Consider the following 65090-nt stretch of genomic DNA (forward strand, 5'->3'; position numbering starts at 1 on the left):
CCAGTCAAGGGCATGTACATTGGTTTCGGGCACATCCCCGGTAGGGAGTGTGCAAGAGACAGCTGGTCGACATTCCTCTCTCATCGATGTTTCTAACTCTCTATATCTCTCCCTTCCTCTCTGTAAAAAATCAATAAAATATATATTAAAAAGAAAAGAAAGAAAGGGTGCGATTTTGGGGGACACTGGGACTCAGAGGAGGCCTGCCTGTTCCCTGGAGAGCGTCTGTCCAGGCCCGGTGGGGTGCGGGTTTCCATCCCTATCCCTGATGGGCTAAGCGTCATGGAACACACACACACGCACACACACACACACACACACACACACACACACGCCCAGTCTGCTCATCCGGCCACCTGGGAGGCATGAAGAGCATCCAACAGCCCCTGCTGGGAGAAGCTCATGGTCCAGCTGGGAGGTCTGGGGTAATCACTGGGCTCAGGGAGCCGGAGGCATTCCCATTTTATCCCGACAGGAATCTCTTTGCCAAAGAACAGTGTGCAGGGCATACAATTTTGAAAAGCAATGACACAAATTTTGGGAAACCCACTATTTGCGTAAGCTCAGTTAAATGAGACAAAATGGGGGATTCCCGAAGAAGCACCCTGAAAACTGCCCTCAAATTTAGGTTGGAAGTTCAACGAATTTAAAGGTGGACTGCAGGTGAAGAACACAAGAGGCATCTTAGATCAGAAGGGTTGCCAGGTAGCCAGAGCGAGGTCAGAAGTCAGAGGGAGTGCAGGATGACCGGTCACTCCAGGCCTGGAAGCAAGAAAGAAATACTTGCTGATCAAATTGACATGTGAACTGGAAAAGAACTTGAGTCCCTTCTGGGGGACTTTAGCCAAGGCATGTTGTTCTGGACCTTTCTGCACCCTGATAGAGCCCGCCCCCCTACTCTAGCATGTCAGTTATTCATCTGCAGTGTTAGAGTCAAGTGAAATATTGACAGCCTGGAGGTCACACAACACAAATATTAACTTGCAAGATGTTGTCTAAATTGGTGGCTTGGGATAATAATAATTAAAAAACAAACAATCTCTTCACTCTTGTTCTTTTCAGAGGTTGCAATGGCCAAGCAAACTTACAGAGTCCTTATTGGGTACCAGGCACTGTGCTGAGCCTTTGGAATGCAGATTCTTACTTAATGGAGTAGTTGCTATCGTTAGAGCCAGATTGTAGACGAGGAAGCAGGCTTAGTGGAGTGATTTAATTTTGACCAGTAAGTGAGCTGGAACTCCTTATAATGATCCCTGAACCTATGAATACTTTTAGTCATTCTACCACCCTTCTTCCTGTGACTTATTCATCTCCAGTCTATTGTTAAGTTTTTGTCATTTATAGCAGCTAAGATTTGAAAATCTTAGGATGGATTTTGGTTTCAAAAGGAAGGGCATCATTTGGCAAAGCTCTAAGGCCAGGTCCCAAGAACCTCTGCCTGGATTCATGCGGCTGACACCTGCAGGGGCCACTGCACTGGGCTCCAGTGAATGCCACCGCCACCGGCAGAGAGAAGGGTCAGTAATCACACATGGAAGTGATATGCTAAGGGCGCCCAAGGGCACTGAGAGCCTTGCCTGAAATCCAAGACTTAGCAAAGAGTGCCATCTACTGGTCGTATCATTAAGGAGCTTTTTGTTCATACACTACCCTGTTTCCCTGAAAATAAGACAGTGTCATATATATATATGTGTGTGTGTATGTGTGTGTGTGTGTATGTGTGTGTGTGTATATATATATATATTTTTTTTTTGATTTTTTACAGAGAGGAAGGGAGAGAGATAGCTAAAAACGTTGATGAGAGAGAAACATCGACCAGCTGCCTCTTGCACACCCCCTCTTGGGGATGTGCCCGCAACCAATGTACATGCCCTTGACCGGAATCAAACCTGGGACCTTTCAGTCCGAAGACCAACGCTCTACCACTGAGCCAAACCGGTTTCAGCGACAGCATCTTATATTAATTTTGCTCCCAAAGATGCGCTAGGTCTTATTTTCAGGAGATGTCTTATTTTTTCCATGAAGAAGAATACGGTACACATTTATTGTTAAATTAAAATAAAGGAAGTTTATTACCTGTATACGGTACGGTAAATTAATTTTCATTCTGAGACAGAACCTGGGGGGGGGGGCTTATTTTGGGGGGATGCCTTATATTTCACTCAGAAGGAAACCTGTAAGTAGGTCTTATTTTCGGAGGATGTTTTCTTTTCGGGGAAACACGGTAGTCAGTAATTTATTGAAAATCATGTCATTGATTCTCACCGAGGCTAAAGGGGAAAATATCTTGAACATTTCTGTAGGGAGAAGTTTGAGAGATTCCATCAAGAGCCTTAAAATCGTGTGTTCTGGTTAGCCAGTAATTTCACTTTTAGAAATTTCTCTAAGGAAATAAGGAGTGTTCTATGTTTTGGCTATGTACACGGTTGCTTATTACAATTTTAAAATATAATAGTCAATATTGGATATAAACCAAACAGATTTGATTTGGCAAATGTTGCTATATCTGCATAGTGAAATACACTATGATCATTAAAAACATCTTTGCTGGAAAACTACGTTCGTGATAGATCATGAATGAAACAAGGGGGTATGACACTCCAAGGCCCCATTTGGTGCTTTAGCTGAGCTGGGACTCCAAGTGCATTTCTGAGATCCGGGAGCGCTGCCGTTTTGTAAGAGCAAGCCGTTCCTCTTTCTCGGGTGTCACTCGGCCTTCTGGGGAGAAACGTTTCTTCTTGGAACAGGAAGGATTGGTTTTGGAGAAGCTGAACTGCCCTGGAGGAAAATGTACATGGCACTCCGGTCAGGCAGGCCTGCACCTGCTGTAGGTTATAACCCTATGAGGAAGCCTCTCTCTCCGGTTCGGAGTCTTAGAGGTTTTGGGGCCACCCGAGGAGAAAAGAGCCTGTCACAGGCCCTCCACTTGCCAGGAGGCAGGTTGGAGGTTAGGCCAATGTACTAGCTGCCCTTCAAGCTTTTTCTGCCCACTTTCTGAACTCTTTTTTTTTTTTTTTTTAATCTTTAAAAACTTATTTAAAAAGAAATCATTTTATGTTTGTTTGTTTGTTTGTTTATTATTAATTCTCACCCTGGGTTATTTTTTTCATTGATTTTTAGAGAGAGTGGAAGGGAGAGGGAGAGACAAAGGCAGAGAAACATTGATGTGAGAGAGACAGATGGATTGGTTGTCTCCCATATGAGCCCTGACCAGGACTGAGGATCAGATTGAGCCTGCAGCCAAGGTACATGCCCTTAACCAGAATTGAACCTATGACCCTTCAGTTGGTAGGCTGAGCCAAACCAACTAGGGCTGAACTCTCAACCATTATCTCCTTCAGTGAACTTCAGATTCCTGATGGCAAAATGTGGGCTAAAGAAAATGGGGACTGGGGAAAATGGTGAAAGTGGTTAAAAGGTACAAACTCCCAGTTATAAGATAAATACGTCCTGGGTTGTAATGTACAGTGTGGTGACTATAGTTAACAATACTATAGTGTATGTTGAAAGTTGCTAAGAGGGTATGTCTTAAAAGTTCTAATTACAGAAAAAAAAAGGTAACTGTGAAGTGATAGATGGTAACTACACTTATTGCGATGATCATTTTGCAATATAAACAAATAAAAAATCATTAGGTTGAACATCTTAAACTAATACAATGTTTTAAAAATATGTTTTTATTGATTTTGAGAGAGAGAGGAAGGGAGAGGGATAGAGAGATAGAAACATCAATGAGAGAGGAACATCATCAATCAGCTGCCTCCTGCATGCATCCCTTCTGGGGATTGAGCCTGCACACTGGGCATGTGTCCTGACCAGGAATAAAATCAGACCTCTTGATTCCTGGGTCTAAGCTCAACTGCTGAGCCATATTGGCTGGGCTAAACTAATACAATTTTATATGTCAATTATCTACACTAATAAAAGAGAAAGATGCAAATTGACTGTACCTTTGCAATGCCCACCAGCCAATCAGGAGTGAGTATGCAAATTAACCCAACAAAGCCCCAAAGCCTCTAAGACTCCGAACCAGAGAGAGAGGCTTCCTCAGGGGGTTATAACCTACAGCAGATGCAGGCCTTCCTGACCGGAGTGCCATGTACATTTTCCTCCAGGGCAGTTCAGCTTCTCCAAAACCAATCCTTCCTGTTCCAAGAAGAACAGGAAGGTTAATTTGCATATGCAGGTGCAGAGCAGCTGGGGGAAAGGGAAATCTCAGTCCCTCCAGGCCTCTGGGCAATGTGGGAAGGCAGAAAGGCGGCTCCAGGCTGGAGCAAAGGCAGAAAGGCAGGTCCAGTCCGGAGCGAAGACAGTGCCGGCAGCCACAGGAAGGAAGGCCCATGCTTGCACAACTCTTTGTGCATCGGTCTTCTAGTATCTCAATAAAACTGGGAGGAAAGGAAATGGGAGGGGTTTACGGCAGCAGTGTAAACCATGGGCTTGGAGAGAGGTTTCCTGAGTTCTCACCTGGGTCCCATTGCACACCAGCTGAAGGAACTTGGGCAAATCCTACCCTTCTTTGGGCCCTGGTTTGCTTATTTTGAATGGGAATAGGAGCACCTACTACAAATGAACTAGTATGTGTAAAGCAATTAGAACAGCATGTGTCACAAAAGAACTCAATAAATAGTAATCACTAGTGGTAGTTATCTATATACATAATCTAAAGCCAAGCAACTGGAACAACCAGAACAACTGTGACGCTCACTGTGGCCAGCCCATTGACCTGATTGGGGGGGTGCAGGGGGGGAAAGCCAGCCAACCTCCCACAGCCCATCCCCCTGGCCATCCTGGCCTCAATCAGCCTGCATCGGGACGGGACAGCCAGATCCCACCCATGCACAAATTCGTGCACCCAGCCTCTAGTAGTGTCTATAAAATGGCTACAGAATTGATTAAATATGTACCAAAATGGTAATAGCCATTCATCTTCAGGTGGAGGGAAGGTTACATACAGCAGGTCCTCCAATAACATTGTTTCTTTATAACATTGATGAGTTAAGAAACTTAACTCTTATTTATATCAACTAGCCTAGGGTAAAACTGGGTTTTCTTCAAGTCGAAAGAAAGCCTTTTGATTATGATTATGTGAGGACTTAATTGTATGATGTTTTTCTATTCATATTTCCCTATTGTTTATAAACTTTCTATGAGTATATATTCCCTTTACATTGTTTTTTATTAATATATTTTATTGATTTTTTACAGAGAGGAAGGGAGAGGGATAGAGAGTTAGAAACATCCATGATAAAAAAAAAAAAAAAAAAAAATCGATCAGCTGCCTCCTGCACACCCCCTACTAGGGATGTGCCAGCAACTAAGGTACATGCCCTTGACCGGAATCGAATCTGGGACCCTTCAGTCCGTAGGCTGACACTCTATCCACTGAGCCAAACCAGTTAGAGCTCCCTTTACATTGTTAATCTGAAAGGAAATTTACCCACAGGAGCAGCGCAGCCTCAAGGCCATCTCCTCTTCCACAGGGAAAGTAGGACTCCAGGGAAAATCTCCCTCCTGGTCATCTGGCTTAGTCTTTGATTATATGTAGGGAGGGACAAACTGATGCTTTTGGCCTTGGGAAAGAAAAAAGGATAGGCCCCCTTGCCCAAGGAATGTGGAATAGCCCTAGAAATCTTTAATCAGCAGAAGTGGATTGAGTTTCACAAATATTCCAAACAAAAGCCATCTCTAGGCGTGTTTCACTTAAAGCAAGCCTGTTGTTTCTGTAGGTAAATAAAAGTTACAAAACACATTTAGAGTGATTTTCCGCCTTGACCCTGTGCTCTGATAGACAGTGGGATCAGTTTATCTCACATGGTTTAAAAGCCTGTCTCCCACCCCATGTTATACTGGGAAACTTTGAAAAATAAAATAGCTAGTTATTTTACCAGCAAAAACAAGTGCATTTGGGAATAATGAATGCAATTCAGGACATGCAAACTATGGCAAACCCAGGGAAGCCCACAGAACAAAGAAGGGGAACATTTTTTAACAGAGTAAGAGGAGGAAGTTGGAAGGGGAGAGTATGAGCAAAAGTCCATTAGAGAAAAGCAAGAGTTCAGGGTGGTGGCTTCACATTAGCTGAGGATGGTGGTTTCTCATTGGCTGGGCTGTTGCTGGGCAAGAAGAAAATCTTCCTTCCTCCTCCCTGTTTGTGTGAAGTAAGATGCTTGTCCCCGGTTGTAAAGTGAGTTGTGATGGGTGGTACATATGTAAGAGCTCCTCGTTCAGGGGACTCCGCTTTGAGTGAGATTTTTCCTTATTTATTTATTTATTTATTTATTTATTTATTTATTCACATACTCCTCAGTAACCCTGCTTTTACGGCTAACTCCGAATTGCACTTACTTAAATGCACGCTGAACGGCGAGTGGCCTGGCTTTAGAAGGAAGCTTGAGGGGTGGATAGTGTGTCAGCCTGTGCTTCAGCTTCCACATCTGTACATGGGAAGAGTGCTTGCTTGAGGTTTAAATGTGATAAGGCTGATATCGAATCTCACTGAGCGGTTCACAGCTTGCCCTCTCCCACTGGGTTAACCTGTGTCATTGTTCTGTCTCCTTGTAAGTACCCACAATAGAGCAGCAAGGTGGTAGAGAGTTGAAAAGGGAGGAAAGTAGACAATTCTTTGCTTTTGCAGAATGAGTTTTCTTGATGCTCAAGGTTGTGGTTTTAACCACCCTGCAAACATTCAAGATGGCCTGAGTATTTTTAGCCCCATTAGATCTCTGCTCTTCTTTTGAACTCATTCTTTTCCCCAGAAAGTATGTACCTGATAAATCATGGAAGAGGACGCCTGTCCCCCTGTCCCCATTGTGTGGCTGCCCTGCTAGGTTTGTCCTCAGCCATGTGGGAGAAATGTTTGTGTTCCTTTCACGTAGCAAGTGTCTTTTTCTTCTTCTGGAAATTTGTTTTTAAAAGCCATGCTTTTATTGTGCTCAGCTGTTAGTTTTTCCTGTCTGCATGCTTGAAAAGGTGGGACCGCCCTGAGCAATATCCTAAATTAGGTTCTGTTTCCCAGCAGATGTGGGTGCAGCGTGCGAGGGTCGGGAGCAAGTGTTCCCAGAATGTGCCACCCTGGCATGCGAATTATTTCAAACTGAAATGAATTAAAGCCCAACACACAGAAGCAGAATGTTTTACCTCCCCCTTTTCTTAAAGCCATTCAGGAGGGTAACCTCGTCAGTCAGTCACCCTAAGCGTTTTCACGCTAGCGTCAGTCAGGAAAACTCCAAGCACACTGTCTCATGGTTTCAAAGTTGCCTAGCAAAAGTTTGTGTGTTCAGCTCTTCCTCAAGTAGCTGTCAATTGCCCATTCTCACCTCTGAAATCTAAGACCACCTCCCTCCCTTTTCTCCACTGAACAAACTTTCGTGTATACCCAATGTTGCCTCACTGTCTTTGGAATGTTCATGCTTATGTGAATTCCCTGTGTGCACGTATTAACAATTTGATTTTATCCTGTTAATCTGCTGTATGTTCGAATTATTCAACCAGCCAGCAGAACTAAAGGGAAAGTTGCCTCAGCCATAGCAATTGGCCGAGCCTGGCTGGCTCCGGAGACTGCTGATCCCAAGCAGTCACGGCAATCTGCCCCGAGGGGAGCGTTGCTTTCCTTTTACACCCTCTCTGGTCTTTTTCCGCAGGGTTCCATGGGAGTTAGAAGTGGGGAGAGTCCCTTTCCTCTCTTCTCAACTTAGATTGGCAGGGGATATTTATGAAGGTTTTCTTTATTGATTCTTTTCTCTCGGAGATGGTCTCCCCCGCTGTCCCCTGTTTGGGTTGTTTGTCATAAGAGGGAAATACGATGGGGAAAGAACGTAGGCAGAGCCTCCCTGTCAGCTGGTGTTCGAGCCAGCCTCGCAGGCCGGGGAGTTAACCTGTTAACCGGGGAGTTCCCTTTTTAATTACGCAACCTGTAATGGGCGCGTACTCTTTCACTAGGACGTGTCAGTACGTCACGCCCGGAGGACGTAATTTCATATTATTACTATTTTTTTATTTATACTTAATTAAAATAAATGATATATATATTTTTTCATTTATTTATATATAAAGCACAAAGGAAAATACAAAATTACAAAAAAATAAAAAAGAATACCAACAAAAAATGAAAACATCGAATTAAAAAATTATAAATTTTACAAACAATTATAAAGATTACAAAAAATATATACCATCCCTTTCAGGGCGCAACATATATTTCCAGGACGTATTCATACGTCCTACCCGTTCCCGATATTGTTTACTTTTAACCTATTTATACGTCCCGCTCGGTTAACAGGAATTAAGCGGTTCTCTCCAGAAGGTGCCTTTCAGACAACCTTTGCTGTGGGTCCCTACCGTGTTTCTCCGAAAATAAGACCTAGCGCATGGAAAGATAAGACATCCCCTGAAAATAAGACCTAGCACAACTTTGGGAGAAAAAATTAATATAAGACACTGTCTTATTTTCAGGGAAACGGTATATAAAAACCAATGAGATTTTCCTTTCATTTTGTTCTATGTCCTAAGAACTTGGCTTAGTGACCAGTGGATATATTTTCTCTCATCTCACCATCCAGAAGGTTCCCTTACAGGGTACACCTGGTGGCCAGTGGACTAGTGTCTCTTTGTCCAGCTGTGCCAGCTCTCAGGGGAGTTTGTCACAAGGGATCCCAGGCCATAAGGGGCCTGTATTGTCTAGTTGTTAGTTGTTAATTGTTAGTGCTGGGAAAATCTCATTTTAGTAGAGCCTGCCCAGTGCCACAAATTAGCAGTTTGTGGCTAGAGGCTTCCCACGTTTTGTGGGTGACCTGAGATACCTTACCCACTACATGCCCTTGCTGCCTACGTAAAGAAGGCCTGTGCTTTCTCTGACTTGCTTTGGGAGAGAATTTTTGGATCACTATGAGTCATTCCACGAGCACCTTTAGTGTCCCTGATAAAACTTACCCTAAGCCTGGGAAGTTAATCCTGGGTCTTTTCATTACAAGGCTTATTGGAATATACTGATGAAGATCCTATTCGTCAATGACCAGATTTTGAAGTGGAGAAACTTTTTTATTTAAAACAGATTTCAGAAAGTCCTCCTAACAAGCAGCTGCCTTGCTGGTACTTCTGGGAAGGTCAGATTGACAGGAGGACACGCAGAAGCATGACACCTGGCTTAAAAGCTCCCTTAATAAAACAAAAGAGTGGAAGTTAGACTTGGCGCGAAGATTAAAAACCAAATCCAATGTTCATTCTCTTCCTCCCACCTGTACTCCCCTTTATCCACAACTCCTGTCCCTGACGGTCCAAGATCTTCTGGCCTGAATGCACCTCCACACCTCACTTCAGCTCCCCAGTCAGAGCCCTCCATCCTAAATTAGCCCCTACCTTCCCCAGGAGACTGATAGATCCTCCCTTCCTCCAACTGATGGACAGACAGACCTAAACCCCACCTGCAGCCAGACATTCCTGAGCACTGAACCACCAATCAGCACCTGCCAAATACCCTAAGCCTCCATTCCTAAGTCCCTAGGTCCCTAATCATAGGCCTTACATGAAACCACCAATCAGCATGGAGGATAAGCCCCTATCCTCCCCTTAAAAAGGGCATGGACCCTGGCCCTCGCTCTCTTCCGCTCCTCTCTCTGGAAGCAGCCGGCAGTGTCCTGGCATCCCGGTCTCTGGCCTTCTCTATTTCATCTTTCAGAGGCCCCTTAAGTTGCCCAGTTGCCTGTTTTATCTTCTGTTCTTTACAAGACTTACAAAGGACACTCAGGCCTGACCTTCAGGCTGAGAGGTGGCCTGGGGATTTGTATAAATGCTGAAAGCCAGGAAGGGCAGAAGGGCTCACTCTGCTGTCCCCTTTGATTTCTCCTGTTTCCCAGGACTTCATAAACAGGCTTTATCAGCTTGAGCTATTCATATGCAATGTCCCTTGCCATGTATCCTACCCCCCTGGCCTCCCACCGCCAAGAAGACAAGTGCCCTCGATGGCAGCCCATCTTTTAAATCCTTTTCACTTCTCTCTCAGAAGAGCCGACAAAATTCAGAGAGGAATTAGGAAGATTTATAGCTACTTGTAAATTGACGAAAGAGGTCTCGATTGGCTGCTAAGTAGGGTACCTGGAGCCCAGATTACACAATAATTATCCGACAGGCCAGAGGGCCCCTGGAGAATAGCCCTCATAGGGGAAACAGATGGCCAGACCCTCTGCCAGGCCCTCCTGCAAATGAGCACGAGATGGCTCCACTAGAAACTCACATTCAAGGGTTACTAGGAGAGATAATGGAGTTCTTTCCTCCTAAAGTGAGTTGGTAGAAGTTGAATTAGGAGAACATCCAAAAGCACTTGTTGAACATTTTTTTAAAATAAATCTTTATTGTTCACACTTGTTGAACATTTTGCAAAAGCCATTCAGAGACACACTCATAGCTCTTAGTTCTTTTCAGCATTCAGTTCTTATTCCCAAACTTTGGAGATTCTAAATTGGAAAAAGCAATCTTAAATCTTGACATGGTAATGAAGCAAGAGTTCAGTGCCACCATGCAACCTCAACAGCTTAACCTCTGTGGTTCTCCAAATCGTCACGCCCTAGATATGCTGACTGCCCAACAAGGGGGAGCTTGTACAACCATCAGGGAAGACTCTTGCTTTCATGTAAACCAAACGAGACAGGTGGTGTGTGACTGAAATCTGTGAAAAGAAAGGATTGATACTTCCCAACAGAAAATGAACCACAGACGTTTTATTGGACTGACATCCCCAGGAATGGGGGACTGGTTTAACAGGGTATGGGAAATGTGCTCCAATTTGTTCTTTTCTGTTTGTTTATCCTCATGTGCACCTCTTCTTTTCTCCCTTTGCAGCTCCCTCACCACTCAGCTACTAACTCATTTGTCTCCACAGCCAACAGCCAACAGCTGGTTTTGACATGCGACACTCCTAGGGGAGTCTCAGCGGAGGGAACTGTGGGTGTCTGAGGTGAGTGTCCTCAGAATGTGCCACACTGGCTGGCAGATTATTTCATAAATATATATATATTTTAATATTTTTATTGATTTTTCACAGAGAGGAAGGAAGAAGGATAGAGAGCTAGAAACATCAATGAGAGAGAAACATCGACCAGCTGCCTCCTGCTCACCCCCCACCGGGGATGTGCCCGCAACCAATGTACATGCCCCTGACCGGAATCGAACCCGGGACACTTCAGTCCACAGACCAATGCTCTATCCACTGAGCCAAACCGGTTTCAGCTGGCAGATAATTTCTAACAGATCAATTAAAGCCCAACAAACTCAGGAAGAGTTTTTTACTTCCACTTTTTCTTTTAAAATATTTTTATTTTATTTATTTATTTTTAAAATAAATGTATTGGGGTGACATTGGTTAATAAGATCATATAGGTTTCGAGTGTACATTTCTATAACACAAGATTTGAATATTGTACTGTGCCCACCACCCACAGTCAAACCATCTTCCCTGGCCATATATTAGGCCTCCTCAACCCTCTACTTCCCTTTTTTCTTAAAGAGATTCAATAGGAACTTTGGCATCACCACCTTTAACATTTTCACCTTAACGGGAAGACTCCAGGAATGTTGACTAGGTTACTACTCCCCTCCGTCCCATTGTTCCTGACTTGCCCAGCAAAAATTTACCTGCCAGGTGTGCTCAGTTCTTCCTCAAACAGCCCTAAGTCGCCCATTCTTCCTTCTGAAATTTAACATCCCAGTTCCCCTTTTCTTTGTTGTCCAAAATGTCATGGCCTGGTCAGTGGTTAAATGAGTGTTGACTTATGAACCAGGAAGTCACTGTTCGATTCCGGTCAGGGTACATGCCTGGGTTGGGGGCTTCATCTCCGGTGTAGAGCATGCAGGAGGCAGCCAATCAATCACTCTCTCTCTCTCCCTCCCCCTTTCTCTCTGAAATCAACAACAACAAATATTAAAAAAAAGAAAAAAAAATTGGGGAGGTGGGGAAAGCCACCTCACTATTTTTGGAATTTTCATGCTTATGTGCATTCCCTGTGCAGGTATTAAAAAAATGGTTTTTCTTGCCCTGGCTGGTTTGGTTCAGCGGATAGAGAATCAGCCTGAGGACTGAAGGGTCCCTGGTTCTATTCAGGTCAAGGGCACATGCCAGGGTGTGGGCTTGATCCCTAGTAAGGGGTGTGCAGGAGGCAGCCAATCAATGATTTCCTCTCATCATTGATCTCTCTCTCTCTCTCTCTTTCTCTCTCTCTCTCCCTTCTTCTCTGAAATCAATAAAAATATATTTTTAAAAATGTTTGTTTTTCTCCTGTTAGTCTGCCGTATGCTGTTTGAATTATTTGACCAGCCAGAACTACTAGTAAAGGGGCAGGAGGGAAGGCTCCCCAACCCCAACAATAGCAATCACATATTGAGTGTTTAACTGGGCCAGGATTTCCATATATTCCATGTCTTTATTCTCTCATCAACCATATTAAATCTTTTTTTAAAAAAAAATATATTTTATTGATTTTTTACAGAGAGGAGGAGAGAGGGATAGAGAGCTAGAAACGTCGATGAGAGAGAAACATCGACTAGCTGCCTCTTGCACACCCCCTACTGGGGATGTGCCCGCAACCAATGTACATGCCCTTGACCGGAATCGAACCCGGGACCTTTCAGTCCGCAGACCGACGCTCTACTGAAAGAATAAAATAACAGAGTAAACCTTGCTTTGACAATTCAGTGAAATAGGGTGCGAGATTACCAGACAGGACTGTTGACTTAGCGCAAGCCCTGTCATAAATACATTATTAACGAACCCAGTCTCCCCTTTTAGAATTCCTTTGTTCCCCTCTTCCCCCTCTGTGTGTAACCCCTCCCGACGTATAGTTTTTGCCTATATATACTTGTGAGCTTTTTTGCTCGGGGCTGGACTCCTCTGCTCCTGCGTGAGTTACGAGTTGAGCCCTAGCATGCTAGAATAAAAAGCCTCTTGCTATTTGCATCAAGTGACGCCTCCTGCGGTTGATTGGGGTCGCCGTTTGTCCCTGGGACAGAGTGAGGGTCTCCCTCTGGGGGTCTTTCACTACCACTGAGCCAAACCGGTTTTGGCAACCATATTAAATCTTATTAATAGTGCCTATTTGTGCTGGAGAACTAAGGTAGATAGTAAGTTCAGTAAGTTGCCTAGCCCAGCTTTAGACTCAGGATGGGCCTTAAATCATAGCTGCAATGCTGTGGCCATTAGGGACAGAAATAGAATATTGGGGACAAGCTATTGCTTGTAATAAATAATGATAAGAAATATTAATCATACTATTAACCAATGTTGTTTTGTTCTGATTAAAGAAAGCACATTTTAACCTGGCTGGGAGGACCTGGGAGCTCACCCAGACATGCTGTCTATCCTCCCCATCCAAGAGCAGCCTATTATCATAGAAAGACTAGCAACCTTATCAAGGAAAGGAAACAATGGAGTCCCGGATGCCCTTAGCCCTTTGCAAACCCCCAGCCCACATTGCCTGTAATCTGTAACCATTATACCTAGTTATTCCTTTTGCCTTTTTCCCCATGTAACTTTTGTCCTTGTACCCCATCTAAGCAGCTGGCTTATGGGGACGGGTAGTAGAGTGGATAACCTGCTACTCTCCCATATTGCTAGTATTATTATTGGAATAAACGCTCATATAGAAGTCAACCCCATCTCTGCTTAATTGGCTCAAGTGGTGACAGGCAGCCCGGACCCATTGGTTGTCTGGTTTCATGGCCACATGACTGTGCCTCTTACACAGGTGACCAGGCCACTGCCCTCCGGGAGCAGACCTATGAGTACCTGGATTCTTTTGGTTAAATGAGAGCTTTATTTCAGCTGCTCCAGGTGGCTTCTTGAAGGTTCATTACCCTTCGTTGGAATAAGCCCTCATCTCGTGAGAAAAGGACTCGTGACCTTCCTTCTCAGAACCTTCTGAGCTGCATTCTGATGCTCAGCCCACTCTCCCAATCTCTGCAGTCCAGAGGGGAGTAATAGTGTCTGTAATCCAGGCGGAACCCAGAGTCCCGGGTCCTTCTGAGTAACGGTGGGAAGCAAAGTTGGAGGTAATAGAGCTGGATTTTTCACTTAGGGTTCTGCTAAGTTATAAAAAATAAAGGGGGGAGGGGTTGCCTGTGTTTGTCACTGGGCTTATGACTGGCCCCTGTGAGGGTTATGCTCTGCTTCTCAGCTCTGTCCCCAGGCTTGGCCTCATCAATGTGCTCCAAAAGGGTGATCTGCTTCCTGAAAATCATGGAGAAGCAATAGTAGGAAACAGATTAAGCATTCAGGCCATCAGCAGATAGATGGACAAATAAAATGTATCCTAACCATACAATGGGCATTCACCATGAAAAGGGAGGAAGCACGGACATGTGCTACAGCAGGGATGGGCCATGAAAGCATTGCATTCAGTGAAAGAAGCCACACACGCGGTGTTGTGTGGTTCTGGTTACATCAAATGTCCAGAAACGGTAAGTCTAGAGAGACGGAAAGTACATTAGTGGTTGCCAGGGACTGTGGGAGGAAGATGGGGAGTGACTGGGTTTCTATTTGGGGTGACAACTTATTTTAGGTGATGAACTAGGTAGTGGGGATGGTTGCACGATGTTGTGAATGCACGGATGCCTCTGAAGTGAGTGGGACGCAAAGCTGACGACAGAGGCTGGGCACAGTGAGTGCATGCAGAGTCAGCTTGTGGCTGGAAGGCCAGACAGATGCGAGGTTGCTCTGCAGAGGCCCCACCAGGGAGCTTCCAGAAGGGGTCCTGCAGATCAGGACCCAGATTTCCTCCCTCCTCACTCGGCCATCTCCAGGGCATTTGGTACCTTGACTTTTCCTCACTCATGGAGTGAAGGGCAGGGGCGAGGGTGATGAGGTAGCTCCAAGCAGCCAGTCAGCTCCTGGTGGCCAGCTCAGGCCAGAAGAAAGGAAGTTGCAAGGGCTGGTGAGGGCGCCCCAGCATCACCTGTCTTGTCCCCATTGACCATTCCATCCCACGTGGACACGGACATTGGCAGGAAGGTCTTGGCTTCCTCTGCTCTCAACCCTTGTGGGACTGGAGAGCTTCCGTAGGAGAAACCACAGGGACTCCAGAGGAGCTCCTGCTAACTGAGCCTGATAGCTCTGAGCACCCCATTCTGGGGGCTGCACATGTCACGCCTGGCACTTTGGCTCCCCGAGGCCCACTGGGCTACGCCTGCCTGCCAATGGTCTGACCCAACCATTTCCATCTTCCTCCACTCCGCAATGCATTTGCCCTTAAAAAAAAAAATTAACTTCCTTTTGCCTTTTCTAGGTTCTGCAAGTGAGAAGACAAACAAGCTATGCTCAATCAAAAGTGTAGCTCTCACAACTTAGAGTGACAAGATGAAGTCAGAGTTACAGGGATGGAAGATCTCTAGCCTTGATCAGATTTCCCCACCTTCCCCCCAAAACCCCTATCTCATCCTTCCAGTTTCCCCTGAGGGCAACTCTTCCTTCTGATCTCCTTCCACCAGGCACCGAGGCTTTATCCTCAACACCTCACGTTCTCTCATATCCTACAGCCAGCATCCGACCCTCTCCCCTCTACTGCTGCCCGGTGTGGCTGGGCAGTTTGCAGTTCACCTGGGTCTCCCATCTCCCTTCTGTAGGAGCATGAGTAAGCTGTGCCTGCTCTGAAGTGTCCACACTGCCCTCAAGTGGAGCCCCACCTTTGAGTGGTCCCCAAGGTCCCTCTGGACCTGTCCCAGGGATTCCTCCTCTCTTGACACTGCTCCTCCCTCACTTCATCCCAACTTCTCTGGTCTCTCTGCTGCTCGAGACCTTCCAGAAACCATCCCCGGTTTCTTGCACAGCTCACTCCTCACTTTCAGTACCTAAGTCTTTGCTCAGATGTCAACCTCTCAGGGAGGCCACCCTGACCTGGTACCTGGCTCCCTGCCTGCAATCTGCCTTTGGGGAAGCCCTGGTCACCTCTAGCATATTCCACATTTGCTTATTCCACCCATCGTCTCGGTACTGTCCACCCTCGGGTGTAAGCTTCACCAGGGCCTGCGTGCTTTGTAGTTTCGTCCACTGACGTTTCCCACTTGTCTTGCACACTAACTGGTACGCACTGGTGGGACATTAAATTGGAGTGGTGCTGTGTGCTTCATTATGAAATACTGAAAAAAAAATCAAGGAATATGTAAGATGTATATATATGAAAAGCCTATTGTTTGGCGTCTCCACCTTTGATTTGTGTTTATGTGTTCAGGGACCTAGAGCCCCTATAGGGTGGACCCCTCTGAATTTCAAGAATTCAGTAAAAAGGATCAGAAGATTTCACTTTGCTTAAAAACAATTCCCCTATTTAATTGTTACAAAAATAAAAAATAAAAAAAAATCCCAAACTGACACAGGAAATTCTGATACAGAGAATACTCTTGACATTGAAAAAATACACAGCCTTAATCTTCAATGCAACAGTTGCTGAATGTATCCTAAGCATGGCGGAAACAGAAGAATTTTTTTTCCTGTTGACATACATTTGAAGATTTCCAAAGACATCTGAGCCAGGCATTCCCACTGCTCAGCCTCAAGGGCAACTGCGCCCATGGATTAGTAGATGTGAGGACAAGGTGACTTTCACATTGAACTTGCTCTCACTGTGCCCGGAGCTCGTGCCACATCCCAGCACTGAGCAGAGCTAGGATAGATGTGCGTGCCCTAGGAAGCCGCTCTTGTTATTCTGTAGAGTTTGGAGAGGCCTGCACTATGCAGACATGGTTTTCTGAGTTGCTCACTCAGGCTACTTGGCCTTCCTCTCAGTTTTGGACACAAGGCCATAGGGCATATGCTACATACACCAGGTCAGGGCCAGGAAGTCAGATTTTCGAAGGGAGATTTGGAGCTAAGAGTTCAATTCTGTACTTCAGTTCACCACCCAACACAATGCCCCCTACTGAGGCCCATAAACCCTGGCTGCTCCCTGCTGCTCCCTGCCTACCCCGTGCTGCTCCATACCTGCTCTGTGCTGCTCCATGCCTGCTCTGTGCTGCTCCATGCTGCTCTATGCCTACCCCATGCTGCTCCATGCTGCTCCATGCCTGCTCCATTCCTGCTCCATGCTGCTCCACACCTGCTCCATGCCTGCTCTGTGTTACTCCATGCCTGCTCCATGCTGCTCTATGCCTACCCTGTGCTGTTCCATGCCTGTTTCATGCTGCTCCATGTGGGCTCCAGGCTGCTCCACGATGCCCATGCCCATTCCATACTGCTCCACACCTGCTCTAAGCTGCTCCATACCTGCTTCATGCCTGCTCTGTGCTGCTCCATGTTGCTCTATGCCTGCCCCATGTCCGCTCCATGCTGACCCACCCTGATCCATACTTGCTCCCCCCCACTCACTTTCACACACATCAGTAGAATGGGCAGCAGCACAGAGGAGAGGGTGACTTCTCCTAGGGGGTACCAAAGAAAATATCACAAAAGAGAAGGCCCTTGAGCCTGAATGATAGAAACACGTTTACAAGCAGGGCCTGAAGGGGAAGGGCATTCCCAGCAGAGAGAACAGCATGACCTCAGGTTCTGAGGCAAGAGTACTCACTGCTGCTTGGGGATGGCAAGAAGCCCCGAGCTTTACAAGTTGGAGCACCTCCTTCACTTTCTAGCAATGAATGTCTAGCAGTGAGCATGTGAGTAAGTGAGGGCACCACCTCAGAGGACTTACCTCCCAGAGTGGGAAACAGGCAGTGAACAGCTAACTGTGGACAGAGATGAGTGCGAATCCAAGCAGTGAGGGTAGAGAATGGCAGGGAGGCCTGTGGCCAGCACAGAGGCTGAGGAGGAGATTGGGGGAACCGGTGACTCCCCCAAATAGCTGTGGGGACAGCAAGGCAAGCAGAGAGCCCCGCGCACAGAGGTCGACATGGAAGGGAGGAGCTTGTGCTCAATTCCACGTGTAACAGGAGGCCTCCGTTTTGAACAGGGAAGCAGATAGTCAAGTTGACATCCCCCTTCCAAAATCCCTGCACCGTTAAGAGAAGAATGGATTGGGTGAGGGTGGGAGATGCTGGGAAGAAATGGCAAGAGCAGAAGGCTGGCAATACAGTTCCGGCTAGAGATGGGGCTGCCTCGTGGCAGTAGCAGAGAAAATGGAGAACAGTGAGCGGGTCTGAAACATGCCATAGGGTAGGGCAGTGATCGGCAAACCCATTAGTCAACAGAGCCAAATATCAATAGTACAACGATTGAAATTTCTTTTAAAAATCTGTTTATTTCTTCTTACAGCATCTTTTTCTTTTTCTACTGCAGCTTTTTTTTTTTTTTAATATATGTTTTTATTGATTTTGTACAGAGAGGAAGGGAGAGAGATACAGAGTTAGAAACATCGATGAGAGAGAGTCATCGATCAGCTGCCTCTTGCACACCCCCTACTGGGGATATGCCCGCAACCAAGGTACATGCCCTTGACCGGAATCGAACCCGGGACCCTTCAGTCCCCAAGCCGACGCTCTATCCATTGAGCCAAACCGGTTTCGGCTGAAATTTCTTTTGAGAGCCAAATTTTTTAAACTTAAACTTCTTCTAATGCCACTTCTTCAAAAATAGACTCACCTAGACTGTGGTATTTTGTGGAAGAGCCACACTCAAGGGACCAAAGAGCCTTGTGTGGCTCGTGAGCGGAAGTTTGCCGACCACAGGGATAGGGGATCCGCCCACAGGACCCACTGCTGCTTGGGATGCTGGAATAGTGTGCAAGGAGCCATGAGGGGTTCCCCTAGGCTGGGTGGATGGAAGTGCTGTTTACTGAGATGAGGGTCAGTGGGTGCTTTTTAGCAGGAGGAACAAGCCCTAAGGACAAGGTACTCCTTCATTGCTGGGGTACAGCTGTGCACCGGGTGCAGTCTGTGGGCTCCAGAAAGGCCTGTGAGGAGCAGTGTTTCAGCGGAGAGCAGAAGGAGGAGCAGCTATGGAGCAGGTGGGAGAGGGGGTGTCCAGGCTACCAGGACCAGCTGTGGGGAGCAGCGGGATTCCTGGTAGGCACCGAAAGGCCAACCGGGAGGGGGCAGGGGGGATGGGGCAGGGGCCACCACATAAGAACTGTGGGTTTTGTCCCAAGGGGGCAATGGGGGTTTAGTCAGGCCTGCAGCCCACTCCCACCCAATCAGCTAAGAACCAGTAGAAGGGGGGGGGGGAGGGGAAGGGCAACAGCCGTTTGCCATGAACCTGCAAGCTCTCACACATTTGTATTTTCACAAAGTGAGAAAATAACATAAAAGCAAAGGGAGGACGCCTTGAACTTTAAAAGTTGGGCCAGAAATTGTACAATACAGTTCCAGACACAAAGGTGTCTCAGTAGGAGCCATCCTGCCTGCTCGGGCCTGACTTCCCGCGGCTGCCCAGGGCGGTGGAAGCGCCTGTTTGTTTTATCCGCTGCTGCCGCTTTGAGGGCTGAGATCAATGTCTTTCCTCCTGGCGTGTTTGTGGCTTCCTCGCAATGCGCCAGGCTCGGTGTGCTCCCCAGGAAAATCTGTGTCTCAGGGTCAAGGCCGGTTTCTAAAAAAACAACTGACCACAGAGAACATCCACCAGGAGACAAAGGTGTTTGTGTGCGTTCAGAGGACCGACCCACAGCCACACGGAAAATGGGGGGAAAGTACCCCGCCTGTTCTCGGCGTTCTCGTTGGCACATGCTATGACCGTGTGGCAAGTGGAACCGAGTTCACGGTGCTGTGGTCCTTTCTCTCTCCCACAGCTCCTCTTCCCAATGCCCCCGTGGAAACGGCCCCCAGAGAACGGACACGTGGCTGCTCTGCACCCTCCAACTCACAGACCACCACCACCCCCACCCCCACCCCCAGTCACCGCAATTCCTTCCAGACGCGAAAAGGATGCTCTCACGCGCTGCAGGAGGGCTGAGGAGCTGCCACTTTCGGATGGAGTTTGGAAATGTGCCTGCAGGTTATGGTAGAATACGATTTCTCGTATGGTCAAGTTCAGGTTTTGTGCTTTTGCTTTAAGGCTGTATGTCTCCTTGCATTTAATCGCACACATCAGAGAGGGTAAAAGCAAAAGGCTACACAGGCCCCTAACCCAGAGATCTCAAGAGTCTCAACCCCTCAGTGAGCCTCGGTCTCCCCAGGAGGCCAATTTCATAGAATTTTCATTGAACTTGTTATAACAGCCAAGTGGGAATGCTTTGTGGTCTCATCCTTGGCCACACAATCCAGTAGCGGGGAGCTTGGTAAAAACCGTTCCTCAGACCCGGGGCAGCACAAGCTTTGGGGACTGGGGCCGGGTCCCCGGGGTTCAGACACACAGTGGGATTGAGGATTGCCGGATATGCCTGGGCACACTCAGCCCTTGTCCGGCAGAGCACAGACAGCGCTCTGTGAACTGTTCCTGGGGGTGGCACACCCTGCTGCTCAGTAAACTTAATGACGGATGATAAGTAAGCAGGGACAGCAGCTTAGAGTCATACAAAAACGTGTCTGTTTTGATTGCATTCCTTTTTCCACATCGATTTTGACTCCTTCAATCCCAATCCTCTTTCACCCAGCATAACCACCGAACTTAATCCTTTTTTTTAAATAATATATTTTATTGATTTTTTACAGAAAGGAAGGGAGAGAGATAGAGAGTTAGAAGCATAGATCAGCTGCCTCCTGCACACCCCCTACTGGGAATGTGCCTGCAATGAAGGTACATGCCATTCACCAAAATAAAACCCGGGACCTTTCAGTCCTCAGGCTGAAGCTCTATCCACTGAGTCAAACTGGTTTCGGCGTTAAAAGCCCAAATGTTTTATTTTAATCCATTTTTGTTGAGAATGAATTACCTGTGCTGCCTCAGTAAAGAGTTGAGCAGAAACCGAGCAGTTGAGCAGTAAAGAGTTGGCTCAGTGAATAGAGCGTCGGTCTGCGGACTGAAAGGTCCTGGGTTCAATTCAGGTCAAGGGCATGTACATTGGTTGTGGTAACATCCCCAGTAGGGGGTGTGCAGGAGGCAGCTGATCGATGTTTCTCTCTCATCGACGTTTCTAGCTCTCTATCCTTCTCCCTTCCTCTCTGTGGAAAATTAATAAAAATATATTTTTTTAAATAAAGAGTTGACTTCTCTTGGTGGCGCCAGTTCCCTGGTGGCAGTGTGTTTCATGATGCACTTCGTTGGCAGCTCGGGAGCAAGGCAGGCGGCTCTGGTGACATCCTGATGCTCAGCTCTGCACCCCGTCAATGTATCCTGGTGCCCCAGTGACCTGTCTGCTTTACTCCCATAAGCACTTGAGCCAACATCCCAGATTGCTGGGTATCCTGTCCGCAGTCAGAAACCCGAGCTCCCAAGTGGGTGAGCAAAGTACTTATTTCAATTGAGTTATAATATACCCGTGTGAAGTGTGTAAGGTGCATGAGTATTGAGTGTTCATTTCCGTGCTGCTTTACATACATATTATACAAACCCATGTAACAAATACCCAGGCTTAGAAAGAGAGCTGCATATTTAAATTTGACTCAGTGGTTGGGCGTTGACTTATGAACTGGAAGGTCACGGTTCAATTCCCAGTCAGGGCACATGCCCGAGTTGCGGGCTCAATCTCCAATGTGGGGCATATGGCAAGCTGCTGATCCATGATTCTCTCTCATCATTCATGTATCTATCTCTTTTTCCCTCTCCCTTCTTCTCAATTAAAAAAATAAATAAATAAATTTGAACTAATTAAAATTATGTACAATTAGCCCTGGCCGGATTGACTTAGTGGATATAGCTTCGGTCTGCGGACTGAAAGATCCCAGGTTCAATTCCGGTCAAGGGCATGTCCCCAGTAGGGGGTGTGCAGGAGGCAGCTGATCAATGTTTCTCTTTCATTGATGTTTCTAATTCTCTATCGCTCTTCCTTCCTCTCTGTAAAAAAAATCAACAAAATATATATTTTTAAAAAATCATGTACAATTAACCTTCAGCTCCTCAGTCACACTGACCACATTTCAAGTGCTCAGTGGCCACCTGTGTATACAGGACAGTGTGGCTCTGGTCACGCCACCATCACAGAAGGTGCTCTGAGGTAGCGGAGCTCAGGAACACTCACTTACCCACTCTGCCCGGCTTCTTGCACTTTTCCCAATCCACCCCCTCCCCCTGCCTCCGAGGAGGCTGGCCTCGAGGCTGCTGCCTGCTGCTTGGCTGACTTGCCGCAGGCTGGTTTTGCATGTTCCGTCCACTGAGTCACGGCCCAAGATGTTCACCACCTGAGCCCTGGGACCTGTGGGGCCTGACCTGGCAGAGGGGCTTTGCAGGTGTGATCCGGTGAGTGACTTTGTGGTGACAGGGTTTCCTGGATACTAGGATTGATGGCTTTATAAGAGGAAAAGAGAGAGGAAAGGCCGTGTGAGAAGGTGCCACCTGCAAGCCACAGAGAGAGGTCTCACCAGATCCCAAAAGTGTTGGCACCTCGACCTCAGACTTCCAGCCTCAGAACTATGGGAAAGTACATTTCTGATGTTAAACCCTCAGTTTGGGGTCATTTGTTACAGGGGCCCCAGGACACTGATGCATCGGGACTCTGTTGCCTGGGAACTGCGGGGTGGCCATGAGCGTGAGAAACAGAGGACACCCGCTGGGGCGAGGGCAGCATGGGGCTGAGGGAGGGCTGGGCAGATGACGTCAGGCGGGGGCTTGCTGGGCCCCGTGAGGCTGCCGTGACCTGCTGGGAGTCCTGTGAGATACTCCGGGTCCCAGATACCCATTCACTCCCTTTGAAGTGGTTTTCACTGCAGCTGACAAGTACATTGACTGAAACAATGACCTCTGTCTTTCCTTTTAATTCCAGGGATTGCATATGATCAGACCATGAGACCTGGGAAACAATACTTCCTCTTTTGAAAGTCAGTTCAGCCCATTGGCTTGGACGTAACACATTTAGGACCTGGCGCCCTCCTTCGTGGCCTGGAAGGACGAACGGACCCTCCGGTCCATCAGGGGTTGAAGTGGGCGGTAATTGTTCACCATCGTCTTCTCTTCCTCGCCAAGCGCGGTGAACAGGAGCGTGCGGAACGCGGCCAGCTGGAACAGAGAGCCACCAGAGTTACCTGGGTGTGGAGACAGTGAAAGGCTCCCAGGTGTCCCTCGGGCTGCGGGCAGTCCCCTCCCACCATGGATCAGGGGTGGCCCTGTGTGGCCAATACAACATGGCAGAGGTGACTCCTGAGCTATGTCAGCAAAGGCACTGCAGCTTCCCCCGGGGTCTCTTGGGTCACTTGCTCTGGGGACGCCAGCTGCCATGGTGTGAGGACACTGAAACAGCCTCACGGAGAGGCCATGTGGTGTGTGTTCTTGCAGGCTGCTTGCGTGAGCCACTTGGGGCATGAATCCTCCAGCCCCAGGCAAGCCTTCAGAAAACTGCGGCCCCAGCTGACACCTGACTGCAACTCCATCAGAGATCCCGGGGGCAGAGCCACCCCAAATTCTGACCCACAGTAACTCTGAGAGATAATAAATGATTTTTTTTTTTTAAATCACTAAGTTTTGGAGCTATTGGTTGCACAGCAATAGAGATCTAATGCAAGTAATGTAAATGCTAAAGTAACCTCTGATTTACTTTTCACTCAAGGAACTAAAATATTATTTTTTATGTCTCATCCCATTTGTTCTCAGACTATACTTACGAGCTCTGTGAAAATAACTCACATGTTTAATTAACACAGAAGTGACATTTTATCTCTATAATGACCTCTTAATGAGCAAGAAAGGGCTGTGTGGTTGATGAAGCGCCCTCTGGAGTTCTGTAGGGCGTGGTGCACACAGTCTTAGAAATGCAGTCTTTCTCCTCTCCTCCCCTTGGCAATCTCCTTCCCACTGCCCCGGGGGTGCACACACACCTCCCCACTCCCCGGGCCAGGGTAAGGGGCTTCTGCTCTGCATTTTTGAATAATACTCAACTATGTTTTCATTTCGCCTGCAGACAGCAGTTTGCAGAGACTGATATCATTGCTTTTGCACCACCCTCTCCCTTCCTACCCATCTCCCACCCTCTCTGGCTACAAACCTGACCCAGAATGGGTACTTATTACATGTCAGTTGACTGACAGAAGGGTCTTGGTGACAAGGATATAATTCTTCCACCAAGGCTGTCTGATGTCTGCAATAGTTCTGGTTTGGGAGCAGGATGGGTGATCTGCAGCCCGCATCTCAAAGTTCAGACTCGCAAGGCAAAGGGTATCATTCCGTGACTTTTAAGTAAGAGAATATTTTCAGACGCATGAGGCTGGGAGTACCTCTAAGAGTGCATCTAGAGCCCTCAGAAAAGGGACAATTTGACCAGAACTGATGAATACTGCTGAGATTAATTAGAGATGTCTGCCGAGGCAGGGATGGGACAGTGACACCAGGCTTGCTATGTACTTGTCATCCCTGAATTTAAACTGCCCTCAACAGACGGACTTTCTCCTGATCCTAGATTTCCAAAGAAAAAAATAATGCAACTACATTCTATATAAAAAAGAGGTAATATGCAAATTGACCATCACTCCAACACACAAGATGGCCACTCCCATCAAGATGGCCACCACAAGATAGCTTGCAGGGGAGGGCAGTTGTGGGAGATCAGGCCAGCAGGGGAGGGCAGTTGGGAGAGACCAGGCCTACAGGGGAGGGCAGTTGAAGGGGACCCAGGGCTGCAGGGGAAGGCAGTTAGGGGCAAGCGGGTTAGCAGGGGAGCAGTTAGGCATTGATCAGGCTGGCAGGGGAGTGGTTAGGGGGTGATCAGGCTGGCAAGCAGAAGTGGTTAGGGGCAATCAGGCAGGCGAGCAATTGGGAGCCAGCAGTCCCGGATTGTGAAAGGTGTGTCCATCTGCCCATTTAGGGACATCCATTGAAGGGTCCCAGATTGGAGAGGTGCAGGATGGGCTGAGGGACACCCCACCCCCGTGCACGAATTTTGTGCACCAAATATATTTATTTTAGAACTATAGAAATTTAGATAAGAAAAAGGAAGAAAATAAAAACCACTGCAGATTTATGACCTTGGGATATTGAGAAGTAATGTTTTGGTCTGTATCTATGTGATAAACCAGGGCATTGTTCAGTAAATACTCACTCCTTTCCTCTCTGCCCCACTGGCTTTGGCCCTGCCATTGTGACTTGCTTTGGCCAACAGGATGGGAATGGGTGTGATGCCAGCAGAAGCCTTATGTGTGCATGTGTCGTTTGGCTTGCCTTTTGCATTTTTGTCATTTGCCATGAGAACCAGCCCTTGGTGGTCATTGGTCCAAGGAGCATGAGAGACACATAAAGCCCAACCCAACCACTGACCACCTTCGGTGAAGCCCAGACACTGACAACCTAAAATAGAGCCTCTCTCATCATTGATGTTTCTCTCTCTCTCCCTCTCCCTTCCTCTCTGAAATCAATAAAACTATATCTTAAAATAAAATAGAGCCTCCCAAGCCAATCAATAAACTTGCAAGCAGGAAAAAAAACAAAAACACAATTGTTTGTTATAAGCCACTAAGTTTTGGGGAGGTTTGTTACACAGCATTACAATCCTTCTGGAATTTTATCTCAGCATATATATACTGTTCTATCACCCAAACAAGTGGAACAAACTAAAATGTTCTCTCTCTCTCTACCCTTTCCTGCCCCCACCCTGCATCTCTCTCTCTCTGTCTCGGCGTCTCTCACACACTAATATCTCAAGGTCAAAGAGTTGTGATTTAAGGAACCTCTGTTCAGTGTCAACAAGCTTGTACTTCAATGGGAACGTTCTTCTGGTGCGGGAACATCCAAAATGCACCAAAAAGTAAAACTCCACGATGCCCACTTACAATATCTTAGTGACGCTGCCAAACAATTTCTCCAATACAGTCCCACTACACCGGCTGCAGGCACAGCTCACCTGGTTCGCGGCCACTTCAATGGGCTTCTTCTGGATGATCCAGGTGACAGACTCGGTTAGTGGAGGAGTGGTGAGGGAGCCCGGGTAGGTCCAGTAATCCTGGCAGGTGGGCAGCAGGCAGGAGGGCTCGAAGGGGCCCATGGCCACCCGTGCCTCCTGAGAGACAGAGACCACAGGAGGAGATGGGAGGTGCAGAGGCTCATGGAGGAGGGCAGGGCTCTATCTTTTTCTCAGAGACGTGGCTTCGCATGGCTAGGAGGGAAGTGTGTTCCTGGAGATAAAGACTGTGAGGCCACGGTTGTCACATTTGGAAGCAGTAACAAGAAAATAGGACCCCTGTAGCACAGCATGAATCCTCACCAAATGCTTCTATTTTTCTTTTAAAGTTATCTATTTTCCCATGCACAGACTGTGAAAATATTATGCTTTTAAAAATGTGGTAAAATAGCATGCATAACATAAACATTTACCATTTTAACCATTTTTGAGTTCTATGGCAGTAAGTGCATCCACACTATTGTGCAACCATCATCCCCATCCATCTCCAGGACTTTCTCATCTTTCCAAACTGAAACTCCTCCTTCATTAAATAGTAACTGCCCATTCCCCTCCCCCAGTCCCTGGCCCCCACCATCCTACTTTCTGTCCCTATGAGTCTGACTCCTCTAGGGACCTGACATGAGTGAAATAATCATGCACTGGTTATGGTCTATCCTTTTGTTACTGGTTTATCTCACTCAGCAAAATGTCCTCCAGGTACATCCATGTTGTAGCATGTGTCAGGATCTCCTCCCTTTTTAACACTGACTAGTACGCCACACTGTGTTTATCCATTCCTTTGTCAGTGGACACTTGGAGAGCTTCCACTCCTTGGCTGAGTAATGTTGCTGGGAACATGAACATACCAACATCACTTTAAGAACTGGCTTCCAATTGTGTTGCATATATACCCAGAAATGGAAATGCCAGATCCCATGTGAATTCTAAGTTTAGTTTTGAGGAACTGTCATACTGTTTCCACAGTGGCTGCCCCTTAAGACATCTGAACTTCTCTCTAAAGCAGCTGTCCCTGAGTGCCAGGACTGTGGTGATGACATAGACTTAGGAGAATGCTAAGCATATGCCAGAGTTTCCCTTCTCACAGGGAACAGGCGGAATCAGTGGACATAGACAGCTGTTCTCAACCACTGTGTCCCTAGATTTCTGTGTTGCTCCCACAAGGGACTCCCATAAGCATGTCCTGCTTGGGAGTCCAGTGTTCAGAATTCACAGTTTGTGCACTTTCTGTGCTTTATAAAAGGATTGGAGGCCCAGTGCACAAAATTTGTGCACTCGGGGGGTGGGGGTGGGGGTGGGGATGGCCTTAGCCCAGCCTGCACCCTCTCACAGTCCAGGAACCCTTGGGGGATGTCCAACTGATGGCTTAGGCCTGTTCTTTGTGGAGATCAGGCGTAAGCCAGCAGTCAGACATCCTTAGTGCTGCCACAGAGGCAGGAGAGGCTCCCGCCACCACTGCTGCGCTCACCAGCCATGAGTCGGCTTCTGGCTGAGTGGCGTTCTCCCTGTGGAAGTGCACTGACCACCAGAGGGCAGCTCCTGTGTTGAGCGTCTGCCCCTGGTGGTCAGTGTGTGTCACAGCAACCGGTCATCCGGTTGTTCAGTTGTTTGCATATTAGCCTTTTATTATATAGGATAAGGAGAAGCCTGCCTCTCTGCATTCCAAGTGACACTGATAGGATGTCATGGTTGATTCATTCATTCATTCACTCTCTCACAGCTATGCATTTAGTACCCATGGTAAACCCTATGCTATCTTAGGCTCTGGGTACAAAACCATCTACCTTCATGGAGCTCACCCTTTACCAAAGGAAAGAAGGCAGTACCCCAAATAATAAGTAGATATCTAGTAGTTTACCAAGGGATGGAAGAAAATAAAGTAGGGCAGTGGGGGGGGGGGGGTGTTTAAGAAGAATGGTCACTGGGAAGGTGACATCTGAGCAAAGACATGCATGTTCTAGAGGTGGACACAGCCAGTGCCAAGGCCCTGAGGTAGGGTACAGCCTGATGGGTACAGTGGTTCTCAACCTTTCTAATGCTGCGACCTTTTAATACAGTTCCTCATGTTGTGGTGACCCCCAACTACAAAATTATTTTCTTTGCTACTTCATAACTGTACTTTTGTTACTGTTATGAATCATAATGTTAGTATCTGTGTTTTCCAATGGCCTTAGACTCTACAGCAGCGGTTCTCTATAGAGGGCACATGGATGACCTTTAATTATCATCAGCTGAACTCAAGGCATAGGCAGAGCCATGGGAACACGTTTTCCCAAAATGTGGGAGACTTATCAGTACTGATTTCTTTTCTTTTTTTTTTTTTAATATATTTTATTGATTTTGTACAGAGAGGAAGGGAGAGAGATAGAATTAGAAACATCGATGAGAGATGAGAGGTAGACATCAATCAGCTGCCTCTTGCACACCCCCTACTGGGGATATGCCCGCAACCAAGGTACATGCCCTTGACCGGAATCAAACCCGGGACCTTTCAGTCCCCAAGCCTACGCTCTATTCATTGAGCCAAACCGGTCTTGGCATCAGTACAGATTCTTATCTTTATCCATGTGCTGGGAATAAGGAACAAATAGGACCTTACCTTACCCAGGTATTGATATGCTAAATCCCAGGAATGAGGGAATGAATAGGACCTGGGCACACCCAAAACTTCTTTGACCTTAAACCTCCCTCTGGAAATCAATAAATGCACTGTGTTGTCTGTGGTTGGTTGGTTGACTGTCCCTCCATCAGAGTGACAGCCCCCCACCTGGGTCCCAGCTTGAATCTATTTCTGTGTCTTGGTCTCTTTTTAAAAATTCTTTAATTTCTCAATCCCCAGCTCCTCCACTCAGGAACCTGTCATTTTCCGTGCGGGTCAAGGAAAACAGAGAAACAGCCCCCCACAGTTCTCAACCTGTCGTGACCCACCGGAAAACACAGATATTTTTATTAAAACACTTAATATTATTATTAAGAACATCGGAAAACACAGATATTTACATAACAATTCATAACAGTAGCAAAATTACAGTTATGAAGTAGCAACAAAAATAATTTTATGGTTGGGGGTCACCATAACATGAGGAACTGTATTAAAAGGTCGTGGCATTAGAAAGGTTGAGAACCACTGGGCTAGAGGAATAGCAAAGTGACCATGTGGCTGGAATGAGTAAGTGACACACAAAGACAGTAAAAAGAGACAGGGTGGGGGTCCTACAGAGGGGGACACCCCTGCTTCTGCCCGGCTGAGGCCACTGAGAAAATCTACCAGCATTGGCAGGAGAAGAAGGGGCTGCTCCCTGGACGCTGCTCAGCACGGCGCCCGGGTGTAAAGAGAAAGGAGGGCCTCTGGCCAGTGTCTGCCTCCTTGTAACCCAGAGACATCCCACAGGCTTTTGCTCAGAGAGGAAACGGTCCCTCGGAGTCCCTCGGGCTGACAGCCCAGGACGGTGGGCCCCACCCTCTATAAATTGAGTGAGACTGAGAGGAGGAGGTAGGGACAGGCCCGCACGCAACATAACACAATCGGCCTCAACACCGGACCAGCCCGGGCTGGGCACCAGGAAGGATTTAAGCCTGAAGCTGACGCCCTCTCATTCCCAAAGAAGGAGGCCTCCCTGCACATGGAATCCTTCCGCCCAGCTTTCAAAGCCACAGGCACGGGGCCCGGATGACCTGGACGGACTGGTACACTGATTGCTGGCATTCATTCCTCAGAAGTGGAGAGATGCTGGTTAAGCTGCCCACAAGAAGGACATTGGGCCCTGGCCAGTTTGGCTCAGTGGATAGAGCATTGGCCTGGAGACCAAAGGGTCGATTCCAGTCAAGGGCACGTACCTTGGTTTCAGGCTCCTCCCTGGCCTGGGTCCTGGTTGGGGCTGTGCAGGAGGCAACCAATTGATGTGTTTCTATCACATTGATGTTTCTCTCTGTCTTTTCCCTTTCTTCCACTCTCTCTCAAAAATCAATGGAGCCCTAGCAGGTTTGGCTCAGTGGATAGAGTGTCAGCCTGTGGACTGAAAGGTCCCAGGTTCGTTTCTGGTCAAGGGCATGTACCTTGGTTGCAGGCTCCATCACCAATATCCCTGGTCAGTGCGTGTGCGGTAGGCAACCAATTGATTGTCTCTCACATTGATGTTTCTCTCTGTGTCTCTCCCCCTTCCCTCCCACCCTTCTTAAATATCAATGGACAAATATCCTCTGGTAAGGATTTTAAAAAAGAAGAAGAAGGAAGTTGGTTTATTCCAACAGATGATTACAAGGCACCTTGCCTGTTGTTCCACTGTGTGATTAATTATCGAAGAATGTCTTCCGGACAGCATGATTGAAATGTAATTTACATAGCATGGAACTCACTGCTGTGAAGTGCACAGATCTGTGGCTTTTAGGATATTCATGGACAGAGATGTGCAACCATCATCACAGTCAAGTTAGAACATTGTCACCTCCAAGGAAAGAACCCCAGTAAACCTTGTGGCTGTCACCTCCCTCACCGCTCCACCCAGCCGCCTCCTGCCACAGGCTCCATCTGCTCTCAGTCCACATGCATTTGCCTATATGGACATTTCCTATAAATGGAATCACACAGCATGTGCACTTGTGTGTCCGGCTTCTCTCAGCTTAATACCGTCAGGCTGCTGTGCTGGTGCTTCACTCCTTTTCATGCCGGATGATATTCCACTGTTTGGTCTGCTCAATTCTTGAAGGAAACAGGTCACACAGGCTCGTGGGACAAAATGCGTCCCCTCCCGCTCCCCTTGTCCAGCCCCAAAAGCTGTCAGACACCTTCTGAGACTATTCCCTTGAATTTTTAGAATCACCCTTTGAGGGGTATGTTTATGTTATTGATGGAGAAAGTAAACAGATATAAGTGGCTCTCCCCAAACCACACAGTTAGAAAGTGGCCGAACCCAGATGCTGGGAGGTGTGTCCCATCCCAACGCTGGGCTGCTCCCTCCCCCCACCCCTCGCCCCTGGGCGGTAGTGGGGGGTGAGGCAGCAGGTCACACGGAGGAGCAGCTGGTGGGCTACCACCTGCTGCCAGGTTCTTGCCAATGACCATTTTGAGAGAACATCTAGTGATGTTCTTGGGAGCTGTGTCCTGTCCCTCAGGCACATTAGGGTTCTGATACAGAAAGCTGCCCCCCCCCTCGGAGCCCCACAGCAAGCCAAGGCCCCTCTTTGTGTCTGTCAGCCCCGCTGGCTAGAGGATTGGCGGGGCTAGCACCACCATGCAGCATGAATCCCAACAAACCAGCTCCTGGTGGTGGGTGCCCACGGGAAAGTCTTCCCTTTTCTAACATGCACATCCCACTGGGGAAAGAGGGAAGGGAGCTGACAAAGGAAGCACCACTCGGTACTACGTGGGAGAATAAAATGGGAGACAAGGCAAAACCATAGGGTTTGGAACAAATCAGAGGTCGCCCAGGCTTGGGGGCCATGACTGAGCGAGGGCCGTGGGGTGGGGCACAGTTTTGTGTGGGCCTGGCTGGGTGACTCCATTAATGTGTCCACACCGATAGAATGTACACCACAGAGATGACTCATAACACTGCAACATTCAAAAAATCAGCCCAGAACCAAGGACGGAGCGCAGACTGTGGTAAATGACTGACAGAGCACGCCGCCCTCCCACGGATTACGGCTCCTGCTCACCAGGGCTGGGTCTTTCACCGATAAGATTCCCTTATTTTTCAGGGGAGGAAACTGAGGCCCAGCGATGATGCTCAGGACCAGACTGAGCCCAGGCAGCGTCTCCTGTGACTGCATGTCAGACACCATTCCTCCCTGGTGGTTGGCCCAGGGACCCTGAGTTAGCTCTTGTGATTGTGAGTGTGAGTGTGAGAGTGTGAGTGTGTGTGTGGTGGGGGAGGAGGAGGGAGAGAAGGCTCCAGAGCCTTCCTTAGAAGGAAAACACCCCCTGAGCAAACAGGACCTCAGAGCCAGCTGCTCTCTTTCCCACCGGGAGGCGGACGGAGGCCACCCATTAGGAGGTGGATGCTGGTGGGGCAAACATCCCAGGTTTACTCTGGCCGGAGGCCAGCCAGGGAGAGGTTGCTCCGAGCACCTTGCCCTCGTGGAGTTCCTGAGCTGGCAGCCGTGGTGGCGGGCGGCGGGGAGGGGGATCTGGGCTCGGTCCCACAAGGCCCACGCAGAGTCCACATCAAGGGGAAGGCACCACACGGATCAAAGGACCCCGTGAGCCGGCCGAGGAAGGGCTGACCCCCGCCTTCCTGTGGGCCGCGCTCTCCATTGTTAAGACAGGTGGGAGCCCGTTTGTCCAAGGACCACGTTCAAGGACCACAGCGACTCCCTCCCTCTCGGGATGCTTTTGTTCGGTACCGAACAAATAAACGGCATGTCTTTGGAATTTCCACGTCTCCATCAAAGCCCTTTCTCGGCCGAGGCTGAGAAGAGCAGCATGCTTGGCCTTGTTGTCTTTCAGAGCCGTGCTCAGTGCCACAAGGTGTTCGAGAGGAGCTGTGCTCTGCCTCCCACGCGTGGTGGGTGTGGGGTTTTCCCTCTTCCCGTGGTCTCCATGCTCTCAGGGAGGGGGTGGCCCTGTGTCCCCCCAGGGGTGCGCCAGGTGGCACTTGGGTAGGCACTCTTAAAGGTTAGTAGTTAAGGTATTTATTTCCGTTGGTTTTAAAACAAACGTTTTTATTAATGGATGTCATTGCTTGGGGCGGGACCAGTGCCTGGGGACAAGGCAAACGTCTTCAAGATGCTGCCGGAATGAACGACTTTTTGGGGGAAACTCAAATTGAGTCCAGCACCCCATTTATCCGAGAAGACAGGGGCCCCGGAACAGCAGTGACACAATGACAGCAGAGACACAACCTGAGTCAGCCCCAGCGCATTCCATCTCCGGATGGGACTCAGACACCCCCCCACCCCCCTACCCCCCGACCCCCCCTACCCCCCCGGGCACACGCACCAGCTGGCTTACAGCCTTGCTTCTCCGTGGACGCCGACTGTGATATGGTGGCTTACCTTGTGCTTTATTGCCGGCAGGACGTCCACCAGCTTCTGCAGAGCCTCGTGGTGGGACCCCAGCTGCACAACACAGACACGACATGTTCATTCCAAAAGGCAGGGGGCGGGGCGACCAGCACCCTCATTCTATGGAGACTGTTCGAAAGACAGCCCCGTTACCCACACCACTTCTTCCCCAGGAGGGCGAGCCCCAGCGAGAGGTTACCTTTAAAAACACGCCTATCACCGCCAAGCCGTTCTCTCCCATCACCGCGTCCTTGTAGTGCTGGTATTTCACAGCGTTCCAGTGAACCAAATGCAGCTGAAACACAGGAGAGAGAGACCTTGTGCCCATCACGGTGGGCGAGCAATGAAGCAGTCGCTCCCCTGCTGTGGGCAGACCTATGTGTCCAATCAACGGTTCTAATGGTTTCAGCCGGAGCAGCCGGTGTAAGGAACACGGGTGCCGCCCGCATGCTTGGAGCCCCAGGTGGCTGATGGAAGCACAGACCCTAAGGGCCATGGCGGTTTGGGTGGGAGAGAAAGAGGCTCGCCCTAACTTTATAAAATAGAAATGGGGTCGGAGAGAGTGCGTTATTTGCTATTTTTCCTATTTTTTCAGATATCCTTGAGAGTGTTTGCCAGATCAAATGCAGGACTCCCAGTAAAATTTGAATTTCACATAAACAACATATAATTTTAATGCCCCAATATTGCATTTTCCTCTCCATTTGTCGCCCTCATTTGAACTTCTTCTGTCCTTATTTTCACACCCTTCCTTCTGGCACCAGGACTGGCCAGAGGACAAGGATTTAAACCAGGGGCAGGGGACGGGCTTGGGAAACAGGGGACGGGCTTGGGAAACAGACTCTTGTTTCAGCAGAGCCAGCACCCCTGAGCGGGCTCGGGGTCCTTTGTGATGAGGGCACGCGGTGCTGCCCACGCCGGGTTTGGCTCAGAACCTGGATGGGGCCTGGGAGTCCTTAGAGATTTCCCTCGACAGGAGTGAGCTGTGGTGAGGTCTTTCTGAATGGAGAGCCAACTCCGAGGCAGCAAGCCCTCCCCAGGTGCTGCTGGATGCCAGGGCCCTGGGTCCTCTGCGGGGTGCGGGGTCCACGTGTATTCCAGGTGGCACCTGACTCCCAAGTCCCAGTGTTCCCAGCCATGTGCACTGGGGATAACGAGGGTGGCAAGGCCTCTCCCTGCTTCTCTGTAGCTTATCTGGAACCCCCACCTGCTGTCCTATTGCAATCTGCCAGAATTAGAGACAGCTGGCTCACAGCCCTGACTGCAGCCGCCACCTTCACAGATGCCACCTTTGGAGCTGGCGCTGCCCTCCGCGCCCCCCACGGGAACAGCACTCTGCACCGTGGGTCCGAGGCATGGCCAGGAGGGATCTGACTCAGGCCCCTGGTGGGTCCCATTGCTGACCTCTCCTCTATGCTAATAGATTACTTTACAACAAGCTCCTCTGCTCAAATATCTGTTAATCCAAAGCCGTGGTGTGGATACACAGTCTGTGTGGTCAAATGAAAGGGAGCATGTTGTAAGGCGCTGCTCATTCATTTTCGTCACATTTGTAAACATGTGTGTAATTATATCAATAGGTGTAATTCCCTATTTATAAGCTGTCCCCAGCGGTCACGTCTGGGCGTGTGACTACAGGTCATTGTTATTTTGGGGCTTGGCTGGACTCTAGTTGGATTTTAACTATGGTATGACTCCCATAACAACGGCAACAGAAAGTTGAAACAAAAACAGCTCATAACTTGAAATGCATCCGAAAGGCAGGTGGTTGGTGGGCGGATAAAGGGATGGGAGGGTGGACAGACATGCGATGGAATGAATACGGCAAAATGTTCATCTTAGGGCCTGAGTGGCAGACTCACGGGTTCTCACTATGTGCTTTTTAGTATGTTGAAAATTTTTCATAATAAAATATTGGGGGAAATCTATACATTACCACTCATCACCCCACCCTAACCTCAAAACCCAATCCCTATCATTAACCTCTGCTCATTTTTCCCTGATTCCCCCCCCCCCCTTTTTTTTTTTTTTTTTTTTTTTTAATATTTCAGAGGTCACTTTGTTTTAGGACTGTGGTCGGCAAATTCATTAGTCAACAGAGCTGAATATCAACAGTATGACGATTGGAATTTCTTTTGAGAACCACATTTTTTAAACTTAAACTTCTTCTAACGCCACTTCTTCAAAATAGAATCGCCCACTCAAGGGGCCAAAGAGCCGAAGTTTGCCGACCACGGTTTTAGGATGATCTCTATTGTAAAGACTTTCAGATTCTCGATGGTGGTCTCACACCCTGAAGGACAGGAAGGTGCGAGTCTGAAATCCAGCACCAGCAAGCTGAGTGAGAGGCTCAGAGCACAGACTGTCCTCGAATCCCAGCTTCCTGGTTTTGGCAAGTTACCCAGCCACTCAGAACTTGCTCGTCTTCTTCTACTAAATGAAGGTGCTACTAACACTCTCCCTTCAGGACGGTTGTGTGATTGAACGGGTGGGGTGTCCGACTGTTCTGGTTGGAGCACAGAGAGTCCCACCTCCCAGGAAACTCTGTTTCTGGGCCCCTGGGATGGTCGGCCACCCCACAACGGAGCCCGGCACGTACGCTGCTTGGACATCCACGCACCTCTGCCGGGTACACGTGGTCCTCCACCGTGTGCTCCGAGCCCCACTCGTTCACCGCTCCCCAGTGGAAGTGGAACTGCTTCAGGCGGTAGTGGTTTTCCAAGGGGCCACCGCTGATTCCTGGAAAATGAAGCCAGTGGATGGGTGTCAGTGTGTCTATTCGTTGGATTGTGATATTGCTGTGGCACTGTCTACGCTGAAGCCACATGATTTCACTTTCGACTGAAGTCTTGCTGAAATGACAAACTGGAAGGTGGGCCTCGTGTCCCAGTTACCTGGCCCCAGGCGGGCTCACTTCATGCTCATAGTAATGATGCAGAGTCCAGTGCTGCCACCAGGTGGCGGTAGGGGCCTCAACCCGTCCCCGCAGCAATAAAGCAAAAAAAAAAAAAACCATTTCTGAGATGTATGCCCATCCTATAAGATTCCCAGACTTCCTTATTTAAGGAAAAAATATGTCTCTGGAATGAAAAAAAAAAAGGCTTAAATCCTATCACCACATAATTTCATAAACTAATATGTTAAGGGCAAGATTTTAAAACAAATTCTGAGCTAAAGCTCGCTACCTTTCCCACCAGCTATGGTCTTGATGCAGCTCTAGCTCAGTCTAGTCCACTATGTGACCAGGTTTATAGGCACCCTCCTTTCTAAGTCACTCCAAACACCTGAGGAACCTCCCCAAGAGCTGTTAGCCTGAGGCATCCGCCAAGGAGGAGTCTGGCTCTCAACTGCCAGACTGTGGGCGCCACCCAGGGGTTCAGGGTTAGGGCAGGGACTCTGCATTTTAACTGTCTCCTGGGTGGCTCCGAAGCACATGGCTTGGCCTGCCCTTCGCTGCACTTTGCTAATAAATTTTCATGAACAACCGCTACAAATGTAGTGGTAACTATTAAACATCTCGCTTTGGACTGAAGTGAGCTTGTGCTACTGGGGTGGCTGGGACAAGTCTGGAAGACGTGGCAGAATGGTGGAGTGAAATCCAGGAGCTGTGCTTGCATCAGCCCCTCTACCTGTCAAACACTACTGGCTATGGTGCTTTCTGTTTGGTCTTTACCATAAAAAGTATTTGTAGCAGGAACACTTGAACTATAAACAAGAAAACAGGCTCAGCTCATAATTCTGCTCCCAATCAAGTTGTAAAGCTTCCCACCATCTTTCTTGACTCAAAATGAGTCAAGGTCAAGGTCATTAGGGTCTCATCCAATCGTAAAGTTCTATGGTTCATGAGGTAATCTTTTATTCTCCTAATACACACACACACATACACACACACACACACACACACACACACGAGTTACATCCCTGCTTTTAAAAACAGGCAGAAATACCTCTTTCTCACCAAGTGCACAAGAACATTTTATCCCTAGGATAGGCGGCTCAGTTGCTTGGAGTATCTTCCTGTACATCAAAATGATGTGGGTTCAATTTCTGGTCAGGGCGCATGCCTAGGTTGTGAATTAGATCTCCAGCAAGTGCTTGCAGGAGGCAATTGACACCTCTCTCTCTCTCTCTCTCTCTCTCTCTCTCTCTCTCTCTCCTTCTCTTCCTCTCTTTCTCCCTCCCTCCCCTTCTCTCCCTCAAATCAACAAAACATATCCTTGGGTGAGATAAAAATAAAGACCCCACATTTCAAGTCATAAAGCCTGAATCCATTGGTGACCAAGACTACTGTGACATGAAGGAGGACAGCCTCTCAGGTGGGTTCAAACTGCAAGACTTTAGAGAAGATGTTCGAGGTTAGAAATACAAGAGGATGGTTGTTCTCCCTCGAGGGGTGAGGGTACGAGAGCAGACTGGCCTTTGCAGTTTTATGTTGTATTTTAATTTACAGCGAGTAGTTAAATAGGTTGTGAGGAATCCCTGAGGTGCAGCAATTGGAGCTAGAATTCGAACCCAGGTCTGACACCAAAATGCGCGCCTTTCCCCTTTATCCTTCGAAGTATAAAATGTAATCTAAGATCACAGACAGTGAGGTGCAGGCAGGTCGTCTTGGTGCACGTCTGCCTGGCGCCTTGTATCTGTGGGGAAAGGGCGTTTGTAGCATTGGGCAGCCAGAGACCACATGCCACCAAAATACATCGCGTAGGGACCGAGAGGTGAGTCTGTCACCTGACCGACGTCCTCAGGAGGTGACCTGGGCACTGAGAGACCGGGACTGGCAATGAGCTCACGCACGCAGAAGGTAACCACGGGGATACCACGCACTGCTGCGTCACCTTTCCCAGAACGTACGTGCAGAAGGCAGGAAGGATGGGTGTGTCATCCAAGGGACAAATTGAATTGGACACAAACCGGTGAACACAGTTATAAGGCTGTGAGCTAAGCACCATCCCCTCAGGGGCCATTCTGTCTTGCTCATCATTGTATTCTCAGCACTTAGTCCAGGACACATCCATTGGAGGTACCGGGTGGGTGAATGAATGGGATGACTCAGCTCATTGATTGGTTCTGTCAGCCGCTCAGTAAGCAGATCTGCGTATTACAGCAGAATTCAGCCTTTCCCATGGTAGCTTGGGAACTGCGTAAGATTTCTAGGGAATTCCACAAAAACACAAGTTACTTAAAGATCTGGATTTGCAGCTTAGCTCTAGCTTGCTGTGTGACCCTAAACGAGTTGCTCAGCCTTTCTGAGCCCAGCTCCCCACCTGAGAAATGAGGGGTGTTGGCAGGACAAACGGAGATAATGGCAGGGAGATCACTTTGTAAAGTGTTGTCAGACACGATGATGATGACGATGCCGGTGACTAAATGTCCTTCATCTATTAAAAATGAAGCACTACCTACATGGTTCTTGTGGTCCCTTCCAGCTCAAGCATCTTAGACTTCTATGTAGGTACATAGATGAGGTCTCCAAAAAGAAAGATGCCAACTGCATGAGGCAGACATTCACCACTAGCTGGATGTCTGCCAGATCCCCGCCAAAAATAACTTTAGCAAAGTCACACCTCCCTGTGGCCCACAACCGAGAGCCAGAATTGGAGACCGCTGGCATGGGCGGGAACTGTGAGCACAGAGCACGGCTCCTTCCTCTGTAAGGTAAGGAGAGGCCAGGGTCAGAAGACTGTCCCAAGTTCACACTCTGAGCGGGACTGGGAGCCCATGACCACACCCCACACCCACATCAAACATAAAGGCCCCCAGAACCCTTTTCCAAAGCAGCCTCCCGCCAGCCAGACTCCCGCCTGTCTGCCCCTGCTTTTCTCTGCTTTATGGCTGCGGGCAGCCCGGACATAAATGGAAGCCTGTTCTTTGAAATCCCGGGGCTCTCCCGCTGCAGGGAAGAATGTTTCTTTTCAGTGGGGCCTCAGAATGTAGATCTCCTCCGGTTCAAGCTGATTCTGGTCATTTGTACATGAGCCAGGGACTGGCTGGGACCAAGCAAACCTATACCAAAACCCCCCAAAGCTGCTGCCCCTCGCTAGCCTGTCATGTGCAAATGTGAATGAGGAGATAAGCTTTTCTAGGAGAGTGAGGAGGAAGAGGTCTGGGCAGGCAGGCAGGCAGGGCTAGGCGTAACATGGGCTGGGCTGGAGCGCCCCCAAGCGGCCGATGGGTGGAAACACAGCAGGATGTGACATTTTGCGGGTTGCAGCCTCACTCTTGCAAGTGCCTTTCAGAAGAGAAAAAGACCCCGTTAAAAAGCCCGCTAAATTCAGGAACATCAGCAGACATGGACCTGCTGAAGAAACTCACCGTAATAATGTCTCTTATCTTAGACCCGACCCGCGAAGACAGCCCACTAGCAAAGTGCCTGTGTATTTACATAATAACAGAGGAATCATATTTTTGTCTCCCTTTCTGTGGAAGCAGGGTCTGGAGTCAGATTTGCCCGCCCCATCTCTTCCAAGCTGAGTAATCTTGGTCCAGTCACTGAATTGCTCCCAGCCTCAGTTTCCCCATCTGTTATATGGGGACGATCCTAGTGCTTACTCAGAGGGACATTGCAAGAATGGAGTGATGCGGTGAATACAAGGTTCTTAGCATGATGCCTGGCAATTCGGAAGCGCTCCAAGACCAAACCCAGCGGCCATCGGCGTGTCTCTGTCTGGGATGAAATGGCTGATTTCATTGCTCAGCGCCTCCTGTGTCCCAGGTGCTGTGCGGCAGCACCCGCCAGCTTGTGAGCCGTCAGCACCCGAGGGGCAGTGAGCGCTTGCTGGAAACGCTGCCACTGAACAAGCTGGCATTTATTGAGCACCTGCTACCTGCTGGGCATTGAGCAAAGCACTGAAGGTTCCCCCAGGGAACGTAGGACCTCCTCGCCGCAGGTACTATTCACTCATTTTCGAGATGAGGAACTGACTCAGGGTTAAGTCACCTGCCCCAGTGACCCAGTGACCTCAGCCCAGGCCTGCTTGACGGTTCAGACCATCCGCTCTCGTAGCAGGGTTCAAGACAAACTCTGCAGTCTTTCTTTCCAGGAAAGTTAGGAACCCAATTTAAAATTGTAGCCCTGGATTTTTAAAAATCTCAGTGTGACTTTTCATAATGATAGCACAATGTCAAAACATGTCCCTTTAATAAAACATTTATAAAAGGCAAGCCCAGTACAGAAAGGGCCTTTAGCTTGCTCGCCCTCAGCCCAGACTCTGCCATGAACAGGGTCTGTCCACAGAGAGGAGGCTGTGCATCACCTTACATTTCTCCTGAGCAGGTGCTGTGTCAGCGGCTGCCAGACCCTTCAGTTCCCCCGAGGGCAGATGACACTGGAGGATGATCCATGCTGCCTTTGCTGGTCCCAGACACGATTGTCTGTGTTTACAATGGTGGCTGTTCAGTGGTTTTACTAGGATAAGCAGGCTTTTGGCAGGCACGGCTGTTTTAAGGCTTAAAACACATGTGTCAAACACAAGGCCCGCGGGCCAAATCCGGCCAGCCAGGCCTTGCAATGTGGCCCGCACCGCGCTGTCATCACTGCACTCCGCTGTCAGTTTATGACATTGTCAGTTTATGACTGTTCAGTAAACCATTCGGCCCGGGATTTAGGCTGGATTTTAGATTTTGGCCCCTTCTCTGATTTAGTTCGACACCCCTAGCTTAAAATAAATGTAAGAGACGTTTGAGATATTCACATTAGTCAAAATGCAACTAACACAACTTCTCCAAGGAGCAGTCTGTCCTTGGTGCCACTCCGGGGTTGAACCAATATTCTGAAGCTGTAAAGTTCAAGGTCAAAGGTTTTCCGTGTGTTCTCCAGACCAGAAAGCTCTCTGTAACTTGCGCCCCCCTCCCTTTCACAGGCAAGTGGGAACCACAGCAGGTGCCAACACACTGTCAGTATGGGGGTCACAAGCTGACCCCTGGGATGAGGGAATCCAGTTCACTTCCTGAGAGTTAAACTCAGAGATCATCACCTGATGGCTCTGGTTTTAAAGCCATGCAAACGAGCTCAAATGCCAGTTCACACAGTGCGGCTCTGCAAGGTTGCTTTCTCTTTCTGTGTCTCAGCTTTGGCACTTTTAAAAGATAATGAGAGAGAAACCAAGATGGCGGCATAGCGTAGACACCTAAATACAGCCTACCACAACAATTTTAAATTTACAACTGGAAAACAGAGGAAACATCGCCCTGAAACACCAGATGGCTGGCTGAGTGGAAGCTCTACCATATAGGAAGGGAAGAGAAGGGACGCTAAGCCTCAGGAACTGTGGAGGTGTGGAGATCTGTGTGCACGGAAAAGGCGGCCGCCGAGTTCGCTGCTGGCTTACTTCCAAAGTGCAGAGAGGGCAGGCAGCTAACACACAGCTGGCTTTCTTGTTCAGGAGGAAAATAGAACTGCCCTATTGCTCTGACAGCCATCGTCAGGAAGCCATATAGACAGCCATCGTCAGGAAGAGGCTGGACTGTCAGGCAATGGGCAAAGCTCTCTTGGAGGTGCATGTAACCAGCAGCCTTTACTGTAGGACTCAGGAACTATACCCTCTTAGGGAGGGGCTGACGGGAAACCAAAGTTTGTCTGCACCACCAGGAGACTCTGCCCCATCCAAGCGGAACACAGAAGCACTCTCAGTGGCTGCTTTCTTGTTCAGGAGAAAAAAAAACTCCCAACTGCACTGAGAGACAACTCTGAGCCAGGAAAAAACTGGCATCAGGGAGCAGGCAAAACTCGAGAACAGCCTTTCCTCAAGTGGTGCGTGCGCCTGCAGCCAGTCTTGCAGGACTCGCTGCGAATAGGACTTTCCTAAGGAGGGACTGATGAGGAACCAAAGCTTGTCTATGCCACCCCGAGACTCCACCCCACCCAAGCGGAGCACAGAAGCCCTCCTAGCTGAGACACTGCTGATCCTCACAGCCAATTGTCTTGGAGATCAACGCTTCCCAGTGATACCAACAACAAGCAAGGCTTAACAACAAGACTGCACACACAGCCCACAAAGGGCTGCACCAAGACTGTCCACTTCAGGTAACTGGGAAGGCTGTGTTACTGGGCTCTGCCAGGACACCTTGCATACAAAACTATTCCATCAAATCAGGGAAGCAGCTAAAATGCAGAGAAGAGGCAGGACACAAAGGAAGGAAATGGAGGAAAGTAAAAGAATGGACATTGAGTTCAAAACCACAGTTATAAGGTTTTTCAAGAATTTCCTAGAAAAGGCCAATAAAATAAACAAGACCTTTGAGGATATGAAAAGGGATCAACTAGAAATAAAGAATACATTGCCTGAAATTATATATATATATATATATATATATATATATATATATATATATATATATTCTACAGAGTCCTAAAAACAGACTGGAAGATCGCAAGAATCAAGTCAAAGATTTGAAACACAAAGAGCCAGAGGACACTCCTCTGCAGAAGCAAGAAGAGAAGAGAATCCAGAAAGTTAAAGATAGTGTAAGAAGCCTCTGGGACAACTTCAAGTGAACTAACATCAGAATTATGGGGGTTCCAGAAGAAGAGAGGGAGAAAGGTACCAAAAACCTATTGGAAGAAATAGTGACAGAAAACTTCCCCCTTCTGGTGAAAGAATTAGACTTACAAGTCCAGGAAGCACACAGAACCCCAAACAAAAGGAATCCAAAGAGGACCACATCAAGACACATCATAATTAAAATTCCAAGAGCAAAAGACAAAGAGAGAATCTTACAAGCAGCAAGAGAAAAGCAGGTAGTTACCTATAAAGGAGCACCCATACGACTGTCAGCTGATTTCTCAACAGAAACCATGCAGGCCAGATGGGAATGGCAAGAAATATTTAAGGTGATAAATAACAAGAACCTACAGTCAAAATTACTCTACCCAGCAAAGCTATCACTCAAAATCGAAGGCCAGATAAAGAGCTTCACAAATAAAAAAAAAGCTAAAGGAGTTTGTCACCGCCTAACCAGAATTATATGAATTGCTGAAGGGGGTTCTTTAGGAAGAGAAAAAAGATAAAGATAAAAATTATGAATAACAAATATGTAACTATCAACAAGTGAATCTAAAAACCAAGGGCATTAAAAAATCTGATGAACAATAGTAACTAGTGAATATAATAGAATCAGAGGTATGGAAGGAGAGTGGACTGATGATTCTTGGGGAAAAGGGGAGTGGGGGGGTGCGGGAAGAGACTGAACAAAAACTATGCACCTATGGATGAAGACAATGGGGGGTGGGGAAAGGGCAGAGGGTGGAGTGGAAACCTGATGGAGGGGAGCAATGGAGGGCGGAAAAAAGAGGAACATTTGTAATAATCTGAACAATAAAAATTTTTTTTTTTAAAAAGATAATGACACTAGCCCTAGCCGGTTTGGCTCAGTGGATAGAGTGTCAGCTTGTGGATTCAAGGGTCCCAGGTTCAATTTCGTTCAGGGGCACATGCCCTGTGGCAGGCTCAATCTCCAGTAGGGGGGCATGCAGGAGGCAGCCAATCATTGATCCCCTCTCATCACTGATGTCCCAAACATTGGAGAACAAATACAGTGATGCTTACAAACACTCCCCAGCACAGCGCCCAACACGAGTAGGGTCTCAACTAGTGGCAGCACTTCCTGTTATTATTACTGGTAGTATTGTTCTTATTAAAATGATCACCACTATCATCATCAAAGCAGAGATTTGCAGTCACCTGAGGCAGCCACTATTTCTCCCAAGATAGGACCTTCCCATAAAGACACTGAAGGATAAACATTATCTTAAGAGATTGTCCTTTAGAAGGGGCTCAGCCAGCCACAGGTGCATAAAAGAGGAAAAATCATTCATTCATTCATTCATTCAACAAATATTCACTGAGCTCCTACAGTGTGCCACCGCCTATGCTCAGTACTGGGGAGTCTCCAGGGAATTATACAGATGTCATCCTGATCCCCGGGAGCTGGGACTCCAGAGAGGCAGGCAAACAGCAAACGAGTGATGAGCAGGTCTGCCTGTGGTGTCGGGTGTGGATTAAGTGCTTTGGGGGACCTAAGCTGGAGGGAGAGGGAGCAGGCCACCAGGATGGAACGAATGGATGGTTCCAGTGGCCGGGGGTGAGGGGAGGCAGTGCAAATGGGGTAGGGGGCAAAGGGGTAGGTGCTGGCAGTGGCTAAATAGGGGGCCTTCATCAACAGACTTTGAATGTCCTGGTCTTTAAAAATGAACACCTTGCCAGGCTGGGAGTGGCCAGGCCCGGAGCAGCCGGGTCGGGTGCGGCCAGGCCCGGAACAGCGGCTGCCAGGCTGGGAGCGACCAGGCCCGGAGCGGCGAGCCCGGAGCAGCCGGGCCCAGAGCAGCCGGGTCGGGTGCGGCCAGGCCCGGAGCAGCAGCAGCCAAGTCCAGAGCAACTAGGTCGGGAGCGGCAGTGACCAGACCCGGAGCAGCTGGTTGTGGAATGAACCAGAGCAACAGAGGCCAGGCCCGGAGCAGCCAGGCCCGAAACAGCTCTCTCCTCGCCTGCCCCTGCCCCACGGCTGCCTCTCAGACATGGCTGGAAACTTTTGTGGGAACTTGAGGGTCGGCTGAATCAAGTGATGAAGGCTTAGATCTGGATGTGTTGAGTTAGTATAGGGCTGGGGTGTTGATCTGTGAGTGCCTTGGGTGGGGCCTGGATGAGGCTGGTTGACCTATTTGGAAATGTCTTTTGTGTGAAGTGTATCATTGGGCATGTGGATGTATTATTGATATGAGAAAATGCTAAGTAACTGATTTACTATCTGAAAAGGGATTTACTACCGGGGAAAGGGAGGGAGGAAGAGACTGAACATAAACTGCACCTATGGATGAGGACAATGGGGGATGGGGAGGGGGCGGAGGGTGGGGTGGGAACCTGGTGGAGGGGGGAAGAAATGAGGATCCTTTGTAATAATATGAACAATAAAGATTGATTTAAAAATAATAAATAAATAAATAAATAAAAAATAGCAAAAAAAAAAATGAACACCTCATGCAAGACTTGCTCAAGCCATCAACTGTTTGATTCCTCAACTCCTGGCCTGATTCTAACCTCAGCGTGGAGGTAGGCACCTGGAGAAACCACGGCGCTGTGTGGACTGGGCGTCTACCGCGCTGGAGCAGAGGAACCTGAGCACAGGGGGTGCCTGGAGGCTGCGTGCCCTTGACATTGACCTTGTTTTCGATCACATCACGAGCCCTGAAGAATGACAGTGTCTGCGGTAAGGCTCTCCTGAGTGTGTCACAGGAGTCTACCCAGCATCTCCTTCAGAAAGTCCTTGAATTCACCTTCCGAGGACTCCTCCATGGCTCCTTTCAAAGCTCTTTCTTGCCCCCTTTCCATTCTCGCCTACCATCTCCTTCCCCACCTCTCCCCAGCCACACAGCCCTCCCCCCCACTTCCTTCCTACATGCCACACACAACCCACAGGTTCCTCTGCCTTTCAGAGCCCGAGGCAGTGGCCCACTCAGTTCTCACCAGCCTTGCAGACGCCGTTGCTAGACCCTCCTGCTGCGGCTCTCCCCGAGGGCAGCCAGGTGCCACGCTTGGGGCCTGAGCAGGGACTTGGGAGGATTTGGGATCTAGATCACCTCTTCCTTGAAGTGGGGGTGGGGGTGGGAGGAGTGGCAGCACCTCTTCATCTATGGCTTGGTTTATCCTTCACTTTACCTTTCCACTTATTTCCTACCTCAGAGCTTGTGCAAGGACTGCCATCCGAGGGCTCTGTGACTTAGGCATTTCCACCCACAGGGAGTGCTTAGCAAGTACTTGCCAAGAGAAGGTGGCTGCGCTGCTGTGTTGCAGATTTACAGTTGTAGCCTCTGATACGGAACAAGTACGGTACATCTGCTTCCTGCGTGCTTTTTCGGAAGCTGCGTGCCCAGTGCTGGAGACGGAGAGCAGGCTGGGAACCACATGGACCCATGGGGGTTAACAAAGTGACAGGACTTCAGAGGGCCCTCAGAGGATCGCCCATTTCCTAATTGGTTCCTGCTCAGTGGAGCAATGTTGGCACTAGCCGGGGCTCCGACCCATCACATCCCCCTGGGAGCCCTCTGCAGCCTGGCCACACTCCAGATATGGGAGCTGGGAGGACGGAGGAAGAATGGGAGGGAAGAGGAAATGAGGAGTGCAGGGAGCAGTCGGGGAGGGGAGACAAGCGGGTGGGAGAGCAGCGGGAGGAGGAAGAGACCATCACAGGGGCAGCCAGGGACTGGCTGCAGGGGGTTGGGGCTGATGTGGACTCGTGGGTCCCAGAGCACTTTCCTAGGTGGGAATTATTTATTATCCCCATGGATGGAGAATCACAATTCCACCCAGCCTCCAAAAGTACCCAGGCCCAGGACCCGAGGGAAGAAACAGTAGATAAGTAAGATAGCAAATAAACTATATCTTATTCTTTAGTGAAGATGGAAAGTATATGGTTTTAGGAACCAGACTGCCTATTTACAGACTGCCCAGGATGAGTGTGATAATCACAGTCTTTCATTCCAGTCAAGGTGTAGCCTTCCGTCCTATAGCCACAGTCCCCTTCCTGACAGCCCAGGCTTTCCCTTCCCCCCGTCTTCTTCCCTCCCTTTTTCTCCCCCCTCCCCTCCCCTCTGCATAATCTTGGGACCACTAGTTCATGCCTCTCTGCTGGCGCCCAGCCAGCGGCGGGGTCCCCTGGGACTTGGGTCCCTGGGACTCGGGTCCTGCATGGAGAGATGGCAAAGCAGTACTTGCTGCTGAGTGCCAGCCCCTCTCCGGGCCCCACCTGTCTGTCCGGGGGAGCCCCACATTCTTCCCGGCAGCTCCCTTTTGGCTACCCCTTTTGGCTACTACCTGGTGGAAGTGAAGTCTGCAAACTTGAAAATCACACGCAGGTCACACATTCAGTCCAGGAGCAAGCACACACTCATCTCCTGCGTGTGCGCCAGCGGCTGATTCTGCAATGGGAAGGACGGCCACGGCCCGCGGCTCCCGGAGCCATGCCAGCCGGGATCTCTTGGCAGTGGGGACAGTTATCAATTGTCATCTTGAGGATATAAGGCTATGACGGGCCCCACTTTACAAATGACTTAAAATTCACTTCCAGGTCCGAAGGACGTTAGGCTGTGGCTTCGGTGCCTTCACTGCCGATTACTGTCCTTGCAAGTGAGTGACCCTTCAGGAAGGCTGCTCGCAACTCTCCGTGGGACCTCCAGGCTTAAGGTTTCCATTTGTCCTCCATCTGCCCACCGGTGATGCAAACTCACAGGCCTCAGGGGTCAGCGACTCCGCCTGGCGCAGCTCCAATGCCTTCTCTGTGCGCCCTCTAGTGGCAGGCAGTAAACGCGCACACAGCCACGCCTGGCTGGACCATCTTATTTGGAGGCACCACAGCAGGCAAAGCTGCTAGTGTCCCTGACCACGTGCTTGATTCTCAGGGCGTGGAGCTAAGGCGTCACACTGGTTCTCTTTTATTCTTCCCACAGCCAACCGGAGTCAGGTCTTCAGCTTACAGAGGAGGAGACTGAGGGTCAGAGAGGGTAGGAGACATGTTCATGCCACCCAGGTGGTAAGCGGAGGAACTCGGCCTCACACCCTGTGTTTTTTTCAGACTTGAGAGCGAGGCGCTCAACGCCATGCTGTCACCCCACCCTTGAGGAGTAGGATGAGTTGCCAATTGGGTGCTGGAGGGGCAGCCCAGGACCCTGACCCCCCCAAAGAAGCCTGGCTGGCATGGAAGACCAAGGCATGGAAGCAGTTAGGGCCATCTGCTGCTCCGCTCGCTCCCCTCAGCTAAGGGTGGGGTGGGGGACAGCAGGGCCTCTGAGCGCCTGGAGTCAGGCACTGCACTGTCAGCAGGAACAGATGCACCGGCTTTCTCATGTGGTGGGCGGGGAGGGAGTAGGTTTTGGAATCAGCCCTGGGTTTGACTATTGGATATGGGTCTCCTCTTCCAATAAGTGGAAATATTTACCTATCTCTTGGGGTCTGTGAGAAGTAAATGCCTTGACAACTGTTCCTCAATTAGCACGTTGAGTTGTCAAGGCCAAGCAGCAGTGAGCTACGATCTGGTTCATAGCACCGTGTCTACTCAGCAGGGGTCTACCTGCGGCCTCGGAACCTGGACCTTTGACACATTTTCTGCACTAAACAGGCCCATCGGGTGGAACTGGCGCTGTCACCCATTAGGGGAAGGATTGCTGCGCTGGGACAAGGCGTCTTCTCCCACGTGTGGGGGCCTGGAGAGGGGCTGGCACTCAGCAGCAAACTTGAAGTTCACTCCTCCTTCCTGTAAAGTCCTTCATGGCTCCACCCGCCCTTCTTCCTGGGCCTCAGCACCACTCAGATTCCTTGGAAGGAGCCCCTGCCTCCACCGCTGTTATTCATCCTCGCTGGCCGGCGTTCCCCTCCCAGCACTCGCGTCCCTCACCCGCTGGAAACGCTGCTGGAGCCTTCCACGCCGACGGAAAATGTCCTTGGCCTCCCCGTTGTGTTTCGCTTTGAGTTTTTGGCTCCCGCCTGTTGGTGTTACCCAACCTAAGGAATCACATTTTATGCAGAATGACTCTACCCTGCGCCTTCTCCACTCACTTCCTCCCTTGCTCATGGAGCATTTCCTTTTAGTACACCCAGGGTTTGTTCTCTTTTAATTGTGGGGGAATCTCATTAGTCTCCATTTCTTGCACAAAACTCTTTTTTCTTTTGTACTTTTCGTCTTTCAGCTGTGTTTTCCATTTCCTTTCCTCCCACGGCTCCCAATTTCCAATAGCAGTGGACGGGGAAGACAGATAATCTGAAAAGGTGGGGGCTAGAGGCTGGAAAGGGAGCTATAGAGATGGGTGTGGGAGCCTGGGAAATTGAGTAGGAAAGAAAGAAGAGGGAAACTGGGTTTTGGAGAAAATAACAAGTAAAGTAGAACCAGATTGGCCTGTATGGACATGAGCCACGGGGGGAATTATCCAACTAATTTATGTGGCGGGGGAGAGACACCCAGATAATTCTTTCGGTCTGTGGCAGGGCGGGGTCCCTTTGAACCAGATTGAGAAGGTGATGGAGGAGCCAAAATGTGGGGGTCACAGCCAGGTCAATGGAGAGGCCTGGCTGCAATAATGGGTGCAAAAACCTTGGACTTTGAGAGCAATGTGGAAAAAGGGGTGAGCCAAGGTCAGCTCAGGGTCAAGAGCAAGGATGTCAGGCCCAGTTGAGACAGCACTGAGCACTCTCTAGCCTCACCTCACTTCTGGGAAGGCATCCCTGTGGTCCTCCACTCTGAACTCACCTCGCTGCAAGGCCTCCGACCACAGGGTCACTGTGATTGGCTCACCCAGAATGAATGACCAAAGCGAGGCCATTGCAACCGGCCCTGGGGCTGATAATGCTGTTGCTGGGACAGAGGCATGGGCTGTCCCTAAGGGCCACCATCCTTGCCCTAATTCCAGAGGAAATGAAACCCACCAGGAGAAAGCAGAGCCGAGAGGGGGGAGGATTCAGATCCAAATGCACCCTGTACTTTTGGGGAATTTAAGCCATTAAGTTTTCCTCTTCTCTGCTTAAGCCAGCTTGAGTTGAGTTTCTACCACATGCAACACAAAGGAAGTCTTAACCAATACAATGAATGTCTGGTAAAAAAATGAGAGCAAAAATAAGATCTGAGGCAGTGGGGACTCAAGAGATAAAAGAACAAGAGAGTGAGTGACATGTGGGACAAGCTCATATAGGCTCCTGGGGACTGTGTTCGTCTCTTCCTAAATCACGTCAATGACTTTGCACTGGAGCTTGAAATAGGAGGGCAGTGCAGGAGTATTTACACCACAGGGAGTAGCAAACGCTACAAATGATGGCTTCTTGTCCCCAACCTCCATCCCACAACCCACTCCCTAGAAGGCCAGTTGCTAAACATTTACCAGGACTCCATATACTCAGAAGGGCAGGGTTTATGTGGGCCTGGCTTCCCAGACAGGTCTGAGAGTCTTAAAGCACCATGCGCTTACCAATAATCTCTCTGGGTCAAGTTAAACAGATCACTGCCAATGTTCCCCTCCACCCTGGGTGGCACAGACCCAGCCTACAGCTGAATTACATCTGAGCAAAGATTAAAAGGACTGAAACCCATTTGGCTCAGGCAGGGGTCTTCAAACTACGGCCCGCGGGCCACATGCGGCCCGCAGAGGAGTCTGATCCGGCCCGTCAGGTTTTTTGGGCAGTGAGCGCAGCCGAGGTGTTACAGTAGGAATTAGTAGTTCATATAGTCCGGCCCTCCAGCTCTCTGAGGGACCGTGATCTGGCCCCCACTTTAAAAAGTTTGAGGACCCCTATCTGATAGAGCGTCAGCCTGTGGACTGAAGAAGCCCAGGTTTGATTCCAGTCAAGGGTATGTACCTTGGTTGCGGGCACATCCCCAGTAGGGGGCGTGCAAGAGGCAGCTGATTGATGACTCTCATAGATGTTTCTAACTCTATCTCTCTCCCTTCCTCTCTGTAAAAAATCAATTAAAAAAAAAAAAAAAAAATATATATATATATATATATATATATATATATATATATATATATATATATATTAAAAAGGAATGAAACTGGTGATTCTCCAGCTGCCTCCTTTCTAGTTATTCTCTCTTAATCTAGTCACTTATTGTTTGTTTACTTGTACTAGGGCTCTTGAAAATAAATGACTGAAAGATAAATCAAACTGACTGAGGCTAAAAAGAGATTGAATAGTCCAGAAGCTGGTTTGGCTTCAGGCAGATCTGCAGTTAGAGGCTCTGACAATGGCCTCTGGCCTCAATTTTTATCCATCTCTTGGCTTTGCTCTGCCATAAAGACTCACAGATGCACCCTTACAGCTGGCCTCAGCACAACCTTAGCAGAAAGAGAGGTTCTTTTTTAACATTTCCTTGGCTTGGCTTGAGTCACATGCTCATTCTTGAACCAATCACTGAAGTCAGAGAAAGGGTCCTGGGACTGGCCATGCCCGCTCCTATGATTCAAGCTTTGGGTAAAAATTCAAGACACTGAAATTTTTGACCAAAAAGAGGCCTTGACTTATGATTCTGGGGACGATTGTCACCTGTAATAGTCTAGTTTCCCAGCCTAAACTCTGACCCTCAACTCCCATGGGACACGGGAGCAACTAGGTTCCAAGGCACACATGCTGTAAGCCACCCAAATAAAAGTATACTATAAACAATCGGGCCTTTGGAGCTTCGAGGAGATTCCCTGCAGCACCTGTCAGGAAGTGGGCATCTTCTCGCTGGGAGGTGAGAGACAGGTGCCCAGGGTGACCTCACTGCCCCTGGCCCTCCTGCTGGGGTGAGCACACTGGACACGGCTTGGCTGGGCTTGAGCCAGGAGCCCACCTGGCCCCTGAGCTGGCTGCCGGCTCCCCGGGGGACTGACAGGACCACATTCCTCCCGTGTGCTAGCTCTTTTCCTCCCGTGCATGCGGTTAGCACCTCTGGCCTCATGCCTGAACCTGTGGACATCGGCTGCAGGTTCCTTCCTCAGAGGATTCGTGCTCCTAAAATTCCCTTCCTCAGAGAGCAGAGAATGTCATTGTGAGGGCTCTGTGACCTCCTGCCGTGAATCTGAGCCTCACTTTTCCCATCTGTCAAATGGGGAATGATATTCTTCTCACTCGGTGGTTACAAGGAATGTTTAAGATTGTGCCAGTGAAACCCTCATCAAGGAGAAGGAGCCAGTGAATGACCGGTGGGGGCTTTAGAACCAGCAGGACTTGGCCTTAAACCAGGACTCTACTACTTCCCTGCCACTGGATCTTGAGTGAGTCACTTCCATTTCTTCTTGGATAGAACGAGGACCCAGTACTCTCACAGTGGTGTCTGTTGTGGGTGTGCTATTATAGTGGTGCTTTTTAAAGAGAGTATTTGCTTGTCTGTACAGTTCAGCTTCCCCTTCTAGAAATAGCACCTGAGCATGTGGTCTTGGTGAAGACAAGGGTCAGGGTGCTGGGTTCCCCACTGACCAAGCTCAGCCACCAGACCTTTCCCTCTGGGAATCTGAATTGTTTTTTCAAATGTATCTTAGCTCTATTCATACAAAAGTCCAAAGTAACCTTCAAAGTTGTTTTATATTTTAAAACGTAAAGGAAAATAAATCTGTTTATAGATATCAGCCAGACCCATAGCTACACATAAAAATTATAGAGGAGTCTTATGAGCTCATTGACATCCATATCTGTTTTTCTCAATCTTATTAGAATATGTATCACGCAACTATTAGCCGAGCCAAAGTTCAGGAACTATTATTCTTTATTTAATCTTTTCAAGTTGCTGCATAAAATGTTCAAAATGAATACAAACTATATTCCTGGAAAGCCTGTTTTAGTTGCTCCTTGGGAATTTGAACTTGGAACAGACCAACAGGGTCAGAAAAAATGTTGGTGTGCTAAGTAAATAAATACAGAACCCCTGCTCCCAGAGCCCTGAGCTTCCTGGTTCCTGTGCTTTCCAAGATCTGCGTGTCCACCTTCCTTCCCTCCTCTTCTTGTAGCCAGGCCTAGCCTTCTGAGCAGATCCTTTCTGCTTATGTTGGCCAGAGTTGGGGTTCTCATCCCTTGCATCTGGGGAGACGTAGCTGAGAATGCCTCTGAGGGTTGGATTTATTAACGAGAGAGGATCCAAGCAAAGCCTGCAAAGGGAAAAGCTGCCCCAGGCGATGTCTGGAGACCAGGCGCAGCTTCCAGTGTCCTCTCTGCTGGAGTCACAGGGATGCGCTGACCCCCCCAGCTATGAGTTGTGACAACACGCGTGAAGCGTTGTCTACCATGGACACCCACAGGAGGCTTGGTGCCCAAGGTTTTCACTGGGGGCTGCCACAGGGGCACCCTCTACCTGGCATGAACATATAGTCTCCACTCCCAGAAAGAATACGGATGTGCGGCGTACACAAGCTTACAATCCTGACGAGGTCCGAGGTAGAAAGGAGCAGCCCCAGCCTGTCGAAGTAGCTGTCCCTAACTCCCCAGCATCCTGGCGAGGATTTAATGAGCTGGTTCTCGGAGCCGGGGACCCAGAAAGGGACGGGGGCTTCGGGGGTTTCTCTCCTGCCGCCCCTGCCTACCTGCCCCTGAGCCCTCCATCATCCCAGACAGCCTCCACCCCGCCCCCTCCGCTCCCCTTCCTCCTAGCAGCTGGGTGTTCATTTAAACCCTCAGCCAGCAGTGGATAGAGCGTCGGCCTGCAGACTGACAGGTCCTGGGTTTGATTCCGATCAAGGGCATGTACCTTGGTTGCGGGCACATCCCCAGTAGGGGGTGTGCAAGAGGCAGCTGATCAATGTTTCTCTGTCATCGATGTTTCTAACTCTCTATCCCTCTCCCTTCATCTCTGTGAAAAATCAATAAAATATATTTAAAAAAATAAAAAATAAACCCTCAGCCAGCTCAGTGTCTGCTGGCCACCCGTCTCCCCTGAGTAAGAACCAGCGAGGTGACCAGGCTCCAGACGCCATCCCTCCTCCTCTTCTTCCAAGCCCCCTCCACCGCTCTCTACGGCCCTTCTCTGCTTTCCTCTCTGACAGGCGATGTATTTGTGTTTCTATTTGCTTAGAGTTTCTTCCTCCCCCATCCCTGGAGTGTAACCAAGAAGAAAGGGACGTAACTTCATTCATAGTTTTGTCCCCTCAGAACCGTGATTGGCATTATAATCTGTAACATAAGCATCCTGTCCCCGCAGATAATTCATCCTGTTTCTGCCGCCCCAGTGCCTGTCCTTGTCCCCAGACTTCATACTGAAGGCTCTCAGGCCCTTCTCTGCCAAGTCCATGACCCACTCTTAGGATGTGACAGGAGAAGAGAAAAGCCTCAAACCCCGCTCCAGGCTCACCTGAGCCCTCGTGGGCGTCGTCAAACTCCACCTGGAAGAGGTAGCCGGTGTTCCAGGCGTAGCGGCAGGCCGCGGCGTCGTAGGAGACCCGGAGAGGGCGCAGTCCGGGGTCATAGACACTGTCCCTCCAGCGGATGTTGATGGGGGACTGTCGGGAGCCCCCAGGCTTGGAGGCTGGGCCCTTCCAAAGGGGGTGCACTGGGGGCAGAGGGAGAGAGAGGAGATCCTGATGCTGCTCTGGCCACACTGAGCCTCGGAGGCAGAGGCAGAGGCAGAGGCAGAGGCAGAGGCAGAGGCAGAGGCAGAGGCAGGGGCAGGGGCAGGGGCAGAGGCAGAGGCAGGGGCAGAGGCAGAGGCAGAGGCAGAGGCAGGGGCAGAGGCAGAGGCAGAGGCAGGGGTAGAGGCAGAGGCAGAGGCAGAGGCAGAGGCAGGGGTAGAGGCAGAGGCAGGGGTAGAGGCAGAGGCAGGGGCAGAGGCAGAGGCAGGGGCAGAGGCAGAGGCAGAGGCAGAGGCAGAGGCAGGGGCAGGGGCAGGGGCAGAGGCAGAGGCAGAGGCAGGGGTAGAGGCAGGGGCAGAGGCAGGGGCAGAGGCAGAGGCAGGGGCAGAGGCAGAGGCAGGGGTAGAGGCAGAGGCAGAGATCCCAGGTGGAGCCTGGGGACCCCAGAAGGTCCGCCGCTTACCCCGCCCACCACTGGGGGCCTGCTCCAGGCCCTCTCTGGACCCTCCCCAGATACCGATTTCCCCGCTGCATTGATTTGGTTCTGATCTGTGTCAGTGTGCTTCCAAGAAGCCCCTGGCCGTGGTTCCAGGCCAGACCAGGGGAGCGGGTGGGTGAGGCAGAGTGCAGCGCAGCTGGGCACCTCTTCCTGTTCCATCACACTCACCTGGATGACAGCAGAGACCCCAAAGTCTTCCAGAAGAAAGAGGGGGAAAATGCCCGCAGCAAGGAAACCACGCAGAATAGCCCTGGCCCCTTTTCTCAAGGTTCCCTTGTTCTGGGCTGCTCCCTCCACCCCTCCTGGCCCCCAAGCCTGGCAGGGCTTTCTCTGCTTTTTGTAGATGCTTTTGGGTCTACGCGTCTGCCAATGGCCGCCCATCTAAGGCCTGAAATGGCACCTTAGACTCACGTGTCTTGCCTTCCCTATGAAAGTGGACATGTTGATGAAGGAAATCCTATATATGCAAATATTTTAACAATAATTTATACCTTGATTTGACAGTGAGCTGAGGTGGAGCACAGAGTTGGAACCTGGAGGGTGGCACAGTAAAGGGGCACCGCCTTCCACACAGGGAAGGCGACCCATTGAGCTCATCTCTGGCAGGAGTCACCAACCGCGTGAAAGATCCCGGGCTCATGGGATCACAGCAGTGGAGGCTGCAGTGAGGACCTTGGCCGTCATCCTGCCAGGGCCTGGGTGCAGACCAGGGGCTGCCGAGGCCAGGCAGGCAGGCCAGGTAAACGAGGAGGCAGCTGACTCTCATCATGGCGCCGGGAGGCGGGTGGGAGAGGTGATGACTGTGGCTGACAGAAAAGCCTGGCAGCATTTGTTGCGAGATCTTTAGATTTTTAAAGAGTGGATAAAAATGCAGATTTTCATGCAATATCTCCCCATGTTTGTGTTGATAATTAATTTTGTGTTAAAGTTTTTACCATTATGTAGGGGAAAAAGACACATTTGTGACCAAATAAGTCAGCTCTCCTTACTCACCACTTGAGTTATTGGCAGAGAGTTATTTACCTTCTCCCTGCCCCCCCCCCCAAGCTTCATCTGTAAAACGAGAATAATCCTATCTAATAAAAGCCTAATATGCTAAACATCCAGTCATCCATTCATCCGTTCAACCAAAGTGTAATATGCTAATGATATGCTAAGGCTGCTCAATCACTTGCTATGATGTGCACCAACCACCAGGGGGCAGACAGTCAACTGTTAACCAGTCACACGATGACGTGCACTGACCACCTGAGGCAGATGCTCCAACCAAAAGGTTCGCTTGCTAATGGGGTCCAGCTGATCAGGACTAAGCCAGATGGGCTGGACATGCCCTAGAGCAGTGTTTCCCAACCTTCTCTCATGATGAGAATCACCTGGTGGAGTTGTTAAAACACAGATTCCTGAATCCCAACTAAGACGTGCTAAACTAGAATTTTTGGGAACATATAGGTAAAATTGTATACTTAACTAGTGCTCTAAGACAGATTTTATATACAGAGCACTAAGTTAGGTATGCAATTTTACCTATATGTTCTCAAAAATTCTAGTTTAGCACTTCTTAGTTGGGATTCAGGAATCTGTGTTTTAACAACTCCACCAGGTGATTCTCATCATGAGAGAAGTTTGGGAAACACTGCCCTAGAGCCTCCCTCAGTCCCTCCTCGGCTGGCCAACCTCCTGTGTCCCTCCCTGGCCATGATTGTGCACCAGTGGGGCCCCTCAGTCTGACCTGTGTCCTCTCGCAATCAGGACTGAGGGACAACCCCCTCTCCCAGCCCCAGAGTGCACGAATTTCATGCATGGGGCCTCTTAAAGTATATAATAGCAGCAGATTGTGGACTCCATGTTAGCTCCACTCCGCCCAGTGCCCTAAACTAAGCAATGACTTGCTGGGCTCAAAGAAAGAGCAGCCCGGGCTCCCTGCAGCTGTCCAGCACTCTGCCTCTCCGGTTCCTGATGATGAATGGTTGGCAGCAGACTCAGAGCCGGATAACCGGCCTGCACCTTTGTCTGGTGTCCTTTGTTCAGCCGCCTCCTGCTTTAACCCAGATCTCTACCAGGAGTGCCTGGTCTTCCACTGTCTGTTCTCTCAAACCCCTCTGAGCTGCACAAACCACGATTGTGTCTGATGGGAAGTGACATTTAACACAGTGTAGCCCTCACAAGCCATGTTCACACCCATCCTCCCAAAGGGTAAACGGGGATTTACACAGCTGCACAACCCTCAGCATGGACAGACACGGGAGCAGCTCAGTGCCACAGAGGCAGCCTCCCCTGACCAGAGGGGGAGGGGGGACTCAGCTGTCCCCACACAGAGGTGCAAGGTGCAGAAGAGTGGGAGTTTTTGGGTACATTTGTGACATTTCATGAAGGCCGAAGGGGCCGCCAACCATGAAACTGCTACGTGGAACACCGTCCCTGCCACCAAGAAAAAGGTGTTGCCCATCACAGCCTGCGAAGAAGTGACGCCGCTTTAACCTTTCAGTAAGCGTTCATAGAGCTGCTCCTATGGGTGCCGCATTGGCCCAAGTGCAGGAAGGAGGAGAGGCACGTTGAACAGATCCGGGCGCCCAAGCTGGGAGCCCAGCCCAGCCCAGCCAGGGTGAGCCAAACCCAAGCCCTGCAGACACAAGAGCAAGAGCTGCTTGTTAAAATGCTTGAGAGCACGCACCGGTGTGCTGCTGAAGGCTAATGACCAGCTCAGCGGCGGCAGAAGCAGCTCTGAGGTGGGGTGTTGTTGATTACCACGGGGGATACGCCCTCCAGGGTCGATTTTAAGCTATGAATATGAAAGTCACTGATCCCAGACTTCGGAAGAGGTGGCCGCTGCTGGCAAAAGGTAGCTTACACACACAATGAAACATGGTCTAAGCACGCTCCATTGAAATGGTCCCTAAAGTTATTTCTGAACATTTTATAACCCTGACTCTCCTGGGACCACACCACCAGTGATTCTCACTCATTTTTAGTAGCAAGCGTCCCTTTCCCTCAAAATGAAATGTTTTGCCAAATCCTAATAAACAAAACAGAAGAGAACCCCTGGGGCCAGCAGTTTGAGAACTACAGCATAAATACAGCATAAACCGATTTAGGCACCCGATACAGAGTTACTTTGTTATTCTGTCCCAGACGCAAGTGCAAAGGTGTGGGAGAGTATGGTCTGTAAGAATTAAAAATTGAACACCATCTAATGTCTCCCACCAGGGTAATGGCTACATACAGGGACATGTGTATGATGGCCCATGACAGTAATAACAGAGCTCAGAGAGTTCTCACAAGATGCCAAGCACTGGTCCAAGCCTTCCTTTTCATGCTAGAGGCACAGTGCACGAAATCGTGCAGGTAGGCCCCTACGCCTAGCCCCCTGCGATCAGGACCATCTTCTGCCCATTCTCCATTCCCCAGGCTGAACACCGCCTCCGCTGCTGGGCTGTCAGGCCTTTGGGATCACAGCTCATCCCCTGCGGCTCAGGGGCTCAGGCCTGTGGGAAAATGGGTGCCAGCAACTTCACCTCCATGCACATATGCCAGGCAGGCCGCTGATAGAACACACTGACGGATCGCTTGGGGCCACTCATGTAGGCACTGCCACTGCTGCTGCTGCTGCTGCTGCTGGTGGTGGTGCTGGGGCTTGAGGCGCTGACAGAAGCTTCAGGGCGTGCCTGCGACCTACCTTCCCTGACACAAGAGGCCCCAAAGCGGGCAGTGTGTTCCATCAGCGGCCGGCCCGGCACACTCACGTGGAGGTAGTCACTGGCACACACTTCCCCGCAGGCCTGAGCCCCCGAGCAGCTGGGGATGAGCTGGTGATCCCAGGGGTCTGACAGCCAGCCTGGTCCTCCCACCACCCACTCCCATTCCCCCTTCACCATCGCTGATCCATCAGAGCCTGAGGGCCAGGGGCTGGGACCGAGAGGTGCTCAATGCTTGGTTGTCCTGGTAATCATGGACAATGGCTTTATATATATATATATATATATATATATGTATATATATATATTTTTTTTTTTATTGATTTCAGAGAGGAAGGGAGAGGGAGAGATAGAAACATCAATGATGAGAGAGAATCATCCATCAGCTGCCTCTGGCACGCCCCCTACTAAGGATTGAGCCTGCAACATGGGCATGTGTCCTGACCAGGAATCAAACCGTGACCTCCTGGTTCATGGGTTGATGCTCAACCACTGAGCCACGCCCACCGTGCTTATTACTCACCTTTTACAGGTTAAGAAACTTGCTGAGGGGCACGAGTCCACAAAGTGTCGGATGCTCTTAGTGGCTGAACTAGGTACTCAGAGAGGACAGCTACTGAGAGACAGTGTGGCGATGTGTACAGTTAAGAAAGAAAACCTAAATGCAGATACGCGTGCCCAGTGCAGTACTTCTTACGGTTTGGGAAGTTTTGTGTATATGTGGGGAGGCTTCCCTGTGCGAGGGGAAAGCGTCAGGAGGCCGCACTGCAGAGTACTCTGGGAGTTGGGTTGGAGGGGGCCTGTGGGAGGGTCTTCTATGTGAGTGGATATGCTTCCGTAAGGTTTGAAATTTTAGGTAAGTCTGGGGTGGGACCTGAGGTTCCTCATTTCTCACAAGCTCCAGGTGATGCTGCGGCTGCTGGTCTGGGCACCCCACTCTGAGTGGGGGTAACTGAAAGACTGGGGGTGACGGTGGGACCCGGCTTCCATCCAGCCCCTTCTAGTTGGGGCTTGAAGTGCATCCTGGTGGCTTTGGTTTCCACCTCTGTGCCACCTGGTCCTGGAGGACTCCTTTGGTTTCCTGCTCTCGGAGGCCTGTAGCCGCTCCTGAGCATCACGTCCTCTTAAAGCTGGAGCCCAGGCTTCCCCCAGGGCGTGTGGTCCAGCACACCCCAGGCTGCCTGCCCTCGCTTCACAGCCTGGGTTCTGGCCTGACAGGACGCCCAGGGGAGCCTGGAGAGCTCCTGTAGAATGCCCTGTGGGTTCGAGACAGAGCTCAGCATCGCTCTCAGGGGTGGACCAACAGACTCATTGGAAAGAACGAACAGGGCTCCCTGGGAGCCTTGGGGTGCCAGGCTTCCCACACGCCATTTCAAACTATGCAGCCGTGCGGCACCGAGTCACCCCGTTGTATAGGTGAGGACATGGAGGCTCAGGGAGGAGAAGCCACCGCCCAGCTCTCCCTGCAGACAGATGTCACCAATGCCGGACCCCAGGAGCGACTGGCTCTGAGGCCCCGGCTCTGTGAACTACCCAGCCCTGCAAAGTGTGGCCTATTGACGTCAGAAGCCACCTTATAGCCTTCAGCGCACGCCCTTTGTCTGACGGAGGGAGAGTCTGAGACCCAGAAAGTGGAAAGGTTGCGCCCAAGTTCACAGAGCATTAAGCATGCAAATGCCGGCGTGAGGCGGACAGAGCGGGCAGTCCCTGGACAGAGGGGTTGGGTGTACTGACTGCATGTTTGCCGAGAATGTTCTCTGCTGGGGAGGTTTGGAGCTCTGATAACTGGCTCATTCGGTCCTTCAGGGCTGGATTCTTCATAAGAACAGTTTGTCTTGGGGAAGGGGTGCCTTGTCCCAAGCTCCCCCTCCCCCGGTGAATCAGGTTAAAGAACTCGCTGAGGTCGCCCACAGGAAGATTCAGAGCGGAAATCTGAACCCCAGTCTCCTGCCTCCAGGCTGCCTTCATTTTGAAAGACACCCTGCCATAAGATCAGCTAAACGTCAGACTGCATTTGGGGAAACGGGCTGACTCGAAGCAATGCTACTTACAGGCGTTATTCCTACTTCTGTGCGCACAGGGCACCTGGGAGCACGGGCGCTCGGGCCTCAGCAGGTGGCTTCGCGGAGCCCCCCACACCTGCTTGGCCAACACGGAGAGGCCTGAGGACTTGGCGTGGTTCCTGCCCAGCATCGGGGTCCTGAGCATCCTGGGTCTGTCCCCGTGCGGAGCCCAATAACGAGAGGGTCTTTCCTACTATCCTGGCTCTGCCTGGGAAACCGGTGGAATGGATTGGACCCGCTTCTTATTGTCAAAACTCACCCCAACCGTGAGCCTCGATGGTTAAATTTCAACCCGTGGCTGTCCTGGCTCCTGGGATGGCACTTGGTTTGGCTTAGGGGTGGGTGCCCTGGGACAAGCGGCCTTCACTGCCGCCAGGCCCCTGGGGTCACTGTGCTTTGACCTGGTAAACAGTGAGGTGAGCTGGACGGGAAGGCAGGCCTGCTGTGAGCTGGGGGAGCAGGCGAGGGCACACGGGGAGGGTCAAGTCCCTGCTCTTGGCATTGACCTCTAATCTGGAGTGAGCAGCTCTCCGGCCTCGGGGCGCTCCAGACCAGGCACAAAGCCACGCTGTGTGTACGTACAGGGAACAATAGGTTCAAAAGGGCAGAGATGGGAATCAAAGTAGCGAGGGTGAGGCAGGTGAGCATGTGACTCTCCGCCTGGGACTCCTGGGAAAGCAGCCAGTCCCCCCTCTCCATCAGACAGACATGATTGGATACAGATTTGTTCCGCCCAAGTGACTGCCCTGGGTAGCCCAGGACTCCCAGCCTGTGGGGCCCCTTTTGTGCCCCAAACTGCCCACATTGGACAAAGTAGATGGTACCCCTCATTATCCAACTTGTCATATTTGCACGTGCCAGATGACAAACTGACTTTGGACTACATGGCATTTTATTTCCCACGTTTACCCATAAAATGATGACTACAGGGTTGGAGAAGTTGGCACTTTTTTTGGTGTGTGTGTGTGGGTGTTAAACTTAGAAACTTCAAGGGGACGAGGGATATCACAACGCATCACCGTGTCTTAGGTCTGAAAGACCCGCAGAACGAGTTCTGGACCCTGCGTCCACTTTGGCTCCCGGGACCCGAGGATCTCGTGATCACACGCATGATGGGTCTACAGCTTCCGCCCAATTCTCTGACAGACCCATGGGTTCCTCGCCTTTGTTGCCAATCAACAGAAAAGAACTCTGGAATATGGAGTGTCCCTCGAAAATGTATACATGTACTTAAAATAATGATAAAGGCAGAGTTTATTAAAATACACATCATTTTCAATATTGAGTCATCAGCTGTTAAAGTGTGTATACGTTAAGCAGCTGTATATGCTTATCTTCCTACAGAGTCACTTTAGAAATATAGCTACCCAAGGTAGCTTCACTCATTCATTCATTCATTCATTCATTCACCTCTGCCTCTGTTCCATCATCTGTGAAGTGAGGAAATAAAACTGTTGGGCTGCTGTGAGGGTTTAATGGATTGATAGCGTATAGTGCTTAGAAGGCACTGCGGCCGGCACTGCATGAAGAGCAGCACCGGGCAGGCCCCGGATGAGGGCAGGCTTCTGGCATGAGCAAACTGGTCAGCTGACACTCACAGGTCTTCTCTGCTTGTAAGGGCAAGTCCTCGGCCATCCGGCTGCCCTGCCACCATCAGCCCGTCTATTTTAGGTAGATCCCATCCCTGGCCGTCCCTGTGGGTCTGTGTCTACCTATTTTCCTCAGAGCCACAGGGCGGGGCTCTGCTTTGCTTAGGAAATAGCATCAGCCCATCTCAACCGGCACATCCCTCACAGCTGACTCCCACATCACTTCAACTGCTGCTAGCTTTAGGAACTGAAATCTCTGCCCCTAAAAATACATACAAGCCATCTACTGTACAAGCAGTTCAAAGGCCAAAAGTAAACGTCTCTGTTTCCCAGAGTGAACTGCTGCTTGCAGTGTCTTGTGGCTCTTTCTGGAAATTTCCACGACATTTAAGCTTCCACAGCCATGTGCCGCTTAACGACAGACAGAGATGTCTTCTGAGAAATGGGTCGTTGGGTGCTTGCGTCGTTGTGCAAACATCGCAGAGGGCACTACGCACCTCGGTGCAGACCTGTCACGTGGTGTGTGTGCTGTGCTTCAGCACCACAGGCGGTTTGCTTACACCAGCAGCGCCACACACACTGAGGAGCTGTGGTGTGAGCCCTGACAGTGGCTCTTCTTCTTTCGTAATGCAAGCGTTTGAGGTGAGCTTTGACTGCCATGGCATTCATTTCAAAGAGGCATCCGCTTCAAAGACGGCTATCTCAGGTAACGAGGACACCAGCTGGAGAGCCTGGCACCCACTCTGAGGCACCCTTGTTTAGAGATCTTGGTGGATTTAATAACGGACCCTTTGGGCCACTTGTTTTCTTCTCTTCCCGCACTTTACCTTCTTGCTCTTAAATTTTAAATTCACCAATAAAAGGTGAGCCCATGAAACCCTAGGCCTCCACACTCAACCCCAACAAAGTAGAACTCCAGGCCCCTGCTCTCTCTCCACCGGGGGCCTTGCTGGGTGCCCCCTGGTGTGAGGAATAGACCTTCCCCTCCCTAACGGTCATCACGGAAGGGCGTCTTGCTGTCCTAATAAGAACCACCAGGGTTCTACATTGATACATTGTAGATACATTGATACATTGACACATTGGTTTAGAAAGAGGAGATGTCTGAGAGCCAGTGACACTGAGAGAAATAACACTGTTCAGCCAAGCAATTCCTATTCCTATATCCTGCAGTCCACTTCCAAACTTTTCATTTATGTGAATCCTTAAGTTCCTTTTATTAAGCTAGTTAATTTTTTTTTCTCTATATGGCAAAGAATCCTAACTTAGTAGATAGTTTGGTTTTTATCTATCAGATGAATGAACCAAAGCTGACATGCACGGTCTAAGTCCTCCCTGGCTAGAAAGTGGCCCAGGCAGGACTCAAGTTCGTGGCCTTGAGATCATTCTCTCTTTGAGCCCTATCTCGTGGCTGGTGTTGCTTCCACCGCATACATGTAAGGTGCACAATCGGTGCACGTAGTTTTGTAGGCAGTGGCCAACCATCTAAACTATCAGCTGGTGCTAGAGTTTTAGTTGGACCATAAAGTGTGTGTGGAAGTGTATATCCTAATTACCTATTGCGGTTTAACAAACCACCCCGAGACTTAGTGGCTAAAACAACATGTGTAATGTGGGCAGGGCTTCCTGGAAACAGCCCATCTCTGGTCTAGGAGGCACCAGCTAAGGAGGCTCATCTGGGCCTGGAGGAGCCACTGCCAGGATGGCACACTCACATGTCTGGCTGGTGGCTCCTCTCGATGTGGGCTCTGAGCCAGGAGGTCAGCTTTTACTCACACAAAACAATAAAGAGTGTCATTTAGGAAGTCACAAGCAGTTTCTTCAATAAGTTAAACCCAGAGTTGCCATGTGACCCAGCAATTCTATTTCTATACCAGCTCGGGTGAGGGGCTGAGAGCTGTTTGCAGGCCCCTCCTTCGGCGGTCGGCCCAGGCAGGCAGGAAGCTTGGCTTCCCTTGTCACTAGGGGCAACATAAGCTTTCTGCCCACTCCAGCTGGCTCCATGGCCTCTGCCATCTTTGTCCTGCTAATTTGCATATTCCCTCCTGATTGTCTGTGGGTGTCACGGAGTGATGGTCAATTACCATATTTCTCTCTTATTAGTATAGATACTCAGCATAAGCAAATACTATGAAATAGTATGTTGAGATAGAAAGGAGATCAGTGGTTTCCAGGGGCTGGGAGAAGGGGGCAAGGAAGGAAGGGGGAGTGACTGATAAAGGGTATAAGCTTTCCTTTTGGAGTAATAAAAAAGTTCTGGAACAAGTTAGTGGTGATTCTTGCACAACATTGTGAATGTACTTAATGCCTGTGCACTTTAAAATGGTTAAAATGGCAAAATTTAAAATTTTATAAGTACAATAAAAGAAACAGAGAAAAAAGCAGTCAGGCAGGTTTGGTAAAGTATAGACAGACCAAGTGGGCAATGACTGGATTTAGGCAAAAGCACAGAAATTGGTATCTGGAGAGCAATCAGTCATGGTGGCTAATGATATTTCTTTTCATTGGTAGTAGATTGGTAGTAGTTTTATTGGCTAAGTCATCTGTATAGGTCCTTTTTTTTTTTTTTTTTTTTTTTTTTTTTTTTTTTAACAAAAAGTATCAGGGTGTCTCCTTTGTGTCAAATTCTGTGAGCAAGCACTTTCCTAGTCAGTTTCAAAATATAGAAACACTTCTGTGAGGTAGACTGTATTGTCTCATTTACAGATGAGGACATTGAGACTAGGGATACTGTGTTACTGGTCCAGAGTCAAATGAGGTAACACGCAGGGAGTGGAACCCATTGAGTCTACTAGCAAACTCCAGGGAACACTACTCACAGCTAACTTTCATGAGGTCTTCCTACCCTATTCCAGGAAACAGAGGCACAGGACGTTTCGGGGTAGCTTTCCCAGTTTTATAGGGCATCATATTCATGGAACAGTGTTTGGGTAGGGTCCTTATTGCTTTTACATTTTTTGAAAGTGTTTATTTTCTAGCTTTCTGGAGGTACAATTGGCAAATAAAATGCTGATTTAATAAATGTGAACATTCTGAAAGGATTACCACGATCAGATTAACTAACACCTAAATTTTTAGTGAAATACAACAGTGATTTTCAGCCTATTTCTTCTCATGGCACACAAAAGTAATTACTAAAATTCTGCAAACAAATCAGGAAATATATTTCTTGTCCATCTGACAAAAAATAGGTATTATGTGAATTGATCAATAATATGCAACTCTATTATATGATCTATATATTTATATTTCAAGACAAGGCATTCACCCCAGATTGCTATTGTGTTGGCTGCAGCCATGTTTTTATTTGACATTCTAAGGCATATCAACAGTACAACTATTGAAATTTCTT

At 49.3% G+C, this 65090-nt stretch overlaps 1 protein-coding gene across 2 annotated transcripts; it reads right to left on the reverse strand.

Moving 5' to 3' along the window:
- Window positions 1–22740: 22740 nt before the first annotated feature.
- On the reverse strand, window positions 22741–60466 carry CA5A (carbonic anhydrase 5A). Of its 2 annotated transcripts, XM_084905062.1 has the most exons (7): window positions 60138–60466; window positions 53679–53876; window positions 35506–35624; window positions 33085–33180; window positions 32877–32939; window positions 25827–25982; window positions 22741–22996 (listed from the first exon to the last, which is right to left on the reverse strand). In XM_084905062.1, the coding sequence occupies exons 1-7, from the start codon at window positions 60292–60294 to the stop codon at window positions 22853–22855; spliced, it is 933 nt and encodes a 310-aa protein (XP_084761188.1). In that variant the 5' UTR covers window positions 60295–60466; the 3' UTR covers window positions 22741–22852. The 2 variants fall into 2 exon arrangements, with proteins under 2 accessions (XP_084761188.1, XP_084761189.1); XM_084905063.1 differs by lacking the exon at window positions 25827–25982.
- Window positions 60467–65090: the final 4624 nt, after the last annotated feature.

The sequence above is a fragment of the Pipistrellus hanaki genome (assembly GCF_964339955.1).
Source record: "Pipistrellus hanaki genome assembly, chromosome: 15".
NCBI classification, from domain to species: domain Eukaryota; kingdom Metazoa; phylum Chordata; class Mammalia; order Chiroptera; family Vespertilionidae; genus Pipistrellus; species Pipistrellus hanaki.

Coding starts and splice junctions, on each gene's coding strand:
- CA5A (XM_084905062.1), bottom strand. CDS start 60,294: ATGCTCAGGACCCCGATGCTGGGCAGGAACCACGCCAAGTCCTCAGGC. Junction 33,181..35,505: donor ACCACGTGTACCCGGCAGAG/GTGCGTGGATGT, acceptor CCTGTGTTTCAG/CTGCATTTGGTTCACTGGAA. Junction 22,997..25,826: donor TTGAAGTGGCCGCGAACCAG/GTGAGCTGTGCC, acceptor TCTCTGTTCCAG/CTGGCCGCGTTCCGCACGCT.